We start from the raw sequence: 72089 nt of genomic DNA on the forward strand, positions 1-72089 counted from the left end.
TTGTTTAAGAAAATAATATTGCTGTCTTTCATTTGGGCTCCGATGGTTAGCTGCTGGGGAGAAACCTGCCCCAGCAGCTAAGCTTCGGAGCCCAGGGTCTATCATTTGTATAGAAATGAATAGTAAAGTTTTAAACACTTGCTCAGAAAACTAAGTTGCGTTTAGTGTCAGAGGATAAGTTCTAGTTTGTACCATAGTAATGTACATTTTTTCTAAGTAGTTTTTTCTAGATACCTTTTCCTCTACATTCATCACTATCTAGTCGATCATAGTTGCTTCTAATATCTTTTTTAAACTATTGATTGGATAATTGTTCATTCCAGTGACTCCGGTGTGGTCATCTAGATGTGGGATAATGCTGCACATCAACGGCTATAAGTTTTCGAAGGAGTATAGCAGGAATGGTAAAGTGCGTTGGCAATGTTCACTCAGGTACAAGACCAAGTGTAGGGCCTTCCTGACTACCATTGAAGGGGAAGTGGTGAAGAGCTGCTTGGAGCATTATCACGATAGACCAAACTTGTAAGAAGACTTGTCTTAAACTAGTGCTCCTGAATAAAAATATAGTAACTATCGTAAAGACAGGAGTATTAATTTCTCGACTGAAAACAATGTACCTCTTTATATATATATATCTAATATATATATATATATATATATATATATATATATATATATATATATATATATATATATATATATATATATATATATATATATATATATATATATATAAAAGAATTATACTATAATAATATTATTATAGTATAATTCTTTTTATTGTAGCCTTTGTTGTATTTAGAAACATTTTGCTTTAAAACATGAGTTCTAAAGCAGTCTTGTTTTTATTAATAAATCAATTTTTTCGCCCTGATTTTAGAATTGACACCGGAGTTTTTAACGTCGAGATACGGCAAGCCAGTCCTGAAGCTAGGATCGCATAGATTCAACAAGTACTACAGATACACAGGCCCTATGGCCAGATGGTATTGCACTAAGATATCAAGCGGGTGTAAAGCTAATGTCGTCACGATTGACAATGTGATTGTCGGCATGAGAAACGATCACAATCATCTTTATGTCGAACCTGCTTTAAAAAAATGACATTTATTTTAAGTAGATTTTAGAATTATTTTCGCTTGTCTTGGTCCCCAACTAAAATAAATGTGGAACCGAACAGGAATCATTTGTGTTTTATTATGCAATAAAGATTTTTAAACGAATGCCTATTTTAGTTGTCAGCAGTATTCTTATTTCATTGTTCCATTTGGAGGAAGATTGAAGTTATTCAATTTATAACGAATTCACTCGGTAACACCTAATAAACTATATTGTAAAAAAAATTTACAGAAGTGTAACGTCTGGCTCAGTGACCTTTTAGTTTTCTTTCAGCCCGTTATCTGTCTTTCCTTTTTTGTAATTATTAAACTAAATTTTTCGATTTATTTTAGAATTAACACCGAAGTTTTCAACGTCGAGATACGGCAAGCCAGTGCTGGAGATAGGGTTCCATAGATTCAATAAGTACTACAAGTGCAATGGCCCTAAGGTTCGATGGTATTGTAATAAGATATCATCGGGGTGCAAAGCTAATGTCGTCACGATTGATAATGAAATTGTCAGGATCGGTAATGAACACAATCATATTTAAGAAACTACTTAGTGCATACTAAAGTAGTATTTGACCACCGCGGTCCTTACCATCCTACAAAGTTCTTCGAGGAAGGAAGTATTTGTGAAAAATTATTAAATTCCTTTTTAAATTCTGAAGGAACGTATAGGACGGAGCGTGGTAGGATCTCACGGAATCACTCTATGCACATTTTACTTATTTCGATGTTTGAAGTTAATATTAAATTTACTAGCTCATACGTATTACAATATATTGTAAGGTTAATTTTGTTAAGCAATAACAAGTAATTATTTTATCAAATAACAGCATCTTGTATATCGTCGTATGTCGGCAATATTTTTAGGGGCTCCGTGCCTCAAAATGTAAAATGTTACTTTTATATTAAATGATTTCAATAAAATGTTTTTTTTTCTTTCAAATAATATATTGAATGTCCATAAATAAATGTATATTAATCTTATTTACCTATAAAGTGTTTTGCGAAATATGATAAAAGAAACAAATTTTGTACGCCTTCAATGTGACGTTTACCACACGTAAAAATTATGATTGTTGCAAATATATATGACAGCGTTAATAAACTTTCATGGTAATAACGGCAATTCGGGTAGCTCCATGTGCAGTTGACTGAACTTGTCGCTTGTTCAGTTTCTTTCTATTGTGTGTAACTAATATAGATTACGAAAATGTTGTCAGTAAAATATTTTCATGAGTAAAGGTACCCCTATGGAGGGCAGCTCGCTATCTGTTACTTTGCTTTATCTGTTTTGTTTGATCGTAGGTAAAAGAAAGTTTAAATCGGGGAAGAAGAGAGTGGCAGACATGTCTGAGGAAGAAATTTTGGAACAGAGAGCGAGATGGAGAAATGAGAAAAGAAAAAAGAGAGCACGGGAAGGTATTTTATATATTATTGCATGTATTTAGAAAACTATATTTAATTTAAGGTAATATTAACTACTAGGTTACACGAGAATTATCTATTCCGTACCTTTTCCGTACTTTTGACTATACTTATCTCTATAATTATTAAATATATGTCATAATTGGAAATGGAGATTAAGCGTGAAGGGGTAACAAACAAATAAGCTTTAAATGTAAAAAGATAATTTTTGATTTATTTTCTTTGATTATAGGTAAAAGAAAGTATACAAGAAGGCTACCGATTGAAGAGATTTTTAAAGTTCAAAGGAAAAAATCGCTAAAGAAGAGTGTTGCAGACATGTCTGAGGACGAAATTATGGAACAGAGAGCAAGATGGAGAGATGAGAAAAGACAGAGACGAGCTGCTGAAGCACGGGATGATGTTTTATATATTATTGAATGCACTTAAACGATATATATATATATATATATATATATATATATATATATATATATATATATATATATATATATATATATATATAATTTACAAACATGATCTAACTTTAAATTATATATGTTACGACTACACCTCGAAGTGCGGTTACGTCTAGGTCTAGATGGCTAGGCTAAATGTCGGTAAAATTATTTTTAAAAGGGCACTCACTGCCACGGAAAGGCAGAAAAGGTATAGAGAAAAACTGAAGACAGAAAGACCTGATGACTATGAAATTCTTAGATTAAAAAACTTAAAGAGGATTAAATGAAAATACGAGAAGGTCGCGGACATTTCTGAGGACGAAGTTATAAAACGGAGAGAAATATGGAGGAAAGCAGCCGCAAAAAAAATATTCGAAGAAAAAAAATCACTCACCTTGTCAATACAAATTATGATTATAGTTTCAGTTAATTTGAATATAAAAATATTTGTCACAAAGAACTTGTATATATTTTTTGCAATAAATATGTGTTCAATCTCAGTCAATTTCAATATAAAAACATTTTTAATAAAGAACTATCTTTACGTGTACATTTACGTATTCATTTTAGCAATGATAATAAAAACGTGCTAAATTTTGAAAAGCGGAATATTAGTGCAACCGTATGTCGATTGTTTTTCGCGATTATATTATTTTTTTAATTTAGCTAGCGAATTAACATTTTATTAGAATACAATTAATAGTATGTCCATATAAATCTGCTACTAGTCCATAAAAATAACCAGTTATAAGTTCAATTTAGTTAGTTTTAATTTTATTTTTATAGTTATCTATAAAAATAAATAAATGTATATTCGAATCGAATAAAAAATAATTTAATATATTATTTGTAGGTAAAATAACTTTCAAAAAGCGACTCAGCGGCGCAGACAGAAGTAGAAAGTATAGAGAAAAACTGAAGAGAGAGAGGCCTGAAGAATATGAGAGACAAAGGATAAATAGTTTAATCAGAAGTCTTTCTAAGAAGAAAAAAATTGCCGAAATGTCCAGGGATGAAGTTATAAAACAGAGAATCGAATGGAGAAAAGCGAAAAGAGCCAGTAAATTTAAAAGAACAAGACATAGGAACAACTGAATTCAATTAAAAAAACTATGATGTAAAAGAAAAAAATAATAATACTTAAACCATTTATAAAGCATTGGCTGCGTAATGTTAGTTTTTTCTACAAGTCTTATTATGTAAACAATCTTACTGTGTCTTTTTATTTTACATAGTAAATGTATAGGTTTAAACTAACATTTAGTATATATTTTTTTAAATCCAACAATATGTACATATATGTGTTAAGATTGTTTACGTGTTAGGAAAAAACTGACTTTAGACGAGTGCGTTAAAATACCATACAAAAAATACCATATTTTTTTAACATCAGTGTGCACCGGCCATAACAGAAATTCAAGTTTTCTAAGAGCAGACAAATTCGAAAATTAAAAAAAGTTAAGTTAACATGGAAGTTTCAATTTTCATTGCTTTGTAGTAAATATGTGTTTAAAGAAAGAATTTATCTTTTTTATTTTTTGATCAGAATCAATCTGTATCAAAATATATACTTGAAAATTTCCTTATGTTGAGATGGTTATACTAATAGATACAATACTATTACTATCTATACAGATAATAGACTGATAAACTAAAAATTTTTCCACTTTACTTTTACCGAAATCTCCCAAGAGCTTTATTTGTAATTATTACTTTTATATTAGTTTTTATACTCATTTTGGTTTACCTCATTTTCTCCTTTCTTGAAATGGAAGTGGATTCCCAGAGTGGAATCTCTCATCGACTCATCGTATAAAAGTGACCGATGTGAAAAAAATACGTTTGAAAAAAATAAACCCAGTTTCGTCCGACTGTTATTGGTTTACAGGCATGCAATATTCGCTCATCAAAGTTGAGCTCTAAATAAATAACTATTTCAGAGTTTCATGTAGAATTCGTGACCTCCAGTAGAGGAAACATGATGATCCAGGTAGGCCAGTACAAGTTCAGCCTGAACCAGAAGCCTAACAACCATTCGAAGAGGAAGAGATGGCTGTGCACGAGATGGTCCCGGGGCTGCCGAGCTAAACTGATCACCGTGGAAGACACTGTCATCAAAGTGGATAATTGCCATACACATTAGATAACAATAGCTTTTTACAGTAAACCTTGACTTTGAAAGATGTCATGTATGTATTTTTTCATTAACCTGACTAATACGTCGTATGTCTGGTACCTCTAATTGGCGTTGAATTGGTCTTGTAGACATTGCCTTATTTTTTAAATCTTATAAGAATTGGATGTATAGCAGTGTGTTATTTTATTTTACAACCAAAATTATCCAAAAGTATTGGTCATTCGTCATCAAATCATATTTGGTTCGATTATAAAGGTCAAATATAATATTATTTTTCCTTGCAGGAATTCACTTCATGGCAGCAATCATGCAGTCTTCACTACCAGGTAGTAAAACAGGTTGATACAGAATGCCTTCTGAATTAATTTATCAAGTAACTTTATATTTTTTTTCTATTGCAGGATCGCATACTGCTATCTTAAAGAAATCAGTGCGCGGTAACCCAGTTTTGGAGTACGACGGAGTAAGATATTCCTTGTCTAAAGAAGTCGGATACAGGAGACACTGGCGCTGCATCAAGTGGTCCAAGGGCTGCCGAGTCGCTCTCACCTCCCATGGAACTACCATTGTCAAAACTATAAACGAACATACACACTGAAGTAGTCTAATTAGGTAGAATTTACACTTTGAAATTATAGAAATTTGCGTGAGAGTGTCATGTGACCCTAGTTTGTACCTATATGATTTTGAGTCTGGATTCCATATTGATTCAGCTTATCTTGTTAGTCAACTATATTGTGTTCTTTTATTTTGTATTTATATCATTCATATTTTTTAAATACATTTATTGAAGGTCTATTATTAATTTCATCGTACTTCTCGATTTGGTTCCTCTTTCCTGCTTCGAACTCCTGAGGGCTGAAACTCCCTGTGTCAACATTTCCCGAATCCTACAATTTATTTCTTCAAGACAAGAATGAATAGGCATTTTTTTGAGATTGCATGTAACACCCTAGCCTTTGGCAAGCAATGGATCAGGCTAGATTAAGGTAAAACGCACTCGAATTTTTAATAAAAAAATAAATAATTATATTGTACTCGTAACTGTTAGAGTTTTAAAGTAATGCTTTAATGATTATAACATTGTTAATAGTGCATCAGTTTGCTCACATCATATGTATGCTATATTTGAATTCAAAAATTAAAGATATGAGGCAGAGGAGAAATGAAAGATATAGGCGTAAGGCTAGCAAGCAACCTATCACTATTTAATTTCGATTCCACGAACAATCCCTTACAGCTACATATGACGTAAATGTGTGAACAACGGAAAAATTAAAGGCTTCCAACAGAAAACGTTAAGTATGTTTTATATTTCAGTGGCCATCTTCACTACATCTCGGCATGGCAATCCGTTAATACAATGCGGGAACTACAGGTTCTGCCAGGACAGGCACAAGAAGGAGTCTGCTAAGAAAAGATGGCGGTGCATCAAGTGGGACCGGGGCTGTCGCGCGATCATCGCTACTGTCGACAATTCCATTGTCACCTTCAGGAGTTCACATAACCATTGATGCTTTATGGAGAAAAGTTTAAATTGATGTTTTTATGTTACGATATTGCTTTTAGTGATACCGAATTATCGATAGTACTAATCCTCAAAATTCAGTTAAACGATGCGATGTCGGCATCCTAGTGCATCGATAGACATCACTACTCTCAATATTTTTGAGTACGACTATTTATAAAAAACATTTTACATTTGCAAGGTAATACAAAATGAGTCCTAATAAATTTCCTCTTTTATTCTTGAATAATAAAATAAAATCACATTAATAAAGTATTGTCTGTCTTCTAGGTTCCGTAATAAAACACCAATTTCCTGCAGGCCTACTATCAACTTTTACAGAACGATTCCAATGCAATTCAGTTCAATTTAAGAACCTAAAATGAATCGCATTCATACAAAAAATTAAGTCGATGGTACGAATTTGCGATGCAGGTCAGTTTAGGTCGTAAAGTGAATCGCGTTAAGAGATGATGGTAAGCTATCGCTCAAACTGAGGAGCAATGCTGATTTTTTAAAAGTACATACAAAACAATAATACTCATGTGTTTTAATTTTGTTATTAAGGAAGTAGTTTAACTAAATAATATTTTTGTATACATAGAATTTATTTCACATGTAATCGTTAACGTTGATCATAATTGCATGCATTTTATTATTATTAGTACTATCTGGACCATAAAATATTCTTACCGTAATGGCTGTTTTGTTCAAAACTTTACATTAATTAATCTTAACCCGAAAACATAACTGCGCAATATTAACTCATACCATAACCACATGGTGGAAATACACATGCCCTTAGCTTGCACACTAGTTTGCAAGCTACGTACCTGTAAATATGTCATTTATTATGTTACTTACCGAAATGCCCGTTTGACTTACATTTGTATCTCCGACCTACCGCCAAAATATGTGTTTCATGCATAATTTCTTCTTAATAAAATTTTCCTGGAAAGCGAAGAACGGTGATGGTAATCTAAGCGCATTTCATCAAGACATCTAGAGAGCCAAGTGACGGTACTTTGCTCGTCGTATAAGCCTCGCAGTACGGCGGGAACTAAGTAAATTCTGAGCGCCACGACAGGGCGCGTTCGTGGACATATTTTTATTTATAAGATGCAATAATTTGAGTAAAACTAACGTGAGAAATAATTTATATATTATTAATGATTAATGAAAAATGCAGGTCAAAAACTCCGAGAACGAATCTATAGTCGACTTTTCCGTCGATTATGACACGCGAGTGAGCCGTGTTTTTTATTAATAAAAAGGTGTTGCATTTGTAATTTATGTTCAATAAAATGTTTATTTCCAGGTCCAACATACTCGTTGTCGCTCCGAGGTTATCCAGTGATCACCCTGGGTCGGTACCGGTACAACCAGCACCGCGTGTCTCCTCAGAGTTCTGTGTGGAGGTGCTCCAGGTGGAGGAATGGCAAATGTCGCTGTAAACTCGTCACCGTTAACAATCGAATCGTCACCATGGTCGGCCAACATTGCCATTAACGATTTGATTTCATTAACTGGAATGACTTCTAAGTAAGGCGGTTGTTTTTATTTTTCTTGTACCTGATAATTTATAAATCAATGATGTGAAGTATATATATATGGTCTTTGGAATTCTTGAGATTTTTATTGCACATAAATGTGTCTCCAAGTTTATCATGGACATTAGAAAATAATCTAGAAAATCATATATTTTTAGATTATTTTATAATTATAGGTTTGCTGTTGACGTTGAGGCTTGCGCCTTAAATGAACTGAGATATGAACGTCAACAGCAAAAACAGTAGGTACAAATCAATTAAAATATTACGATATCAATGTGTGATGCATTACTAAATCATTGGACACTTGAAAGGATTTTTTCCCCATCATATTATTATTCAAAAATTAATGTAATAAGTGTAAAAGTTACTTTTAAAATAAAATTTTACTGCAATTACATCCCGCAGAAAAAATATTTTAAAACTAAATTTGCTGTTTATTCAGCAAAGCTTTTAAGGCTAAGTATCAGTAAGCTTTTTCAGACAAAATGCCTACAGGGTCGTCTTTCGGACAAACGTTAAAATAGAAATTTCTTGTTCTTCTTTTCGAGCAGAAATACTCAAGAAGTATAGCTCGGACAAGAACAGCCATGGTTTAATATGCGTGTGGTCTGAGGGCCCACTTCTAGAAATTCTATGAAACTATGCTTGGGATTTATTGAACATTCCAAAAGAATTGTGAAAGTTGGAATTAGATTTTGTGAAGGAAGCGAGTTACGATGTTTTACGAAAGGCCTTCAGTCCTCATAGTGTCGTCTGAGAGTCCACCTGTATCTCAAAAACTATACAGATAAAGTTTTTATCCCGAAATCTAAGGTTTTGCATAACAAAATTTGTGAAAACAATAAATCGTAAAACACTGTCATATATTATACAACCTTCGTTTGAAATTGGCCCTCAGTACATATAGTTTATATAAATGAACTCAGCAAATATTAGGTCCTTACATATGAAATTGGCGTTTTGTTGTACTGGCCACTTTAATCACAAATTTCTCCTCTTTGGTTAGGAATTCCAAATTAAAATTTATACAGCTATTCACACATGTATTTGTGTTTCGTTAACCGTCATTTATTTGTTTTTGTTTCTGAATTTTCTATTTGCGTCACTCAGTTTACAAAATAGTAAACTTGAAATATCGCGTTATTTACGAGTACGAGTTCCACCGTGGCACCAGTGCTGCGGAATCGGCTCGAAGGGTTAATGATGTGTATGGCGGTCGTGTCGCAAAAGAAAACAGAGTGCGTTTTTGGTTCCAACATTTTCGTTCTGGAAATGTAGAACCTGTAGAACAAGCCCCGTGGACGGCCGGAGACCCTAGTTGATAATGCATCCATCGCAAACCACATCCGAGTTAGGTTTAGGCTTCGGTGTTAGTGATAAAACTATTTTAATTCACTTGAAGCAAATTGGAAATATTAAGAAACTTGAAAGGTAGGTACCTCACGAATTGAGTGAAGCACACCGGCAAACGCTTGTCGACTGCTGCGTTACATTACTTAGCCGGCACAATAATGAAGTGTTTTTAAATCAAATCATTTCCTGTGATGAAAAGTTGATTCTCTACGATAATCGGAAACGCTCATCGCAAATCCAAATCCTGCCCCAAGCGAAAATTGACCCAAATAAGTTACTTCTAAGCGTTTGGTGGACTAGTGCCGGTGAATGAACGACTCATTACAGTTTTCTCAAATCTGGCCAGACGATTACGTCAGACGTCTATTGTCAGTAATTGCAAACTATGATGGAAAAGCTAGCTGCTAAACAACCGAGGCTGGTCAATCGCTCCACGCCACTGCTGCTTCACGACAACGCTAGACCACACACTGCACAACAGACGGCTACCAAATTAGAGGAGCTTCAATTGGAATGTCTACGACATCCACCGAGCTCCCCGGACCTTGCTCCAACAGATTACCATTTTTTTCGAAATTTGGATAACTTCTTCCAAGGGAAAAAAATTCAACCGCCTTCAAAGATTTTATTGATTCCCGTCCGAATGTTTTTTTTAGTAAAGGGATCAATGAACTTCCTATGAGATGGCAAAAGTGCATAGATAAGAATGGTTCTTACTTTGATTCAATAAATATATTATATTAAAAAAGTTTTAAAAGTTTTTGTTCCTCCTATAACGTACGCCAATGTCATATGTAAGGACCTAATATAATCCAGGTTTTATTTTGACAGTAGCAAGTATATGAAATAAACTTATTTAAATAACATTTCTAATTCAATTTCCAGGCCCGGTTTACACGACATCAAAATTTGGGAGGCCAATAATTCAACTTGGAAAATATCGGTATTTTTGCAGAGGTCGCTACCAAGGTCCGAAAAAACATTGGAATTGCACGAATCATAGCAGAACTCACTGTAAGGCCTTTATAGTCACTTATGTTGATGATATTATCAATTCGAACATTGATCACAATCATTGACTAAGAAAGTGATAATTTTAAAGACAAACTGATAAGTTTCTACCTGTTGTGGAAAGGCGGGGCAATTGTCCAGCAGCGGGACACATCGATAGGTTGAAAAAAGCTGTTGGTATGACACCAGAGACTGGACAGTTTTTTTTTATTTGGGTACAGAACCCTAAATACGAGACACTCACAGTACTCTGACTTCATTAACACTTAACAAGACCACTTCGATATCAGTATTTTTAAGATAATTAGATCTAAGTAGAACATCTCTGAGTTGTTAGAGTCTGAGTTATTCATATATAGGTGCTATTAACACAAAGTTTTTAAGAAGTTACTAGTAGTTATATGTGAATATTCTAACACGAAGCAGAACTAAACATATTAAATTTCAATAAATATTTTTTTAACATAGTTTCATTTGTCACTTTGTCTATGTTTGTTTTTATAATGAATCAATTTTTATCAATGAGCGTCAAATGAATCAGCTTGCTTCGGATGATTCGGATTTTTGCGACGGATGGGAGGATGTTGCCAATGTGTGAAGATTTGACGTATTACACACATTACTGATAATCGTATGTATTTTTATTATTTAATAAAACAAATATTTATTTGATCTCAATCAATTTATACTCGATTAGAATGAAAACCAGATTTATTTTGCAAAAAAAATATATTTCAATATTTCGGTATAATATAACTAATTAACGAAAAGAGCTTAGAGTGAGAAGATCTCATGGCTTCAGATGATATCATGAGACATGGGAAGAAAAGGCGGAGTCAAGCGGAGAAAGCTAGGGGAGGCTTTTTCAGCAGTGGTGCACGGATGACAATAAACAGCAACGAAAATACTACACCAGTTCTAATTCCTGGTCATATTTCAGTATCGTTCACAACGAATCGAAAAGGGGGTCTTTCGCTCCTCATGGGTTTGCATCGTTACAACCGTCACAGCCGCTGTACGGGGCCCAGGGTGCAATGGCTCTGTTGGAGGTGGAACCGTTCGTGTCGAGTAATTGTTACCACCATTTTCAATAAAGTCGTCAAAATACAGAATGAACATAACCACAAACCAATGTTATAGATAAATCTTTATTTGTAGCTACAAACACATAAATACAAATAATCAAGGTACATAATAGAATACAAGAATAAAACAACATAAGACAATGAAAATAAGTCTGTGCTCAGTGTGTCCTCAGCCGTTGAGCGTCGGAACAAAGGGGTCGTGAAAGTCGAAGTTGTAATTTGTATAATACGCGAAAAAACTAAAGTACAATAGATTACTTATGTTTAAATTGAGGTTACGGAATTTGACTTACTCAAATCATATTTTATGTAATGTATTCTATCGAACATTCTGGTTGTTCTTTTATTTTAGTAGTAGATATTTAATTTTTAATTTGGTGTATTTTTATTTATTTTAAATTGTACTATCAATAATATTTTAATACAAAATTAACATAACTATATTGATAGCACAATTTTCAGTTGGTGACATAATCATCTACATAATAAAAACTTCATTTTTAACAGGAGTTGATAGAAATCCATGTTTGACGTGAAAAGTGCCTGTAAAGCTCGTAATTTTAAATCGTTTCACTAACTTAAACAATCACAGTTCCCTTTGAACGTTCAATTTATTTTCAGTTGCGATAACGTACGCGACGTCCAAGCACGGCCAACCTGTGTTAGTGATTGGTCGACACCGGTATTTTCGAGACAGCCGCAGTAAGGGGAAAGTAAATTGGTTCTGCTCGAAGTGGCACAAGGCTTGTCCGGCCACCATCACCACTCTAGATGGGGCTATCGTTAGAGTACAAAACGAACACAACCATTGATATTGTATCCTTATGTTTAAATAAAAAATAGAAGACATTGCTGCTGTTGATTAAAATTTTATATTTGATTAAGATATTTAATTCAAAAATCTTGAAGACGTTCCTGGAGATCTTATTTAATTTTATTTTGTATCAGATTTTGGGGTCCCAGGTAATTCGTTTTCTGCGCTAATGTCAGGCTAAATAATACGCACAAGCTCCCGCCGGTTATTGTTATAGGTGAATAATTATAAAATGTATTTTTTTCAGTGACTTATACCACCTCCAGCCGCGGGGGACAAGTAATGGTGATTGGTCCGTATCAGTATGTACAGAATTATCGCATGCCTTTCGGATCCAAGAATGGGTCCAGAATCAGGTGGTGTTGTCGTTCTAAAAGACCCCTTTCTTGTAAAGCCTATGTTATCACCCAAGATGGCAATATCGTAAAAAAGAATGAAAACCATAGCCATGGAGAGAAAATATACAAGAAATAATTCTGGTAGTTTCTAAAAATTGGCGTCTAATAATAATTTGAAACTTAAATCAACCATATTGTCGTGATTGTACATGTTTTTTAATATTAATAAATGAATCATGTATCTATCCATGTATAACCTGTTCTGTATGATTTGAATTAGACAATTTGTGACTCAGTATGTTAAGTTGTCTAGCCACAACAAACAACAAAGTCAGCTAGCTACCTGAGCCACAAAGAGCCACAAATTGAGACAGCGGCATCTGTCGGCAGAAACCGAGGCCTATTACCGAAAACAAATACATTTTGAACTCTCAATGATGGTTTCTTTTTGTTTTTATTACTGTTTTCGAACGAAAAATCATTGTAAGGTCATTACGAGGTTACCTGTACTCAAATCTAACCATGATATAGTTGCGGAAGTATTTAACTTAATTATGTCCTTTCAGTGAGATACTCTATATCCCGTCGCGGAGGCCCAGTGTTGGTGGTTGGGGGGTACCAGTACGTACAAACCTGTCGGCCCAAGGGGACAAAGGTCACGTGGTGTTGTCGATCCAGAAAAACCTACACCTGCCCAGCCAGCATCACCACTGTCGATGGCTATATCGTCAGAATTAATGCAAATCATAACCATGTCATGAAAACGTACAGTAATTTGAAACCAAAATTAGATCCTTTTATGCCACAATGAGAATGTCGGGATGAATTTTTCCTCTAAGTTTTACATGATCTTGTTACTGATTTAATTGATATTTCATTTTATAAAATTATGTTATATTTGTATAAAAATAGTGAATTGTGTATAAAATAATAATTATTTAGTGTTTTCCTATCATAGCGTTTATTTAATCTGATAATTAATTATAGATATTATACTATTAACTATGCTTTGCCATACTGAAAATTTTAAGTACATGTAATGATTGATGATCATGTTAATATAGTAGCTTCAATAACCAATATTTAAAATAAAACATTAAAAATAACCGCTGTAAATATCTCTTAATTATATTTCAATAGGCTAATGAACTAGAAATATAAAATCATGGTCATCAAAATAAAAAACAAATACATATATATATATAATTTGGACACGTTTCGATTTTAGTACAAGTCAAGTACACGACGTCCCAGCGTGGTCAGCCCGTGATGCTGCTTGGTCGATACCGGTTCAACCGAAACTGTCGGAGTAAGGGCTCTAAGATCCAGTGGCTATGCTCTAAGTGGTACAAAAAGTGTCGAGCCTCTGTCATCACCGTTGACGGCATTATCATCAAAGTGCACAGTGACCACAATCATGTTTAATATAATTTTTACTTTATAGAACATATATCACTTTTTAGTAATAGTCGTGTCAGCCAACCAGTCACCAGTCAACTTAATCGTTACAATGAACTTTAACCTGCGCAATTGCTTTTAAAAAAAACGCAAAGTACGAAATTTTATCAAAACGACGACGCCGTGCACGTTAAAGTTTACGTCAAAGGTGACTAGTGCAACCCACTCTAAGTAAATATACTTTGTACAAGTGTTAGTTGGGTCCCGGGTGGTACTGGAATTAATTTATTTCATATTACATCTGTTTAAAAAAAATATACTAATTGTTTTAATCATAGTATACACACTATAGCCAATAATCCTCCTCAAATTGCCTCTTAATCGTAAGACGTCTACGACGACGAATTCGTAGCACCTCTACGAGCAGAGCATGTAAAAATTTCTTGCTTGAAATAAATTTAATCTAGTTATAAGCGCTGATTGAAAAAGGAGCAGGTAAATATATTCAGAAACTAGCATGTCTTTTTCTATACTATGATTAGCTTATGTAGAAGAAGCTTAAGCTTAACACCTTTTCTTCCGAGACGTTTGAACTAACTAATAACACATTTATTTTAGGGGTTATATGGGGGACAACACTTAAAGGCAGACCAGTGATATGTATTGGTAAATACAGATATAATAAGAACAGCCGAAGCCAAGGAGCTCGAGGATGGTGGAGTTGTTCCAGGATCGCGAGCATGGGATGCAAGGCTTCGATCACTACCTATGATGATATCATCATCAAAATGAGTGGCGTTCATAACCATTGATTGAATTTGAGATTGCTGAAGTTATGAATAATTTACAACTGTAGATACATAATGATCCGCGTGCACGAAAATACGAATAAATGTTCGCTAGCAGTTGAAGATAATGTAGTGAGTAGCAAGAACATTGTAATCTTTATTCATATATTTAATTAAGGAGAACAAGTATTTTCTAACGTAATGGACTCTAAGATTTGAATCCATACTAATATTATAAATGTGAAAGTGTGTGTGATTTCTTGTTATGTTGAAATAGACTATTGGATTTATGTAATTTTTGGCGTGGAGAGTTGGAGAGCTTTTGCTTTGAAAGAGACGCTGGGCAATTGAGCTAGCACTTAGTCAAAATCCTTCAATCGGCATTCGGCGTGCGACCTGCTGCAGTATCAGGTGTAAACAGAGCTAAGACCACTAAACTCGAAAGCATATGACAACCTAAAATCATTACATTTTTTCATTATGATGATTTACTAACACCATAAACCTAACCCCTTCAATTCAGCTATCCATTTTTCTTTGTCACGTATAGAATTGTAGACACATGCAACATGCTTTTGTATGCGTGTAAAATTGTAGAGCAAAATTATTTTAACATCAGCGATCCTTTTCTAGTTACTCCTTATTTCCTGACGACTAAAGCTGGGAAGCCGCTCATGCAGATTGGCCCGTTTAGGTTCAACATAATTCGTTCGAAAGGACCTCGCAAGTATTGGGCTTGCAACAAATATGGCTGTCGTGTGACCGCCTTGACCTACGAGGATGAAATCATCCATATAAAGAATGAACACTCGCATTATTAAGTTACTTAAAATAAATTAATCATAGTAAAGTTCTTCATAAGGTTCTCTAAATGTACGCTAATGTATGAATAGAATTTAACTTATTTATGAAAGTTAGTTAAGAGTCATGAATCTAGAAATTATTTATTATTGTGAAACTCAATTTTAAATATATCAGTGAGTATTAAGTAAAATAAAAGCTTTTTTATTGTGCACTTACTATAAGTATAGTTTACTACATATGCCCATATAATAAGGTCATATCTTGGCGCTACCTACCCTACAAGGGATAGAGACGTGACACTGTATGTGTATCTGTCTATACATATTATGCTTCCAGACCTGTTGTGTAAATGTTATTGTTATTTCAGCTGTTACATTTCTCGAGACAGCCAGCGGAAGACCTCTCCTCATAATAGGCTTCCAAAAGTATCACCTTAAGCACGACCGTGGAGCACGGAAGAATTTCGTGTGCTCGCAAGCATTTAAGGGTTGTCGCGTCAATGTTGTCACGGTCCACGACCAAATACTGACCATCAGAAATCAGCATAATCACACCTTTTGACTTGCAAATATCAACAAATTAATAAAGGTGCTCGCTAGGTAAAGAAAAAAGAAATAAAGTGTAACAAACTATAGTACTATTTTTTACTATTACAGTATTAAATTAAATAAAAGTGTTTTTATTGTTTAAGTACAATTTATTGCCTGGGCTGAGGAGGATTAACAGCATCACGTCTGTTTCCAGTGAGTATGGTAGAAAATGTGATTTTCACTCGCTATAAAAGTAAAGCCTACCCCAAAGGGTAGAGACGTGATACTGTATGTGTATCTATCTGTGTTATACTTACAGGAAATAATTTCATTTTAGCTGTGACATTTCTTAAGACAGCCTGCGGGAAACCTCTCCTTTTCATAGGCTCCCAAAAGTCCTTAAATACAAAATAAAGATTGTCGTCTGCTCATACGAGTATGCGTGGAAAGGTTTCCGTGTTAAAGTCACATCGGAAAACGACCAACTGACCATTACCAATCAACATAATCACCATTAAACTTGAAAATATCATCAAAATAAAGGCGCTCACTAGATTATCATAAAAATAGAATAGATAGTATATCAATACAGTACAAGTTTTTACTATAATATTTTTAGGGTGTTTTGTGAATTTTATTTCCGTAGATTCGTAATGTAAAGCGATCGATAACATGCGATATCTTTTTTGTTTTGGACTATTTACATGTAGTTTTATTTTGGATTAATAAATCCGATAAGTGGTGTAATTTCTGACACTATTTGAAAAATAAATAATAAACTAATACTGTATACAAATCATCATCATCCTAAAGAAAAGTCCCAACACTAATTAACCACCAAACTTACTTCTAACACCTGATCCACCTGGATCAGGTTTGTCTGCCACCGCCATTACAATGTAATTAGTCGGCAAAAGTAGGCCACGTCTGTTTCCCGTGACAATGACTGGTTGTGATAAGAAAAAAATTTCTTCCTTTGCAGCTGCTACCTTTCATCAGACATCATTAGGGAAACCTCTGCTCGTAATAGGCCCCCATAGGTTCCACCTGAAGAACGACCATGGCTTGCGGAAAATGTTCTGCTGCTCGCAAGCTAGGAAGGGGTGCCGCGTTAGTGTCATCACATTTCACGACCAAATATTGAGCATTAAGAATCAACACAACCATTGATTGACTTGCATATATAGACTACGGGTAAGGTACAAGTACCTATGCCCGTTCGAAAGAAAGAAAAATGAAATAGTAGTAGTAACAAACAACTATATTGTAATTTTAACCTTAAAAATAAACACTGTGCTTTTTATTGATGATTTATTTGATTTGGAAATATTTCGAATTACGTATAACAAGTTACGGGGACAAATATACCTTTTTAAAATGATTGTTTTGAAGTGTGACTGAATTGAAAAAAATATTTTTCACATTTCACTTTATTTATTATGACCATAGACTTACGAAATACTATGCATGCTGCATGAAGTAAAGTTTTGTATAAATCTAATACTTCACTTGCTTAGCATTTATTTATTTCTAAGATTGTCTGGGTAGCTGCTACAAAAATGGTTATACGTTTTATTATTAACTAGCTTTTGCCCGCGGCTTTGCCTGCGTGAATTTCATAGCAAATTTTTTTATAACGTACTTTGTAAGACTGGTAAACATATATGATTTAAATTAGCATTTTTTCTCATCTTTAGTTCAATTTCCAGTTTCCCGCTGCGTGTCTCGTCCCGCAATCCCGCTTCCTGCTATGTAATGTAAAGTAGATATCCCATACCATTTCCTACATATTGTGCCATCATGTTTTTTGCAATGTGTTCCGTCCATTTCCCGCTCCTACTCCCACTCCCGCTTTCTGCAACGCGTGCCGTCCCATTTTCCATGACGTATTATGTCCTGGTTTTTATAACCACAAACGTAATTTTTTTTTATTTTATTTACTATTACTGTTATTTACTACAAAAAGTAAGTATGCCAATTTTCAACTTTTTATCTTGAAAATTGTATTAAGTCCCATACAATCTTTCACCCCCCTTATGAAGGGTTTGAGGGTTAATTTTCAGAAAAATCTGAAACACGTATTCAAACACGTATATATTGTTGCAAACAACCAAAATCCAAATTTTCAAGTCACTAACTTCAACGGTGCAGAACTTTCATATTTACAGTTACCCCTTTCAACCCCTTCGGAGTAGAATTTCCAAAAATCCTCTCTTAGTGCTCATCTACACTCACCTCACCTACATGGCAAATTTCAGCTTCCCGCCCAGCAGTTTCGGGTGTATGTTGTGTGAAGAGTTTTATACTGATATATTGATACATACTGCGCCCTTTATATCTATATCAGACTTTAATCGATAAAAACAATTTGTTTATATTCTGTTTACACCTTTCTACAAAATTTGAAAGTTAATCGGTTCCGGGGATTCTTATTTTAATTTTCCTACAGGAATCCCCTCATTTTTCGGAATGAAATGTATCTAAGATGTTAACCCGGTATATAAGGTACCTACTCACCAAATTTCAAGCAAATCAGTCCAGTAGATTTCGAGTGATGCGCGACAGACAAACAGAAATTTCCAAAAGTATATTATCGTCATCTATATCAGTAACTAAGTATATTCCATGAAGAATTAAAAAAAATATATCCAATGTACAAATTTGGCCTTTCTTCAATTTTATTATATGTATTGGTGATTATTATATGTATTGATTTAGTGAATTTAATGTTGCTTTACAAAATGTGGGATAGGTAGATGCAAGTATTAAAATAATGACATTTTCAGGTATTCAACCAATTATGGGCGTCTCTCCTCGTGGGAATCCTGTCGTCATCATGGGCAAGTTTAGGTATTGCAGGGAGGGGATCAGTGGAAACAAGATCAGATGGGTTTGCACAAAGAAAACTGCTTTCGCCTGTACCGCCGCTTTAATGACATATAACGGCACGATTGTCAGTATGTTTAGTTATCACAACCACGAATAATGTAAAATATTTATTGGTTAACAGCACATCAAGTTACCCAAATTCATTGCTATTTATCCCCATATTATGTAGTTTTTAAGAAAACAATTAAACAGTATTACCTCCCTTTGTCATTGTAGAGATTTGTAGATATAAGTATGTATATGTAAGTTTACATCGATTGGTATGTATATATTTAAGTAGGTTTATTTTGTTTTGTTTAGTACACGCGCACTTTACCCTTTCTTCGTCTTTCCTCTCTCGGGTCTGTTGGAAGAGATTTCATTAGAAATAAGCAGTACCTATTATTCCACTTTTTACTTTCTTATATAATCTGTTCGTGTAAATTGGTAAATAAATAAATAAATAAATTCAAGCAGGGTAATTTGACGTGTGGACTCTTCATTCTTCTTGATGATATTAACAATAAATTAATATCATTCATGTAATTCAAATGTTTAAAATAAACATTAGCAAAAATTAAGAATATATGTAAAACAAACATTTGTTTTAATCTTCAAAACCTAATCGTTTCGATTACCTACGACTTCCGGGTCATAACATCAAAATCTGAAACTGGAACACTACACTTTTTTCTATGATAATAAATAATGTTTGCAGCATATTTTGGCGTCACAAAGAATGGGAGGCGTTGTTTAGACATTGGAAATAGCAGATTCACCCTGCACCAACACGAAGGACCGAAGATAAGGTGGCGGTGTGTGAAGAAGACAGCAGGCTGTCCAGCGTTCGTGCTTACCATAGATAATGTTATTATTAGGATTCGAGGGACGCACACGCATCGCTAAATTACCATGATCACAAGCAAATAATGCTGTCCTCGTCATTGGCTGTTGTTGTACTTAATTTCTCTGTAAAATTAAAATCAGCATCAAATCATGTAAAGTTGCTGTAGTGTACTTTCTTATGAAGTCTGCAACGCATCAATATTTTGTATCGGATTACTTGTGTCCATGGCTATATTTGCTTACCTTCTTACAACCTAACTCATTTGTCTACTAGGTATACTATAAAAAATAATGGTCGAATCAAGATATTGGATCTTTTATTAAAATAATGATTATTTAGTCCAGTAATTGGATAAATTATATGGAAGTGTCGAGTCTGGCAGTGATTGTGTGTTCTTATCCGAAATTTCAGTAGCCTCTTTTATGGGGTTTTAATAAAATGATTTGACGTTAAATAAATCATTCATCGAGTAAAAACTTGAGAATGTCTTATTTGCATTTATTGTTTGTTTATCCACCATTGATTTCTTGGGTATTTTGTAGTTATACTTTATATATAACTTTTTAATCCATTAATAAATGTAAGTTATAATTTAATATATGTGCGTGTCAATCCAAAATAAAATTAATGAAAAGTAAAAATATATACATAGGAGTTTTTATTCACAAATTTTATTACTAACCCGAATTATAAACCTTACCGCTTCCTTTAGTAGCAATGCTTAGTAGAAAATTATTGTAATGGCATATATCGGCTTGGAAAAGCAGTAGTGGGTGGGACAGAATAGGTTAATAAACGATGTAAATCCACGTCAAGAGGGTTACGTACGATTTATAGAATTTCCTGTAGTCTGCAAGCAATACATTTCTTTTTTTTTTTCAAAATTAAGATCTTTATCATCACCGCATCACCTGTAACATGCGCGTGTACTCCGTTTGATTTTTTGTATGACAGTATTTTATCAAATTTAAACAATTTTTTTTTAAATAAAGATAACAGCGCGCAAATTTAAAATCACTAAAGAAACTTACTTTCTCACTTATAATATTAATTAGGATTAGGATACAATTGATATGTTTTTCCAAAAAGTTTTATAAGGGTGAGTTGCAAGACGTTTAGACAAAATGCCTTTTTGCGTTTTTCTGCGCAGGTCAAAGTTGACCAGTGCAACGTACTCTAAGTAAAATTATTATTTTTGATATGGCTAAATAATGCGTTTCACCTACTAAAATGTTGTTTCAGTAATTCCAAGTTTATCCGGTTATCACCTAATGCTGGCGCATCACAAATTTTACAAAGAGAGAGAACATGGGGGGAAGGCCGAGTGGCGGTGCCAGAAGAGAAGGCGACTGAAGTGCAAAGCCAATATCGTCACCATCGAGGGAGTTATTGTCAAAGTCGACGACGCTCATAACCATGTATGACACCGCAACCGCAATTAAAATATTTTCCCCAAACACTGTTTTGTAAAATCATCGTATTTTAGTTTTGATACACACAACTGATAGAATACATTTAAAATTAGAAAATTACTAAGCAAGTACTTATATAAATAATTTGACTCAATCGAATAACGGGCGATCCTCTAGAAGTTTCTTCATCAACTAACCTACATACATAAGTCTTTTAAAGAGGAAATATGTGCGTATTTGGTTTTTCAGAATAGTGTACTTTTTTCGCGATATTTCCATTCCGACATCAATCGTGCCTGCAAATCAATAGTAATGTTGATTTTATATTTCGATTAGCCTTTATATTACTTTTTAAGTTAGTGTGGGTTTACATTGATAAGTTTTATATCCTCTAATCAGCGTCCGATTAATTTAATATCTATCCAATTCTAACACAGAAGCAGTGTTTGGCTGCACAAGCCATGGTCACCGAGTTATGTACTACGCATATCATAAATTTCATGCAGACCATTACCAGAGCATGGCGGGAGTCAAGTCTACATGGAGATGCCACATGAGGAGGACGAAGGGCTGTCGATCTTCTGTAATCACCCTGAATGACGTCGTCATTCAATATAATGATAATCATACTCATTAGCTATGACTTGCAAAGTGCTCTTTCTAAAAGCACAATTTTCATGTTCATTTTTATAAATCATAATATTTATTGATATGGTATGATGAAAAGAATGAACTAATATGATATATTCATTTATATGTGTGTAAGAAGACAAAACTTAAAAACAAACTTATATTTACATTGTATATTTACCTTCATGTATGTACTTTTAATAAGTTCTTTGTACAGTAAAGATATTACAAATAAACAAAAAAAGATTAGAAGAAAGTGGATATTTCTTATTCAGAATATTCAGAATATAGAAATACATTCTCTGCTCACATACGAATTGTTTATATAAATTTTTCAGTTGTTTATTCTGTAACAGCCATTTGTTTTCATACTGGTCTGGGAGATAAAGAAAAATAAGAACGTACCAGGTACATATAAATAAATTGAAGGTCTATTAACAGGAAATTCTTCTCATAGGCGATGGGCTAGCAGCAATCTGTTAGCCGTCGCCAATGAGAAGAACGCTGCTGAGTCGACACATTGAATTGATATTTGCTGTTGCAATGACAGTTAAATTGTTAAATATTTCAGAATATCAATTTCACCTTCGAGTTTTGCTACTTTTAGCTCTGTCTGCATCGTAAACAATAATGACATGATAATGTGTCTAGTCTAGTAAGTCATTTTAGCACCTCAAACTATAAGTAGGATACTAGGTATATTAGCACATTCAATAGATTTATTAGCGCATGATCTAATTAAGTTTTTTTCAACAGTAATGTTCGTCTATAGCAACAAAGGTAACAGAGTATTAATCGCCAATGGGCAGCGATATAACAAAGTGTGGGAAAAAAACAATATGACCAAATGGCGGTGTGTCAAGAGGAACTCCGGTTGTAGGTCCGTGGCTTTGACTTACGAGGACAACAGGGCTGTCAGCCTCACTGTCCATAACCACGATATGCCAGCACCATCGACTTCGATGCGTGGTTACCCTATGCCTTAAAGCTAGGGTTGCAGTGGGTGTACGGGCAATAAAAATTACCCGTCGAAATATGTATATGATGCAGTCAAAACTCTAATCTGGTCAAAACCACTTTTAACTAACGTAATTAGTCAAAACTACTTTTGAAGTAGTTTTGACTAATTTTTATACGGACATACGGTTTTGACTGATTGTGTTAGTCAAAACTCTTAGAAAGTTAATAGAGAACGCGAATTTTTGCTGTATATGTTTCAGTTTCAAAATAAAAATGGTGTGGTTGAACAAGCGATGAGTGGTAATTTTTTTTGCGTAAGAATCTAATATCTGAAAACTCTCAATGATAAGTGAACAAAACAAATAGCTAAAGAAGCCGCTACATCAGAAAATTACCGTAAAAATTGACAGACATTAATGTTATATGTAGTTTATAGTTATTTCAATTGTGTCATAGTTGGAATTCAGTGCTATCAAGACATTTATATATTAATAGATGTCGAACGAGGGTATAGAAAACAATGTAAACTAAATAAATGATAAACAAATAAAGAACGATGTTTTAAACTGGAATGTGGAATTCATTGATATTAACGGGGAAAATAATTCTGTGGTAGGCTGTTTTCCTCTCGGCGATATTAAATTGTTTTGTGGAGTTACAAATGACTACGATATTTATTTCCCTTTATACTACAGATTTTCACAGTATGCAATAATGCGATGATTTCTTGCAATAATATCATCACAATTACAAAGGACATTATTTATTATTTTTCTTACATAAAAGTAGATGTTGCCCACAGCTCCGCTTGCGGTAGCCTATGTTTGGCTTCGGGTCATTGACCATTTTATTCCGAATTAAATAAAAATCGGCTCAGCGGTATGGACTTGAAAGATAGAAAGTTAGATAATATTAGTATGTAACATTATTTCTTTTATCTATGGTAGGTAAGTATGGATTCGTATTAAAAAAATGTTGTCAACTTGATTGGTCGTTGCAGCTTCCTTCATCTTCTCAAGGTCGGGAACCAAACTGTTGGTGATTGACGGGGAGCGGTTTAGTCAGCAATACGAGTCCCAGGGGATGACCGTGTGGCTCTGCTGCAAGAGGAACCATGGCTGTCGCCGCAGAGTATGGACCATTGACAATACCATTGTTAAAGTCAAACACGATCATGTTCACCATCAATGAAATATATTCATAATACATTTTGTTTTTTCAGTCGTTGTCTCTCTCTTTAGACTTAATTTTGATTCAATTTGAAAATTGAGCTATCATAATAAGTATGATCACGTAATTAGGGCAATAGGGAGTTGGTAATATAAGTAGAGTATGAACTTAGGTAAACGTAGTAAACAATAAGTTGTATTCTTATTTTTCATCGCGTCGAGCCTTAGACTTACCTAGAAATGTTGACTAGTTACAAAATCATTTAATTTCAATTTATTTTCAGTATTTATGCTGCCCGGCGGAGTCAAGAGCTGCAAAGGTCTGATGATGATAAATCAGTACACGTTTGCTGAATGGAAACCTCGTGCCTGGTATTGCTCGAAGAAGAGGCGAGGTGGGTGCCCAGCCCGCGCCCGCACTGACAAACATGGCAACCTGGTCTTCGTCAGCGAGAACCATAACCATCCACCGCCTAATTTTCACGTTACAAAGGAAGGGCAATTTGTAAAGATATAACTAAATAAAATATTTTTTCGTTGAACTGAATAAGTGAGATTTTTCTTGTCTTAACTGGCCTGGTCACTGTTTATGAAGTAGTTGTGGCTATACAGACGATTGCTTTTATGTACTGACAACAGTCTATATGTGCAAAGGCTCTGCTAGGATCATTTTATAAGTGTTCTCCGCTTTTGTCTACAACTCGTATTCCGAGTGTACTGGATATTGAAATATGCTATTTTTACTAAAAACTGGAACACAACAATGCAATCGCTGCTTTCTAGTATAAAATATCTATTTAAAATAATTAAAAAAAACTCTTGCAGTCGTTATTCTGCCAAGTGGCATCGAAGGCTGTAAAAATGTGATGATCATAAACAAATATACTTACTCTGAATGGACCAAACGTTTCTGGTACTGTTCGAAGAAGAAGCGTGGTGGCTGCCCAGCCCGGGCTCGCACTGACACCGACGGAAACCTGATTTTCCTGAGCGAGAGTCATAACCATCCACCGCCGAATTATCACATTACCAAGGAAGGGAAATATATAAAGATATAAAATCAAAATAATGTTCTGCTTACAACGAATTTTTATTTACGCCAGCTCCCCTTGCACAAGTTTATTGCACGTCCTAGAAACGAAAGTTGTTATTTACATAACGACTTAGCAATTGATCGCATTGGATACTGGCAGAATGGGTCCAGCATTGATTTTGTAAGTTAAATTGTTCATCATCATCAACTATCAAAGAAAGTAAGATTGTACTCAAAGAGAAAATCTCATTGATAAGTAAAGTTTTACAGAGGCTAAACTTATTTAGTTGCAATATCAGAATTAGTAATAGTCTACACTTGTCCAGGGCTTCTTTTCTGCTCATATATATAGAAAAATGAAGATTAAATTGAAAAAAACCTAATTTTTTCAGGAACATATTTCCTCACCAATCATAATGGCAACAAAGTGTTGGTCATCAATGGGGAGCGGTTCAATAAGGAGTACGAGAGGAATATGAAGACAAGATGGCGTTGTATCAAGAGAAACATTGGTTGTCGTTCCTCAGCTATCTCTGTAGAGGACAGCATTATCAGTGTCTCTGTCCACAATCATGATAAGATTAAAATGTCTAATTAGTACTTACCTTTAAATAAAAATACTTAAACTTCTGAAATTTTAAAATTGAATTTAAGCCCAATATACAATATCAAATTTTGTTTATATTGTTTATATAAATATTGTTTTGAATAAATTGGCATTGACAAGAACTACAATATCGTTATGAATCCTATCGAATCCTCGTCGATCCCCGTAAGATTAAGATTAGTCAGTAGAAACTCTTAACTAATTTTGAACATTTATTTTGACCACATGTCATTTTCAGCACTTGTGGCGGCAATATTGAAGGCTCGCTTTGCTCCAGAGACTGGTAACATTTACGTCGATGGTCACAAGTTTTGCAGACATTCTCGATCGTTGGTTGGAGATCGCATCAGATGGACCTGTTCCAAGAGACACAAGCACAAGTGCAAGGCGTCAGCTGTCACGATAGATGGCGTTGTCGTGTCTACCAATGGAGCCCATTCACATCTATGATTGGTTTAACGTCATCTTCTATCAAAATTGGATTTCATTTAAATCTTTGTTTTCAAAGTTTTACGATCTTCATGTTTTGATGATTTTATCAGGCCTATGTTAAATTAAGAATTTTATATAGCGTATCCTTGTGATTATTGTTTTGTAATACGGGTGTTATATTTTCGATTTTCTCACTAAAAAGTTTATCTTAAGGATATTTCTTATTTATTTCTAAGGTGCTAAACATAGCGATATATTGTTGTTATAGTTTTATTTTGATTAATCACGGACAAATTTTACCTGATTAATATTTATTCCAATTGCGTCTAAATAAATGTATTGTTTATTGGAAACAGTGTTTTATGTTCATAAAGGTTATTTGATGAGTCATGAAATCACGATATTATAATAAAAATCGAAGACAGAGAAAACAGTTACATACAGTTAAATAAACACAACTATCGTGATGTATTTCGTTTCACTCTTATAAGAAAGAGAAGAAAAGTATATTAGGAATACACGAGAAGAGACTGGACTAATACATTTTGTCTTTCATCGCGTCCCCTATTTTACACAACACCTATCTTTCAGCTTCGTATGAGATAAGTCGGAAAATTGTATGGTCATGATCTATTACATTTGGTTACGCTATTACGTTTGGTTATTCGTTTTTTGTATCTTAGCTGTTTCACGCTGTTTCAAAAAGGAATATTAATAATAACTTTATTCACCAAAAAAATGTATAATAGTTGACAGAATCATTTTAGAATGTAGATTTAGATAGAATAGAAGAATATTTTGTTTTTACAGATGTGGTGTTTGAAACGTCTGCCCGCGGGAGTACTGTACTAAGAATTGGCAGCTATACGTACAACAAAATATACACCAAGGATAATATGAAGTGCAGATGGAGATGTACGAGAAAAAGCCTTGGATGTAATGCTACGGTCATCACGATCGACGATGTCGTTGCTAAAACTTCGGGTTTCCATTTTCATTAAAACTGTGACCATTATTTTAAAGGAATCGTTCCTATTAAAATAGTTAATAAAATGAAATTTTTATAGCAATTTGATTGGTGTATGAAGTTTTATTTTCTCAATAGTGAACATCTCTAAAGCTTGTAATCTCGAGAACATATCTGCAAGCGTGTTCTTTTTTCTTTTATTGAAAATACAGGTTAATTATGTGTTTTATTTTATAAATATATGTACGTTAGTCTATAAGATATATAGATGTAAAAGTTCTTAACATAGATGTACGTTTTTCAATCAGAACTCAACGACAAGATAATTCTGATCTGAGGTACAGGGTAATTTATTTTGCGGTTAATTTATACAATTAATCACATATAAAAATTTATTGAATTCGCAGTGATCATAGTCAAGAACTCATCAGGCAAGGACATTGCTATTATCGATGGGTACACCTACTATTGTCATACCAGGAACAAGAAAACGAAAAGCTGGGTTTGCACCAGGGGGACGGGTATCTGCAATGCTCGATTCACCTCCAACAATGAAGGCGTGATCATAAGGAGTAAAAATCTTCACCACCACGTACCTCCCCAATTTATTATCCGCAATGGAGTAATTTTAAGAGTATAGGTATATTATCTAAATGTTTTGACTCGCCGTCCAATGGAATTATTTCGATTTGTCACCCTGTTTTGTCCCCTGAAGTGAAAATATTGTAGAACTGTATCCTTGTTGCCATAAAGGGATTTAAGTGAAAAGAGTTCGATTCCCTTCGTTGCTTAATAGAGAACAGATCGAACTTTTTCATCCAATCTATCCATCACATATAGGACAAAGCAGGACTAAGAATTGGAATTATCCTTTCAATGGTTATAAATAAGTACATGAGTTGTATATTAGTTTACGTTTTTATTATATCTGTCTGTTTTCGATACGTGATATCATCAACAGTGGCAGGTCCTATACCATTTGACTTATCCTTACTATTACTAGCATATTCAATGGGTAATTTCAGGTATGCGTGTTAAGAATTCAATAAAAAATGTCTTAGGAATCTGCCATTGTGGTAATTTCTTATTTTTTTCTTTAGTTCCTAGATAGTTTCATGTAGGTTTTATTTTTTATTTTATTTGTCTTTATTATTTGGTAAGATTAAATCTAATTATATGGGTAGTTAAGACATTTTAGTATATTTTTGCAATTAAAAATGTATTATTCGGATGGAGAAATATTGATATACCTAATATTAAAAGTGCGATAATATTTTTATTGTGTTATTTTATAATGACATAAAATTAAAGAATGTTGAAAATATAGACGAGATTTTATTTTCTTCAATGTGTATTTCTTCTATTTAGTTTTTCGCTTGTATTCGCATTGGAGTAATTTTAAGAGTATATGTATAAATATTATCTAAATGTTTTGACTCGCCGTCCAATGGAATTATTTCAAAATATAATTAAGTAAACTACATAAATACATAGCATCAAGTAGTTTGCAATGTAGATACATCTTTTGAAAATAAAATTTTGATGTAACACGACGAAAGGAGTAGCCTAGTGTACCTACGCCACTTCATTTTCGTCGTGTCCAGGAACAAAATATTACAAATTTTTCAAAATATTTTCTAAGGATCCAATGATATCATAACGATCAGTCGTTTGAGATGATTTTGCGTATTACCGCCAAAACCGTTACATTGCGTTTTATTTATAGTAATGCAACTCACAAATTAACTTCACATTATTGGAAGAGCAATAAAGACGTATATGAATATAACCACAAAATAAAATAATATAATGCATTCATTAATTTCGCAGTTCTAATAGTAAAGAATTCATCCGGGAAAGACATCGCTTTAATCAACGGGTATACCTACTACCGTCAAAAGAGGAGCAAGTTCGCTAATTACTGGGTATGCACCAGAGGATCTGGATTCTGCAAGGCCCGATTCAAGTCAAACATGGATGGCGTGATTTTAAATACCATCAACATGGATCAGCATGGCCACGAGCCACCTCAGTTTATTATTCGCAATGGTATAATCTTAAGAATATAAAAGCTTTTCTTATCGCGTTGTTTTCAGATCTTCGTGGAAAAAAAAATTAATTATTGTAATATTTTGTTCCTGGACACGACGAAAATGGAGTGGCGTAGGTACACTAGGCCACTCCTTTCGTCGTGTTACATCAAAATTTTATTTTCAAAAGATGTATCTACATTGCAGACTACTTGCTGCTATGTATTTATGTAGTTTACTTAATTATATTGTTAACCATGAAACATTATTCTTATTATATTACTCGCGTAGAAGACAGGTGTCGTATAAAACACTGTGTATCTATCAGAAATAAATATATATCTCGAAAGAAAGTACGATTCACGGACTTCGACTCATGTCTATGTCCTCAACATACACTCTCGATAGTGTTATATAATGTACTTTATTGTCTAGGTGTACAATGTACTGTTTTGTTACATGTAGAATATTTTTATTGTCATGAGAAATAAAAACTGTTTTGAAAAACAAACATGATTTTAATTCCGCCAATTACTACCTATCAGTTCAAATCATACTTATATTTCGTAAAATAAAATACTTTCTAATTATAAACTATATATTAGTAGCTTATGCTCGAGGCTTGCCCGCGTGAATTTCTCTGCATAAGCGGAATAGACGTGATTTTCATACAATCTTTTACCCCTATTGTAGTCGTTTGGGGGTTGATTTAAAAAAAAAAGTAGCCTCGTGCTTATGTGTTTAGCCTAGTGTTTTCACGACACAACACTAGGCTAAACAGATATACTTTCGCATTTATAATATCGATATCTACAAATCATCGATATCTAGAAATAAAATGAAATAATTTAAATATTCAAATTTTCTTCTAATTAGTTCACACTTATTACGTCTATCAACATTTGAATTGTTGTGAAAAAATATACCATTTTATTTACAGTGATCCAACTCAAAAACTCAAATGGGAAAGACATCACGGTGATTAATGGGTATACCTTCTACTGCAACATGCGCAACAAGACCACCAACGGATGGGTTTGCACCCGTACTGGCATGTGCAACGCAAGATTCACTTCTGACAAGGACGGATGCATTATAAGGACCAAAACTGACCACACTCATCCACCGCCCCGCTTCTTCATTCGCGACGGTGTTATTTTTAGGATTTGAACAATTTTCTTCTCATTGGATTTAGCAACAAAATTCTGATGCAAATTAGTTATTAAATGATTGTTCGTTTATCCGACACTTTAATTTATTTATGTTTTCTTTGAATACATCATTTGATATATCTTACAAAATGCTACGGATGTTTTAAAAATATTTTTTTGAATATGTAAAGAAATAAAACGTTCATTTTATCGGTTAAGTATATTTATTGTCATAATCACTGTGTGACAGTCAGTTACTTTTATTGTTATAATTATAGTTAAAATAGTCTGCAACAGCGCTGGCCGGGAGATCGCCATTGTTGACGGTTATACCTTCTACTGCAACGGACGCTACACGCTCACCAACGCATGGAGATGCACCAACAACGGCAAATGTAAGGCGCGCTTCATTGCCACCAAACAACAAAAGTATATCAGAGGCAACTGCTATCACCAACATCCTGCTCCGGACTACGTTATTAGGAACGGCATAATTATAAAAATATAAATTTTTATCGTACCTAATGTACAATTCTTTGGAAGTCAATGTTATATGCAAGAATAGGCGAAGTATACCAAATATTTTTTTTCAGGCTACTTGGATGGAAAAAGTGTAACCACAAAATTATCACATACGAGCTAGTTATAGTCTTCTTCATTAATAAGGCAAATATGAAAATATGTTTAGATAATTAAACCTAGATTTTAGATAATAACAGCAATTATTTTGTTTTTTTTTTTCATAACATGTAATTTACATTAAAATCATTTAACAATGAAGTCTTTAATTTAATCTCCGTTAAGTTGAACAAATGAGACCAACTATGTGCAATTAACTTACTATCTAGGTAAAATAAGTCCAAAGCAAAGATAGGCATACATTTTAAGTATAAACAAATCAATGGATATTCAAAAAGTAACGCTTTACAGACAGATCTATTAGGCAAATACTTATATCTTGTGTTCAATTTCAGTAAATATCATCCAGAAGTCCAACGGAAAACATCTCGCCATTATGAACGGGTACACCTTCTACTGCGACCATTTCTGCAAGACCACCAATGGTTGGAAGTGCACCAATGGGAGCTGTAAGGCGCGCTTGACGACAACCAAGGATCAAAAGCTTTTGAGAATTACTTCTGTACATAACCACTCTCCGCCCAGATTCGTCATTCGCAATGGTTTTTATGTAAAAGTTTAAAATATCGTTGTTTTCTTTCTTGTCTATATTAATGCAGAACTTATCTAGTTTGAAATGACGTACGCTACTGTCGCAATTTACATACTTGCACTACTGCAACAGATGGCTTACGTTTTGTTGTTTCTATATCGACTTCTTCATCTTTGGAGCAATTTAGGCCAACTATGTGTGCACGTGCACAAAGGTTTATGCATGTATAATTTGCATAATCATTTGAAAGGGAATATGTCACAAATAGTCCTTGTAAATAAACGTATGTATTTTAACAGCAATGGACAAAATGACCGCAAGTAATTTACTCGTATCAAGTCTAGTCATTATTATTACAGACTTTATGGTGTAGACTTTTAAAATAGGTGTAAGTACATGCAAAGTAATTGATCTCATTTTGATTTTGATTTTAGGTACATTTATATCCATTTATTTATTAGTGTAGCTTGATGTCTATCATGTATGTTGTTTTAGCATAAATAAATATAATACGAAAATACCTTTGCTTATATTTTTCCATTTCCACATTTAAAAAAAATCTATAGTACACATTACATTAATTGCAAATAAAATTCGTAAGGAATTTGATATCATATTTAACATGTCAAGGTGGTAAACCTTCTGAGCCACTGTTAATATTCTGCAGACTTCAAGCCTTTTCATGATGAAATTTGGCACAGAGATAGATGAAACCATCAAGAGTAACAAAGGCTTTTATAAAGAATAACTAGAACATTATGACGCAACTACAGTGAAAAGATTTTTTCTAGTGTTTTTTTTTGTCCTAACGTCCTAACTAAATTATAAATTAGTGGAATGAAGTCACAAAACAAAATACTAGACTAACCATCGACATGTTTATCTTTTAGTGCAATTCGTTTATAATTCGTGGGGCAGAGAGGTAGCAATACTGGATGGTTACACTTACAACATTAGCAGCCGGCACCAAAAGACGCTACGGTGGAGATGTACCAGGAACAAGAACTGCAAAGCCCGCATCATCACCACCAACTTTGGACGCCGCCAGATTGTGCCCCAGTTGGACGAGACCATGGTCCACACTCATCCCCCTCCTGAGTTCTCAGTGCAAAACGGCATTATTGTGAGATTTAGGTCATAGATGACCGTTTCGAACTTTGATAATGACTGTGTTATTTATTAAAATATTTTTATACTTTTTGCCATTCCGCAATATCATGTAAGAAACAAACATGTTTGGAACATCACAAAAATTAATACCCAAACTCCGAAATATTTATTGCGATAACTATGTCGTTACAAAGTATAGGAAGTATGTACCACTCATACGAAATATAAGTTCTACAGTTTGCCCTTCCAGGCATGCAATATTTAAAATTGAAAATGACTTAGTAGATGTTGTAAACTGCCTTTTGTTGGACTTTACTGTCTTTTGTTACTTATTTTGTTTTGAATGTATTTATTTTTATTATTAATCTGATCAAATGAAAAGCAAGGTTCGCCATCTCCGCTACTCTAAAATCTTAGGATGTTCATTATTCTTCAACTTTATACCCAAATCCTCAAGCGACAACGTGTGAATTGATATGTTATATATTAATATGATAAATAAATATTATTTTTGCGATCACAATTTTGGTATCTTTGTCACTTTGATCAATATATTTTAGGTTTCCACACCCGTAGGGTGACATGAAATGAATATGCCTCTGCGGTAAGTTCTTTCGTCAAAGGGATCTTTGGAACCATATTAGCTAGTGAAAATTAATTTATCGTGGTAAATTTTCAGTACAATTTGTTCTGAATGTGCGCGGTAAAGAGTACGCTTTGTTGGAAGGGTTCACATTTATCTGCGACAGTCGCACTCAAGCCATCTTCGGGTGGCAATGCACCAAGAAGAATACCTGCAGAGCCCGCATCACCACCACCAAAACCAACCGAACAATCATACGAAAAAACACTAATCATTCACATCCGCCACCAAAGTACACTCTACGAAATGGAGTCATTTTTTAAATTTAGAACTCAAAAAACTTTAAATATTACCAGTGAATATTGAGAATTTATGCTATAAAATAAAGCTGAACAACTTTTTGTTTGATTATGCTGATTTCGAGAATTATTAATTACAAACTAAATTGTTGATTTAAAGTACCTATGATAATGTTTTAATACGTTTATAATTAATAATATTTAGTTTGTGTGTTGATGGGATTTGAGGCGAGGCTTCGAGGCCTTATTTTGCAGCTATTTATTTACAAAAAGTCTGTCGAAAATACTGGGCGTAAACCTCTGGTTGCTTTTTACTTGATTTTTATTATGAGGCTAATCGATCTAGTCTCTATTTATTTATATAGGGATAGATTCTAAAATCTCCAACGTTTTTATTGATGGTAATTTGTTCATCTTCACATATTTGGATGTTACACTCGTAAGGCTTCAGTAAATTTAGAAAGCATCTCAGTTATTGGACATCTTAATTTTTTTTTTTTAATATTGCTATTTATTATTAAAAATACAAATAATAAAATAAAATAAAACATAAATAATTGCAATGTCATAAATTAATTACATATTTATTTATTGCCTTATCTGACATTGTAAACCCTAGTGGTAGGACATAGCGCACTTCGAAACGAATACATGTAGGTGTTAGTAGTAGTACACAGGTATAAAAGTTATTTTGAACATGTCACTGTGACTTGTCTTTATAGACGTACAATAATTAGAGTTATAAATGGATAATATCATAATTAACCACGTAACAAAAAGGAAAGAACCACTACTGTCCAAAATAATTAGTCGTCAAATGATGTTAATAAAAATAATTAATTTCATTCATTCAAATAGTCATTTAAATATTAATTCATATTATAATAACATTTATGTGTCAAAAGTGATTTTAATTTATTTGTGGATGTCGCAAAATCTAATACATAATATAAATAACATAATACTTAAATTACTTAAATTGGGCAGTGGTTAAGGGAATAAAAAAAAATATATGTTGTAAGAATTCTCAAAAGATCATTTTTATTATTGGTTGCTAAGCACCGATGCCATAGTCTTTTTAATTTTTTTTTTTAATAATCAATAATAATAATACCGTCTTATGTGCATCTAGTTTCAGAATGAATTATGAACCATACCTATATCAGTTCAGTATGTTAATTTCAACTTCACACGAGAAGTTAGTAAGTACGTTTATACATTTCATATATCGTTTTTTGTTAGGGCCGACTCCCAATGTGCTTCCAAGAATAAATATTTCATTTTATGTTATACCTATCTATATGGTATCTATCTAAGGACGCGTTGTAACTATGAACTAGTTACCTTGACGTTAATTTTACTTTGCGCATTAAAAGTCAAAGTTGATCGGTGCAACCGAGGTTAAATCTACTCGTACTAGTAATATGTACAATACTTATTTTTGGAACATAATTTAAAATTATTACTGAACGGTTTAATGTTTTTTTTCCAGTTACGTTTGTTCGCAATGTCGCTGGCAAGATGATAGCGGTGCTCGATGGTTTTACTTTCTATTGTCATCACCACAGGAAGACTACTTTATGGTGGCATTGTTCCAACAAAAGGCTATGTAAGGCCTGTTTCACCACTAAGAATTCTGACACAATGGAAATGATCAGAAGAAAGACCGATCACACTCATGCTCCAAGTAATTTTATTATTAGAAACGGAATATTATATAGATTATAAAATGTTTTTTCTTGGTGTCAATTAATGTTAATTGTGTGTTAAATGAAGTCTGAAGCGTAGTGGTCCCTACGCTTGTCCGCTATCTGGAAGTTCAGTGGTCGATTACGTTGCAGCTGGCAAATACTAATACGTGTAATATTTGTCTGTATCCTTTTCTGTGTTCTTGTCCATCGGACACGTCTTAAAACTGTCCTTACTCTTATCAATAATAACTTTATTATAATATATGTAATTTGACATCTAAATATACATCGATATTAATTTAACGGGAACACTCACATCGCACCCTAGTCCATCTGACTAATGTCAATTTAAATGGAGTCATATCCAAGATAAGTTTGGTTCGACTCCAGGGCATAACTACAAAAACTAGTGAGTGTTACCGAGAACATTCTATCTTTTATTTATGAATCTTTTATTTACCCGGTTTACCTGGTTCCTACAATAATCATTGCAAACCTAAAAAGCTATCATAAAGCTTTACAAATATTTTTTATTTATCAATCGATTCTAATAAAAATAAATTGTTGGGATTCTATGGATAAGTAGGATTTTTTTTTTCTGTCAATATATTTGTGAAACGTAGCTGTAACAGTAAATACAGTTGTTATAAAATAATGATAATAATTTTGTTTTTGGATGACAGTGTGTCATGTCATTTTTGCATACCGGTAGTTGCTAAAACATGTAGGTTTAAGTTTATTTAACATCTCATGTTTTTGCATGTTGCATTCGGCGCTACGACCGACGACATCCCGAAGCCGAGGTCAGGGTGTGAATTTTTTTTAACAGCGCTATTTTTTTTTTAGTCTTATTTGTTAAAAATACTGCCGGCAAGGAGATTGCAGTGCTTGATGGCTTTACTTTCTATTGCGATAATCGCTGGAGGAACACATTAGGGTGGCAATGCTCCAGCAATAAAAAGTGTAAAGCCCGCTTCACCACCATGAATTCAGACACAATGGAAATCATCAGAAAAAAGACTGATCATACCCATGGTCCAGCTAAGTTCATTATTAAGAATGGAATATTACACAGATTTTAAAATTTCCCCGATATTTTTTCCCCCACTTTACCACTTTATACACTGAGACTTAAAGTTGGAGAAAATAAATTCCCGATCTTCACACTAGTTTGAAGGTAGGTAAATTGAACTCCCCTTTGATTCTGGTGTTACCATGAGTGAACCATTTCGCATAGTGTAATGTCGGGAATCAAAAACATAATGAATTGTATTACATATAATTGTATATTGTGTAACATTACATATGTAGTACTGTCTAATTGATTCTACTCGTCTTTTATTAACATAGTTTTGAGAATATCGTGTTTTATAAATCAATGTATGAAATAATATGGAACCTAAAATTTCGACACGTCTTTTCCTGTTTTTAAGTTATTTACGCTCAGGTGAATAATGTTTCTGACGGTCTTTATTGTTATGAATAAAACTAGTTGTTTGATTAATATATATCAAAATAGGATAGAATATGATGACGGACAACTTCATACGAAAATAATTTTCACATGAAAAAGTTGACATGAAAAAGTGTGAAGGCTTAATCTGAATAAATGGTTTGGTTTTGATTTTTGAATAACTTGTTTTTTCAGTAATATTTGTTCAAAATGTTGCCGGGAAGAAGATTGCCGTGCTCGATGGTTTTACGTTCTATTGCGATAATCGCATGAAGACAACATTGGGGTGGCAATGTTCCAATAAAAAACATTGTAAGGCCCGCTTTACCACCAAGAATTCTGACACAATGGAAATCATCAGAAGAAACACGTTTCACACTCACGCACCAACCAAATTTATTATTAGTGACGGGATATTATTCAGAAACGTAAATAAGTTTTAAAATGTTTAAGTCTTTTATTTTTTTTCTCATTTCATATAGGTCCAGTAGACTAGCTTCAACTTAATTTTAACCACAATAATGAGTGAGTGTCCTTATTAATATTTCGATATTTTTTATTTGTCTATTTCGTTTTACCACTGGTACATACATACTTTTTCAATTAATTTATTTCAGGCAACAAGTTTTAATTATCACACAGCTTTCCCGTGGAAGTTGGCAGAGATAGGGATTTCCACTGGTTCAATCAATATTTATTTTAATATTTTTCAGTGACCTTTGTTCAGAATACCAATGGTAAGGAGATTGCAGTACTTGACGGTTTTACTTTCTATTGCGATAGTCGAACAAAGACGACGTTAGGTTGGCAATGTTCCAATAAAAATCAGTGTAAGGCCCGTTTCACCACCAAGAATACTAACTCAATGCAGATCATCAGAAGAAATACAAATCACACTCACGCTCCAACTAAGTTTATTATTAGTGACGGGGTTTTATTTAGAACGTAAAATGTGTGAGTCTTTTTTTATTTGTTGATGCTAAATTGTATTATCAGACTGCCTTTATTGTTATAAATTATAATGGAGTGATTTGTGTATGTAATCAAAACGATATTCTGAAGCAATAAAATGAATATAATAAAATTAAAACCTACAAAATTTTATATAAAGTTTATGAGTACGTAATTGTGATAAGTTACCAAGAATTTAATTGAATTATCAAATAAACAATATTATTTTTCTACTATAATTAATGTACTTTTGACGTTTATTAAAACGTCAAAAATTGACATTATGATTATGGGAACACGGATGTCACTCTCAAGGTTAGGACCGACCTCATCACTTAAAATGACAACAATAAGTGAGAGTTCCCGTTAATTTATTATTTTTTATTTTAATTTATTTAGGTACACCACTAGTTCCAATAACATGTATCATTAGAACATACATATATATTCTTTAAATTTAACAATAGTGTTTTTTTTCAGCGATGTTTGTACAAAATGCCGCCGGAAAAGAGATTGCAGTACTCGATGGTTTTACGTTCTATTGCGATAATCGCAGAAAGACCACATTAGGTTGGCAATGTTCCAGCAGAAAACATTATTGTAAGGCACGCTTCACAACCACGAATTCTCTTACAATGGAAATCATCAGGAGAAATACAAATCACACTCATGCGCCAGATAAGTTTATTATTGATAACGGGATCTTATTTAGAATGTAAAATATCTACTTGTCTTCATATTTAGAAGCAAACCGAGCCGCAGCCGCGTTTGGACTAGCTCCTCAAATGAGATAAAACGATTTGCAACGACGCGATACCAAATGTATGGAAATATCTATTGTATGGACGAGTACGTCTGTGTCCTGAAGGCGTATCACGAAACATACAAACACGTAGTACGTTACTAACTTAACAACTCTTTTTCCCGTATCGAGTAAGTATGCTTCGTGTAAAAAAGAGAACGTGTGGACATACTAGGCATTTATTTATAAAGAAGGACGATTAAAGTAATATTAATTTATCAAAATAGTACTTTGCATTTTAGTGTAGTAAAAAATAATAATAAAACATATTTTGTTATGATGTAACTAATAAAATAATATTAAAAATTATTTTGTCATGATATATGTATATATTATGTTTTATATATGAAAATACAACTCTTGTTGTGCCGAATCAAACCTTTTTAGTCTTTCTGAGTGAAAGAAAACAACGTGAGGAAACATATACTCTACTTGATGAATTTTACGTAAAAAGAGTATTGGCAATACAATTGCTAAATATTACATTTTACAGCATTATGTACATAATGACACCGACATAGCAGATCAAGAAAAAATAGTACACTTGAATATTAATGATACCTGATCCGGCGACCGAAATTAAAAACTTTCAAAGCGATACATTCACCGGGTAACTTTGCCAACCTTGTAACATTTAACGTTTCATTAAATTTTCAGTGCAGTACGTTTTGAATGGACGCGGCAAAGAGACTGCGGTCTTGGATGGATATACCTTCTATGTTGAAAGCTACACCCATAAAACTATCGTTTGGCGTTGTATCAAATGCAAGGTCTGCAAGTCGCGGTTCACAACTACCAACAGCGATGAACGAACTATGATTAGAAGCAACATCTACCACCCTCATCCGCCTTCTTCTTCAGTTATTATTAGCGGAGGAACATTGGTCAGGAAGTTTTTCGGCTAGTGTGGGATATTTTTGATGTATATACATATAAGGAATATATAGTTATTACCTTCCTTTTCCTTAAAAGAAAAGTTAAAAAGAATTTTATAAGGAGTCGGTAAAAACAATTTTGCCCCAGCAGAATCTTTGAATCGTGGTTTTAGGCAAAATTTATATACATACATTTGTAAATAAATACATATCGATGACCATTGTTTTATTTATTATTTTTCAACACAATTATGATTTACAATTGTGTCTGTAATTTGTTTTATATTCTAAGTTAAAATTGCCGATCATTCAATAATATTCATCAAAAGAGAGCTTATGTTCTTTCTTGTGTGTGTATGGCTTTCGTTCGTTCTGGGTTTTTTTTGACGAATAAAATTTCATATCAAATTTAAAAGCATTTATTTTTAATTTTTTTTCCTCTTTCTTAACCTTAAAATGTATAGCAGCAACTGTAACTAGCGCACCATTCTATGGTAAGGCATATTGATTCTAATCTAAATGTTTTATTTTTTATGTTTTAAATTTACGCATGTTTTGCAAATAAAATATATTTTCCATGCAGGTTCCGATAATGAAAACCACGTGACAATATCGGAGCCACTTCTCCTGCGTTTAGTGGGGAGACACTTTGCTCAGCCTGTCCCCCCCACGGCCAAGCGTGAGAGGCCTTTCCGACGCTGTCATGTCTGTGCCACTTCCACCAAAAAGAAGAGAAGAAAAGTGACAAGATACATTTGTAAAACGTGCAACGTCAGCCTATGTGTCCATCCGTGTTTTGAAGATTATCATACAAATGTGATTTATTAATAGAGTTTAATCGATGTAATTGATATAAAACATCACTTCTGAAAAATTACAACCGCAATAAAACATGATCACTTAGCCACTATAACCACAAGTTACTGCCTCGATATACTTCGATGACAATTAGTCATTAGCCTACCTATTTATGTAAGTCAACTTTGACTGGTGCAAGTGATCTTTGACTGGTGCAACTCGCAACACAGATGTGTCTGTGTATACTCACCCTAAGCATAGATTGTGTCTGTGATTTAACTAGAGTTAATGTTATTTGATAATATATCGATATTTGTTGAACGAGCGATGCTCACATCGGTCTAATCTTTGAGATTAAGTGCCTATAAAGTGATTGATTATAAATGGTTTATCACTACATAAACAACAATATAGTATTTTGAATTATTTATTTTTATTTATTTATTTTAAATTAGTTTTAATCATCAACGAATTTTCAACAAAAGGGAAAATTATAACATCGAAGTTTATCCAACAAGAAGCCTTTCTGTATTGCGAGAGGAAGGGAATTAAGAATAATTTTAATCATTCTCTAAGAATGGCCGGACGCACATGGCTGGTAAGGTTTTTGAAACGGAACCCATCAGTCGGCAAATTTTTGATTCTGAAAAGTTGAAAAACTTAATCTAACGAAATAAAAGAAGATATTCATAAAAGTAACAGGTTTTTTTAAATGTATAATTTGTATATAATTTTGATAGTTTATAATACGTTAGGTGCGTGGGAACTAATTTGTAAAAATGGGGAAATAGAGTTACTACCGATGACTACTGATGAAGAATGTTTACCAAAGCTTTTAGAAACTTTAAATTTAAAAATATAATAATATGTAAAAAAAAACATATTTTAAAATCTACTTTATTACTACGATGTTTATGAGTTTTATCTTATTTTTACAGGAAATTTTAACTTGCAAGATATGTATTTACTTTACTGTGCATGTATAAATAAATGTTTGATTTTTTATTGCAGTGGTGTGGGCGAAAAACAAAGACGGGAAGCCAGTAGCTATAGTCAATGGTTTCGCATACTACCTCGGCAACGCTGGGAAGTACACAGACTACTGGCGCTGCAGGTCCAAGCACAAATGCAAAGGTCGTGTTCTCATGACAAAAAATCGTGATATAGTGAAGATGTTTGAGGAGGAGCATGACCATTCACCCCCACGCTATGTAATCAGAAATGGTTTATACTTCAAAATTTAATTTTTAATGTTAATAAATTGCGTCTTACAAGATCATTTGTGTAAATTATTATTTAATCCACAGTTTTCGGTTCTGCTTTGTATGTCTATTAGTCAACTATTTAGCACATATTTATATATGTCTAGAAAGATGTTCCTTGTTCATTTCTTCATAGTCTTGTGGCCTCGGTTTTACCAGCCAACTTTGACGTTGACTTTACCCTGCGCGTCACATCCAGTTACATAGAGTGGCGTATTTTGCGTTGATGTGCGCAGATTAAAGTCAATATCAAAGTTGCTGAGGTTTACTGTTAAAAAAGACGTTCTGATTTTACAGTAATACCTATAGAATAAATTTCAGTGCAATGGGTCATAAATCGAATGACGGGCACAGAGCTCGCGTTGGTGAACCAGTACACATACTACTGTGCAGTGAAGTCCTCCACAACCAAACTATGGCGGTGCACCAAAGGCGGGAATTGCAGGGCCCGCTTCATCATCGCCAACTCTAACATACTCGTCAAGACCATTCTGGAGCACACGCATCCACCCGTCGAATTCTATGTTAAAGACGGGTACTATTATAAACTATAGAAACTGATTCACTAGTTTATTATTAATATTATTGTTTTGGTCGTTATTGTACAGTCTAAGGTACCAACTGCGCTTTAGAAAACCTGCGCTTTAGCTTGTCTCGTAATCATGTATTAAATATGCTCGTAACATATGCTGAAATGGTCGCTCTTTCGGAAATAATGTAGGTACTTGTTTTATAGTGATAGTTTCACTTTTTGATTTTTGTCAAATAAACGGTTTTTCTTTTATGCTGTGTTCTTCGTGCTCTTAACTAAATGTATGCAAAATCTAAACAATATTGGATTTGTAGATAAAGCGTGAAGTACTAACAAACAAATTTACTTTCACATTTATAATAAAGTTAGGAAGTCAGGATTTACTTTGTTTGTTTGTTTATATGTCTGCCACACATTGTTTTGTTTGAAAATTCCTCTAAAAAGAATTTCATTTAACAGTAACTACTAACCGATTACTATAAGTAATTACTGGGAATATCTCCCATATAAACTTATATGTAATAAATCCCAGTAGTTAATCTTGTAGTACGGGGAAATAATAATTCTAAATTAAATGAATGAAAGAATAATGTAGCTGGTGAAAGAATTTTGAAAATCGATTAAGTAGTTTTGCAAATAACTCTATACACAAACTAACTAAAAACAAACACTTCCTCTTTACAATATTAGTGTAGACTTAGATGTATCCTAATTGAAAAAAGAAACGCTTCTAGGACTCAATGGGTCAATTCAATATTTTCGCTAATATTTTCATTACACGATGTGCTTTTTTAACGATAACTATAATAATATTTGCAGCTATAATAATATACAACGAAAAAGGCAAGACGTCGTTAATAATCAACGGGTGGAGTTACGTTAAAAACGCAGTGAGTAAATCTGTGAATAAGATTAGATGGCGGTGTTCCTATAGAAAGGGTTGTTCTGCCAGAGTCCATACTTGCGGCGACGACATCGTGATGCTGGTCGAAGACCACAACCATCCCAAGAAACAACTAAAATCATTAATGGAATAGTTTTTAGCCCTTGAGTCTTTGAGTATATTAATAGGCTCCGGACACAAGTTGACCGAAGCAATATAAAACGTCCAAGATGTTACAGCTTTGATACCTGTAAATTCGATAACCGTGGCTGACTTACTATCATGCCCTGCGTACCCTACCACCTGTACACTGAAGAACCTGTTTGACGCTTTTGATGATGTCGTATGATCCACACAAAGCAGAGTCGACACGCTAAGAAGAATGAAATAATCAAAAGTTTACTGCGTTTTTCTACTTTGTCCATTTGTATTTTTATTGTCAATGAAGGAATGTTAACGATTCAAAATCACTCACAAGCAACCTGGAATGAGAAAAAGACACTATTTTGTTGTTAATTTTAATTGTGTTATTGGGAGATTGCAATTATATTATATCTTGTGTTATAAACGTCACTTATTATTTTCTCTTAACATATGATTTATGCCTGACTGTCAATCGTTCATATAATAAAACAAAGTTCTCTGTCGCGTTTGTCTATTCAGGGTAAGCTCAAAAATGGTTGGTTTTTTGTTGGTTTTCACCAATAGTGTGAAAGGTTTTGGTGTATATTATTATATTTTTATCCGAGCGAAGCCGGAACGAACTGCTTGTACACTATAAATATAATTCTCAACGGTCTACGCTTAACACAAAGCTTGTACCGCGCTGGGAATCAAACTCGGGATCTCCAGACTCTAGAGATTACAGAATAACTATTTTGTACTATTCTATAGAATTACAATTACAGAATGACACATTCCCTCTTGGGTCTATTGGAAGAAATGTCATGTGATATAAACACCAATTTTATACTTACTTCCCTATTTACTATCTCTTGTATCTCGGACTACATAAACTGTTAAATAATTATATTACTAAATCTGATCTACTTTTCAGAGATTCACCCTTTCGAGCCAATATTCTACACGAGCTCCCGAGGGAAGCACATGATGCTGCTGTCGGGTAACAAGTACAGGATCAACAAGGCAACGGACGACAAAATAAGATGGCGGTGTGCGACTCACGAGCGCTACAGCTGCAAAGCGAGGGTCCACACAATCCGAGGACAAATCGTCTACATGATCGATGAACATACTACTGAGCCTAGCCTTGTGCTCGGAAATTAATCAGCTTTAGGGCCTGTTCCATCACTTTCTGATTATACATCATATAGTAATATAGATAAACTATTTTAGTTTTTTAATTCTTGTAAATAATATTACGTAATAAGTTTCAATTTACTTCTTTAGTGAATATTTATGACACATTTTATATTTTAAATAATTTTTGAATCGGGTTTTTTTTATTTATACTATTATTTTATAGAGGTAAGAGTTATGAGTTTGTATGTTTGAGGCGGGTAATCTCCGAAACTACCTAGAAAGGTACATTATACAAGATTGCTTTGGACTATATTTTATCTCAAAATTCCCACGGGAGCGAAGCCCTGAGCAACATCTATTATATAATAAAATGAATGAAATTTTAATTGTAAGCCCCAAGTCGATGCTCTAACCTAATGAATGTATGTTTTATAAGTAACTACTGTAGTAAACTCTGCTTAATGAATAAAATTAATGCACGACATTTTTGGCTTCTTCTTTTACTTTTTACAGTTATTATTTAATTTTAATTCTAAATGTTTTTCTTGAACCTTTTTTACCTATGTTTTTTTGAGTAAAGTATTTTTGAACCATAATAAGTTATATTAAGAAGCTAATTTCTTGAATGATATTTAATTTGTTCTGTTTTAGATCTCTCTCATTTTCATCATAAGCATTTTCTCGGTTCCGAATAAGCTCATCGTCCGCTTTCCTAATATTTCTCTTCTGCGTCGAATTTCTGCTTCTTTGGTGTGTCCCACCCATACATTTATTCCGTACGTAATTTACTGGTTTATGTTTCCAGATATGACTCCAATAATACTAACTAATTCAAGAGGCAGCAGAATTTTACTATTGGACGGTATCCGTTACAGAAGGGACGGATATACTGATTCTAAGATCCGATGGAGGTGTACCACTCATGCAAAATACCGTTGCCGTGCTTATGTTCATACGGTAGACAACGAGGTGGTATACTATAAAGACCTGCACGTCACCAGCTACAACGATTAAATGATGTTGTTGCTATTACTGGTTCAGATTATATACAATTCTGAAGGCATCTGGACGGACTTTTGAGTTAACCTACCAAAGACTCAATTTATTGGCATGTACATGAGTTTTTATATCAACTTGTCTCATGACACATGAGCCATTTGGTAGTTTTCATAAATTTGCTTCCGGCTAAGGAAAACATCGCGAGGAAACTCGCTTACTGTTTAGTGCTGTAATCTGCATGACTTCCAAAATACAAAACAATATGCATGCATATCGTGTTGTATTTTTGAAGTCAGTTTAAATTGTAACGTGACATCTATCATTTTTTGTGTGTTTTTTGTTTTTAAAGCCACGGGAGTCAGGATAGATATGTAATGTAATGTTTGTTAAGTTAAGGCTTGTACCCACTAAAATCCACATCTCTAAATCTCGATGTCCATATTGTAAAGTTGAAAACATCAATTAAATATATGTGGTTATATAATTAAATAGTATTCAATGTAATATCTGCACCTACCTAGGATAAAGTACATAAATTTAGGATGTGAAGACAAAATATTTTATGTAACTTAAAATTTGAAAAAAACAAATCGGTTAAGTGGAGGCATAAGGAATTTCCGAGGAATACAAAAGATTTCTGAAAATTTACTTTATTTTTTTTTATACTACAGACAAACGACCATGCGGGTTAAAAAAAAGTTAAAAACAAGCAATCACCATAGCCCATGGATACTAATAACCCGATTCGGGTCAGATGCTTTAGGTACCTATATAGTTTTTTTTTAATCTCAACTTCACAATTGTATTTACCTAATTAATGTTCGATCGTTCCCCAGATATGACTCCAATAATACACACTAATGCAAGAGGCAACAGTATTCTACTTCTAGCGGGTATTCGTTATAGGGTCAATGGATATACCGGTCCTAAAATCCGATGGAGATGCACCACTCACGCCAAATACCGATGTCATGCCAGTGTCCACACGTTGGACAACGAGGTTGTTTACTACAGAGACCAGCACATCACCAGCAACACCATAAATGACCCAGATTATTATGGTTCATAAATCACTTTAGTCAATTTGTAAAATTATTTTCTATTTATTTAACAATGAAGCAAAATGCAAATTTTACATAGTTAATATTTTAACTTATTTTGAGGCTAGCTTAATTTGTGTGATTTTTATTTTATTTACATATAATTTTTATTAGTAAAACTTATTTGTTATCTCAATGCCTACAGATTCTTATTCCGTACATTTTATTTATAGTTTAGAACAAGATGAAACATCTTCTTCTTCATCCTCTTCTTCTTGACCTTATCCCACTCATGTGGGGTCGGCACAAGATGAAATATTAGTGATAATAATAAATAAAAACGGATGCATCACGTGTTGATGTGTATATGTGTAGTCTACGATCAATTAAACTTATTTATCACGTAAGAAGGAAATTTTGTTTACATGTTTGATTACATGAAGTAACTATATCAGGAATAAAGTATAAATGGCTACGAGTATAGATTATGATCTACCAAAAAAATAAAGCGTTAAATTTTCAATTGTTTTTGTAATCCCCTATTTCTGTCTCTAGTTATAACTAACGGTGTTTACAATATTACGGAGACAAATATGAATGCTGTGCGTGTATCACTGTCAGAAGGCATGAATTTCAGGGTACACAAAAACGATGTCCAGAAGAAACAAACCTCTGCTAAATTGACAGGAACTACGCTTTCTGCAAGAAACATAAAGTTCGCTGGGCTTGCTCCACGCGTCATACAAAAGGCTTCAACGCCGCGGTATTCACGAGGAGAACATGGCGCTATCTTCAGGTCATTCTCCACTCATAACCGTTGAACCTTAAACTCTAACTATTAAAATAAATAGGTAAAAAATATGTCGTTATTTTTCTATACAAATGTAATATTTTGAGATTAAATAAACCAAAGTAATTTCAGTATTCTCCCATTATCATTCACTGCCGAGGATTGATTGATGGATTGCGTTAATTCGTAAATTAAGCTATTGGTTCTGAGTTTCTGGATCACTAGATGATTTAAAGACCGTCGAATAGGCTGAAGAAGAATCCTATTCGTTAAAATTTTACCTGCTGATAGTATTTTTCCATGTCGTGTTTCTTTTACTCTCTATAAATCAACTCGTATAATTTCAGTAAAATTGGTGAAAAGTCGGCGAGGGAAAACGATGATAAGTATCAACGGGTTCACCTTCTGCTCCCAGCTGGTCTCCGGCCTCAGGACTCGATGGGTCTGCTCCACACACAACACCAAGCAGTGTCGCGCAGTTGTCCACACTTTTGGCAATCAAATCACAAAACTGAACAATAATCATCAACACAATTAATTATTTACCTACCTCAAAAGTTAAAAACCAAATCCTTATAAGATTGTTATTTACTTCGTCTGAGATTGATTTCACAAGAGAATCAAATCCTATATGCAAAATACTTCACATTGACTTAGATTCAATATGTGAATACATATATTAATATTAACGGAACTTAGTATGGGTACTCGTGTAAGTAGTTGTGTTGAAAGCGCGAAAGTTTAAAGAAACAATTTTATATGTAAAGGATGCAGCAAAAAAATACAACACAAGAAGCTATACTTGCTATACAGCAAGAAGAAAAATGAAAACATTTCGACATTTGTACGTAAACTATTGGCTATATTTAATTTATGCAAAAAAATTGCTAATTACTGTTTAGGGTTCCGTATTTTCTCTGTGCAACCAAAGTACTCCGTGAGTTAGATTTAAGTTCAAGTTATAGCATAAATACAGATACATTTGTCAGTATCCGGTGCTCTGATATTGTAGCCGCGTAGTATTGTAAAATCTTGTATTTATTAACATTGGTACAAATGTATTTACAATTATAATATGCATGTATATATAAAGACAGTAAATAGCTATAATATATACATATTTATATAAAAATAAAAGGTGTTTTAAGTTATATTGGTCCATTTAAGTCTTGCATCAGGCAAATAACTTGTTCTCTTGCTACACTACACGTGTTCGGTGTGGCCGGGTTGTTAGTGTTCCCACACCCATGTTGCTCGGCCAGCTCATCTCTGTTGCTGTCTCGCTCTACGGCATACACGCGTTCTTGTCTCGCTTCGACGCGACATGGCGCCATGACTGCCGCTATTGATTGCCGTGCTGCCCTCAATATTGAGAATCAGTTTTAAAACATTTACACTAAGAAGTAGTTGTAAATCTTGTAAATAAAGTAAATATTTTAGAAAGAAATGACATTAAATTGGTCTAATGAAAAAACCATTGACTTCCTTAATCATATACACGCACATCCTGAGGTTTGGGATGTGAAGACAGAATCATATAAAAATAGAGATGCCAAAAGAGATGGCTGGGCTGAGATCTCTGAAATTTTTGGAATAACAAGCGATGAAGCATATAGAAAGTTCAAAAGTTTGAGAACGTACGCCAAAAATGAAGAGAAGAAGAAGAAACGCAGTTGCGGGGGGTTTAAATCAGTCAAATGGTTTGCTTATGACGCAATATCGTTCATTCTTGACCAAGATGTGAATTCAGAACTGGATAGCGCAGATGTTGCGACTATAGACGATGTAAGTGTACCCATCTCTAATTCTATATAGAAATCCAATTCGACATATTTTTAGAAGTACATTTGAGTTATACGTATAGTATAGTTTGTATAATAACCTGATGAATAATATTTAACACTATCCGTTGCCTGCCTCTCCACCCGCGGTAGTGTATGTCTGACCCCGGGTCACTATATCTATTCTAAACTTCGTCAAAATCACCTTAGCGGTTGCTACATGAAAGCGTGACAGACTGTCAGACTTTTGCATTTATTATATTACTAGTGGCCAATACTGGCTTCGCCCGGGCAAAGCCATAATAAGTTGCACACCTAAATCTTCCTCTTGAATAACTTTATCTATTAAAAAACCCATAATAATAGTAATATGCCCATATAATGATAGCGTGGATGATTTTGTTGATCGAACGTGACCTTGACGATATTTACTATGTGAATGGATTAATAAAATTTCTCACAACACTATGACTTAGTGAGCTAACATTTTTGATCAATTAGTCTTAAAAAAACAATGCTACTACAAAATTAAATTTCCTGTTTAAGGAAAATAGCTTATTTACGTATAAATGCATTAGAACACGACAACGCTGTTTCAAGGTAGGTCACTGACACTACACACATAATTAAATGTACTGATTGTAATTTCTAACTTAAAACGTATCTTTCTGCTAACGATAAACGACTAAATTCTATATTATAAACGTGAAAGTTATTAAAATTGATATGAATGGACGGAATATTTGTTTAACAAAAACTACAGGACAGATCGCGATGAAATGTTGTTCACTCTCTCTCTCTTTATCTCTCATCTGATTGTTGTTCTGAGTGCCAGAAGATCCAGGAACGATATAGTATCACATAAGTTATTTATTTTCCCAAAATTATGTGAAGTTGATGTTTACATTTGCATTTATTAAAATTTATTTATCTTCAATATCTTTGCTCAGCGACTATACATCTATTTCAGGAAACGGAACCTCTTAAATCTGACATCAAGGTTGCCATTGACCGAGAAGAAGAATCCGAAGCATCCGGCTCTTCATTTTCCTCATTAGCCTACAAAAAACCAAGAATCACTTTAATAACAAAACCAGACTCGCTCAGAGCGAAGGCTCGGTATACAAGTAATTTAAGAGAGGTTAGGGAGGTAAATAATTACGGTCCATTCGGGGAACATATTGCAAACAAACTGAACACATATAGCCCTTACATCCGAGCACAGGCAGAGATGAAAATAATGCAGATACTGTACGACTGCGATATGCAGATGTTGACACACGACGCCGAAGAATTAGTACCGGTTACCGTCCTTAGCGATACCCAATCTGATTAAATTTTTTAATGAATGTATTTACCTTTATTGTATCCTTGCCTTCCTTGTTTTTTAAATCAGCTCCTTAACCTAAGCCCTTTTCTCGGCAGAAAAGTTGTAGAATTTTTACCAACAAAGGAAACTTGAAACTGAAATAACGCGACAGATAATGCTGTGGCGTCGTCATTTAGCCGAGTCAATTTGTAAGTAAGTTAGTCTGAAGTGGTAAATCTGAACTTACTATTAATAAAAATTGTTTCTCAACAGTGAAATACGAGTTTGTGCAGTCACAGCGCGGGAGGATTTTATTGAGAGTCGGTGGTTACACGTTCTGTCAACAGAAAAGAAGTGGAGCTAAAACCCGGTGGGTGTGCTCCACACATAATGGCAGGCAATGTCGGGCCACGATACACACTGTAAATGATGCGATTGTTACTATAAATAACACTCACTGGCACTATGAGAATGGTCACAGGGCGCTGTGGCATGGCGAAGAAAGAGGCATACGAATACAAACAATGGCTGGTAAAATAGAAATACTACCACTATTGTAAATCATACCATATGATACTATATATGTATGCTCAATTCAATTTACATTGTATTTTTGCCATAATATCAGTACTAAAACTCTCTTTCTTACAAATCCTACCAAATGATATATATAATGATATACTTGATTCAATTACATTGTAATTTTTCGATATTATCAGTAGTAAAACTATCCGTGAAACTTATAAACCCTACCCATATTATAAATATAGTAGAAATATATAGTAGAAAAGAGCTTAAACCAAATATTACATGTTGAGAACAGTGCATAGCACATTTTATCTGTATAATCAAAATGCATTAAAATTATCCTTAAGTAGAACTTCATTGTGATTTTATGGATCTCTGTATTAGAAATAAAGTACATATAATATTCGAATATATTCATTATTATCTTTTATAGGTACATTTTTAGATGTTGCAAATGAGAGAGTTACATCAGGCAAATATGGAAAGTGGGTGTCATGCCTATTATTATTTTTTCTGCCTTTTTAGCTAAACCAACCATTCTACACCTTCCATATTGTTATGCGTGCTAAATGGTCTGACAACTAGGGATATCGACGACCGTGCGAAGTGGAGATGAAAAAGTAGGAAGGACCCTGGGTTCCGACGATCAAAGGTTGCGGAAGGAACCGGAGAAACGCTCAGAACAGACATATTATTTTCAAGAACACTTCTGTTCTTAACTGTATTAATTTTCTTTAACAGTGCAGTTCGTGAAATCCAGATTAGGCAAACCTCTAATTAGGTTCAACGAATACACATTCTATAAACAGAGTACGTCTGGTTCTAAAATCAGGTGGCTCTGCTCCACAAACCACAGCAAGAAATGCCGGGCGGCGATATATACTACAGACAATAAAATTGTAAAGATTACTAACTCCCATTTTCATTATATTTATTTTTGGACTCGTCCAAACGCTTAGATGACAGATACAAGTGACCTGACAACCTGCAAAGAAAGCTATGTTATACATTAAATATTACGTTTATGGCGATAATTTCCTAGTAAAATAAAATTTTAGTTTTTTGTGATGGTTGCGTTTGCTTTTATAGGTTCTTTCATATTTTTTGGGAATGAACTTTTTAATCAACTTTACATTTTTGTATAATGATCCAGCTAGATAGATTTTTTACAATTCACTGACCTTGTCAATTACCCTATTAGTTATATTCAATTGAAAATGTTCCAGTGCATTTCGTGAAATCAAAGCGCGGGAAATCTTTGCTCAGTGTCGGCGGTTACACTTTCTATAAAAATAGAAGGAATGGACCTAAAATAAGGTGGAGTTGCTCCACACACAACAGCAAGCAATGCCGAGCCAGGATTATTACTGTAGACGATCAAATTGTTGACATTAATAACTCGCACTACCACTAATATATATATTGTTCGTTTAAAGCTTATTTTTCATATTTGCTTAGTTAGTATTTGGCCGTTATAATTGGCTAAAATCAAGACAAGTAAAGCCAACAAAAAAATTATCTCTTGTTAAAAATTGTAAGACGTTCTTTAATTTGTAGAATGTATATTAATATGGTATAATTTATATAGTTACAACAGTGAGGGTTGTTCAGTCTCAGCGCGGCAAAACTATGCTCAATGTCGACGGGTACACTTTCTGCACACAGAGAAAGAGAGGGGAGAAAACCAGGTGGATCTGCTCCACTCACCATGTCAAGCAGTGCCGCGCGGTGTTATATACTGTGGGCGATCAAATTGTCAAGATCAATAACTTTCATTGTCATTAAATTTAAGAAAAAATGTTTTTTGTTCGATGGGTTCAAAAGTTTGCTTTTGAATTTAGTTAGCGAGAGTTATCATAACGCAATAAAAAATCTTTAGAATAATAATTTGACAGATACATTTGGTAATGTAGGTAGATTTTTAGTTGTTCAGTATTATCGATAGAACCGGGTCTAATGTTTTCAATAGTGTCAATCAGGTGTCAATGGTTTGGACCATGTTTAAATTGATATTAAACTTATGTTTATTTTCATTAGATGTATCATTTATTTCACCACAAAGCTGTTGCTTGACCTATAAAGAAGTTGACTTCTGTTATCACCTTCGTGTAATCATTAAGTGCACTTTGGTCACAGCTTTTTTTCTAGTTTTGTGAATATTAATATTTTTGATGATCAACAGTGCAGTTTGTTAGATCACGACGCGGGAAAACTTTGCTTAACGTCGATAGATACACTTTCTGTGCGCAATCAAAGGGGCTTAAACTAGATGTACTTGCTCCACACACAACAACAGACATTGCCGTGCAGTGTGGATACTCACTGTGGATATTGAAATTGTCAAGATTAATAACTCACACTGTCACTAGGCCATAAATAGATTGAATCCAGTTTTAGTTTTAGCTGGAAATGTAAATAAATTTGGTGTTTCCGACTTCTCACGACATTATAGTATTACAGACTAAACCGAGCCCTAATACTTTTGTACTTTTTATTAATTTGAAATTAATTAAACTTATTTTGCAAGTTGATGTATCACTTAGTTCATTACCAAAGTTTTCTATATTACTTAAAAATAGATTTCTATGAATCCTACCTTAAAGTATTGTACATGTTGGTAAATGAAATTTTTTGTGATAATCAACAGTGCAGTTTGTGATGTCACGGCGCGGGAAAACTCTTCTCAATGTGGATGGATACACTTTCTGTGCGCAAATAAGAAATGGGCTTAAAACTAGATGGACTTGCTCCACACACAACAACAAGCAATGTCGGGCATCTGTCTCTACTTGGAATAATCAAATTATTAGAATAAATAACACTCATCGACATTAGATCTTCAATAAAGTTTTGGTAAAATAGTAATCTAATAAAAATCTTATTATTATGTATGTACAAGAATAACTAGTCTTGTCTACTCTGTTTACTCTGCCAAATAACACGTTTGCACCATTTACTGGCTAATAAAATTCAACTTAAGATTCTAGAATGGAACTGTCAATTTACAAAAAACAAAAAAAGTGACGCGGGTAACCTCTATGGTGTTATGTCCATGTTGAGTTAAATTGAATTTATTTAAGTTTGTGCAAAGTTTAAAGATACTTTGCAAGACTTAATTCATGATAATTATAACTAATTTATAAATTAGTCTTGCAAATGTTGTTGTTGTAAAATAACAAAATGTTTAATGTTAATGTAAACTGATAAAAATAAATGACTTGTGTTTTTATTTTAACACTAAATGAGGTTTATACCTATAATTTATACATGTTATTTTTTTTTCAGATTCTAGCTTCAACGCAACGAACTTAAAACTTTTGAAAACCCAAAGAGGTTGCTTGAAAATAGTAAAAGATGGGTACGCTTATGTACATAAAAGAACTAATAAAGATGGTTCTGAATGCTGGAGGTGTACTAACAAAGTAAAGTGCAATGGTATCCTCAAACTACGCAGAATTGGCGTTGAGTTGTTTAAGGTCCTCGGTGAGACTCTGCATAAACATGAGCCTAATGACAGCTTATAAAATAAATAAATATATAGGGACAGATCACACAGATTGAGTTAGCACCAAAGTAAGTTCGACATTTAATGGACACTAACTCAACGATAATATATTCTATAACATAAATAAACATTCAAGACACAGGTCAATCTGCAAAAGTTCATTTTCTATCTTGATCTGACCGGGGATCGAACGTGGGACCTCTTTGCAAATTCTACTAGTCTAGCAGTCGTGATAACCATTAGGTCACGGAGATCGTAAAAATGTGTGTTACTGGAAGAAATATGACATTTAGCTGCATTATAAGAGCGTTCTAGAGGTTACACGATTGAGGTAAATGACATTTTCATTATTGATTTTCCAATTTGTATTGATTATTGATTTTGCAATTGAAGTGTTTAATATAAAAATATTACAGAATAAATATTTTGTTTTTTATTTAAATGTTTAGAGTAATTAAATTTGCCTTTGTAATGATTTTATAAATACTTATCTCTCTCCTATTATTATTAACTGTACTGTAAAACAAATAGCATTATGTTAATTTGTAAACGTAATCTTGATAAAATAATTGCTTTTCTTTCTTTTTTTAATAATTCATTATATCATTAAAGTTTTATTTTATATGCTAGCTACGTACATCGATAGACAAATCAATTCTAGGCAAAAATTACTACCTCCTACCCTACAACTATCAACAGAGGGAGACCGGGCTAGCTAACCAGATGGCGAGATGACTTGAACAGGTTCCTCATAAACTGGAAAACTTTAATACAGGACCAGACCAAATGTATGAAAATGAGGGAGGCCCTTGCTTAAAAAAAACATAAACCCATCTTATAAATGCGTTGGTACGTTTGTTAATTAATTACGCAAATTCTACTGGATGGGTTTCTATTAAATTTGGTTCAAGTCTATAAAAGCGTAGGTACCAATAGCAGCCTATTTATTTATTTATTTCAACCCCGAGATTTCTACGAGATCAAATTTAATAATAAATTATGCCTATATATTTCTTTTATATGCGGTCTTTCTTTCCCAGATTCCTACTTCAATTACACGAACATAAAAGTTGAAAAAAATCAAAGGGGTGGAATGAAATTAGTTAAAGATGGATACAGTTACGTACTTAAAAGAACGAACAAAGATCGCTCTGAGTGTTGGAGGTGTATTAGGAAACATGTGAACCCTTGCAGTGGCACTCTCAAAGTAATCAGAATTGGCGTAGAATTGTTTAAAGTCCTCAATGTTACTCCACATAATCACGAACCTGATGAAACCTCATAAAATGTATATTATCATACTACTTTGTCAAAATAACTCGTAACCTGCGCCGTCACGTCTGCGCTCCGGTAAGGTATGCAAAACAAGCAACGTAGATGTTACGACATGTGTCGACAACGAAATTTGAGGCGTGTGGTTCCGCCCTAGAATGTAGATGCGACTAATTAACACATAGCCTTAGACAGCTGATAGCATTGAAACTTTAAAGTCTTAAGGTTATTTTTCACGTCAACTGGGAACATTGCGGATATGAGAGAATCCATTTTTCTCAATATAATTACATTCACTTTGCTAGTGTACCTACATTTGTAATTAGATAATTTACAGTAAAATTGAGTATTTTATCCAAATTAAAATAATGATAATGAATATATTGGTGAGCAGTCATCCATGCGAGTCTTAAAAGTAGAGAAATATGAAGATCTAGCTGCGCCCTGGGGCTTCGCTCCCATTGTTATTCCAGGTAATATTCTACCCACACGGGTAGAATGGTACACACCAAATTTCATAACAATCGGTCTAGCAGATTTTTCGTGAAAGAGTAACAAACATAAACACATACATATACACATACATATATAAATACATATACACATACATATACATATACACATACATATACACATACATATACACATACATATACATATATATACACATACATATATACATACATATACACATACATGTGAGGATGTATGTCATCCTCACATACTTTCACATTAATAATATTATTAGTAAACTGAGTCATATTATAGAGGTAAATTTGAAAAGAATAAACAAACATAATCATTATATAAAACTTTTATTAATTACTTAATCAAATCATAACACAAATAATACCTAGTAATTTAACGTGATCCGTAGATTCAAAATATTCCACGTTTTAAATACATAAAAAAGTATCTAATTGTTTACATAATTAATTTACACATTGATAATGTCTTTGACTTCTTGTTAGAAATATTTAAATTATATTTTGTCTATTGCATAATTTTACGACGTTAGTATTTTTTATTAAGCATTTTATATCTACTATACTTTTTACAATGTTTTCGTTATATATAATTTGTTATTAGAGTACAATATGTAGGTACCTACTTATTAAAATATGTTTAATTCTAATAAAATTCGTGTCGGCTTCTTTTTATCCTTGTATACTCCATAATTCATTTATTATCTTTTAAATATCACATAATTCAATCGCTATTATTTTTTTGTGCAAAATCCCAAATAACATTATTTGCGATTTTGTTTTTATTTGAAAACGTCAAAAATACATTCTAGAAAAAATAAAAATACAGGAACAAAAAAAGAATTGGTTACCTTAGTCAGTCAATTATAAAAATTATTTTACAGCGGAGTTCGTGATGTCACAGAAGGGTAAACGTCTACTCAAACTCAATCGCTACACTTACTACGCCAACAGGATCAAAGGTCTTAAAATTCGGTGGGTTTGCTCCACACATCTCGCCAAGGGTTGCCGAGCTACCATTTATACCATTGACGATACAATCGTTAATGTAATAGGTGATCACAACCATCCTTCCCATCAAAACTTTAACTAGATTAGCTTGAAGCCTGGGAATTTTTTTCCCATCTTAAGACGGCGCTCTCTACACTATCCGCCGTCATATTTATTGCAGGAGATTATGCTACACTAGATAAAGGATTTTATTAGATAGTATTATAGTTTTTCATATTACAAATCGCCAATACTATAGCTGGTTGTTTGGATGAAATCCCTTCATAAGTCCGCAATTTTTATTTGCCTATGCCTATGTAAATACATTTCACATGTATTCTTTTTACAATAAATATATTACGAACAAAATGTTGTCACAAAGGTTTTGTACGCTACAATTTTCAACTGTGTCATTTTTAATATGAAAACTACAATAACTTCTAATAAAATTTATTACCTAGTAGAGCTTAATTTGTAGTACCTTTTTTAATTTTCGTTAACAATTAAAAGTAATCGATATGAATGTGATGGTGTCGGAGTCTTAACACTGGTATGAAGTATTAGCTTTAAGGTGGCCAAGTCGTGACAGAGTTAAAATAATATTATAATAAATACTAATTTATAATTTTACTTTGTGTCTAAAACTAATCTTTTTTTATTGATATATTGACCACATAATATTGTCTTATTTTGAAATCAACCGTATTACTGTATGTATAGTATACCTACTTAAATTAATATTCAACTTTCATGGCTTGCAACACCTAAACTAGCTTCGTATACTTTCCTTGAAAAACATGAATGTAATAAAACAACCTATGTAAATAATTGCGAAAATAAATAAATGACTAAATGATAACATTGTTTAATATATATCCATACTATTGTTTGATCGACGTCAAACGGAGCAATGAAATATTGTGATTTTTGTATGGAGTTAGACTGCGGGCAACAGCTAGTCATAGTAAATGACGTAATCAATAATTTGCTTAAATTAATTATCGTACGCGTTATACATTTATAAATATTCCCTGCGCAATATTTTTAGTTTCTCTGCGCGAGATCCATATACGGACTCAAATCTTATAATGAAGAGTCATATCCAATAGCATCCGATGATATAAACTGTACATTCATCAAATTCAAAAATGTTTAATATTTTCAGTGGAATTCATAGCGTCTCAAAAAGGCAGGCAGCTTATTCGATACAACAACTATACGTACTACTGCGCGTACGCATCGCAATCACGACGCAACACGGGACGTAACCGCTGGATGTGTTCCACACACTACTCCAAGGGTTGTCGCGCTTCTGTTTACGTTTTACACAATTCTATTGTATCTGTTAAGTACGAACACAACCACCCACCATCGGTAGCTCGGTTGGGATATGAGGAAATGAATTTGCATTAATAACTTGTAAGGAAGAAACCGGGAAAACGCTCGCAGGCCTACCATCAACTTTTACAGAACGATTCCAATGCAACTCAGTTCAATTTAGGAACCTAAAATGAATCGCATTCATACTAAAAATTAAGTCGATGGTACGAATTTTCGATGAGATGATGGTAGCCCCCCAGGTAAGCGGCTCAAAAGAGAAGGCTCGAAAAAAATCAAATGTTTTTGTTTTTCATAAACATTTTGAATTGTATGTTTTGCAGCCAGTTTTTGTTTATCTTAAATATTATGTTGTAAGTAGTATGTTAAATATGTTTTAAATGTTTATCTTAAATTTACTATATTACCTATATTTACTATGTTTTAATAGAAAATAAAAATTATTATTTTTAACATTTTTTTACTGCCCGGCACATCCTGATGTTTATTACTAAAAAACACAATTGTTTTATATCTATATATAATAATGGTCAATACCATTATTATAACAAAAGAAGGTAAAATTCTAAGGTACAATCCTTCTTATTCAACATGCAAATTAAGTACGGAACTGTACCAGAACGGACACTCGATAAATGAAGAGATGAGATGATGTTTATTATAATCATCATCACGATCTCATTCTCAATTGTGTAAAAAATCTTATTACTCATGTGGACACGCGCAGCCATTGTCTATACATAATATTCTCTACTGTACGACTAAAAACCAAATTAGCTTGAAGTCTTGTATAGCCAGATGTTTCTTTCATTATTGAATTGTGATGAAGTACCTAACACTAAGTTTCTTCTTTTTCAGGCTTCATTTTTGTAAGGTCTAAAAAGGGTGGACAACTGATACTTTTCAGAAATTACACGTATTGTATTTCCCAGAGATACGGCTATAAAAGCTACTGGGTTTGTTCCACTCACTGCAAGAAGGGATGTAAGGCCCAGATTCATACCATCGGCGAATCGATTGTTAAAGTTAAAAACATGCATACCCACCCACCCAAACGATTTTATTGGCAGATTTAATGGCCGATTCTTCTATTTCATATATTCTATATTGTATTCTGAAATTAGTAATAAAGAAAATAAAATATGATTGGCTTTCTTATTTTACAAAGCGTGCTCCAACTATTCATGAGTACCAGAATTCGTAGAATATTATGTACACGAAATTGAGTGATTTAATTGGGACAATTTGAAATATTTCGTTTAGCACACCATTTGGAATCGCACCTGTTCAAATGGCATCTCAACGCATAGCGCACCAGTAAACATTTATCAGCGCTATTGCAATATTACAAATATCTATACAAAAAGAAATTTTCACCATTTCGTATTAATTTGAAATTTTCAGGAGTATTCTTCACAAAGACAGACCGAGGCGCTGAAATCCTCTATGTAAACGGCTACAAATTCTATCGCCAGAGGAAGGCGGGCGTTAAGACGAGGTGGTTCTGTGCAACCCATCACCACAAAGGTTGCAGCGCAGTTGCTTACACTGTTGGCAATGATGTGATCAAGTACAAGAACAACCATAACCATTGGATGGAAAAAAATTGGCGTGGAAATGAAGATAATAAGTAAAGCCATATAAATAAATAAAATATATTAAATCAGATTTTTATTTTATTTTTTATTGTGAGATTGACGTCGCCTGAGCTGACAAAAGACCAATGCCAGTGAATAAATAATTCTTCCCTTCAGTGAATTTTATTAGCGAAAAATGGTCTGTTATACTCGTATATTTTCAATTTAAGTGATTATTACTTACAATCATTTTATTATCACTGTATATTTTAGAACATATTTCATCAACATGTACCATTATCTGTCATTGGTTCTCATATATATATGAGGCTCAGCAACTCAGAGAACTTTGATACTAGGAATCTCCAACCTTTCGTCAGAAACTTACATAATTCTGTTTTTTTTTCAGACGTGATATCTCGAATGGGCAACCGCATGATCCTGTACCAGGGCTTTAAGTTCAGTAAACACATAACAAATGGCAACAAGACGCGTTGGCGCTGCAGCTTTCAAAGCTATGGCTGCAAAGCCGTTCTCTTCACAGTTAGCGATGGCGAATATTACGAAATCTTCAAAACAAGCAAATCACATTCAAATCATAAGAAATAACCATTTACCTAATATGTCAAGAAACTTATCCGAAACGTAAAACTAATGTAAATTGTTTGTCATCTTTGATTAATTTGTTGAAAAATTTATCTTCTGCTGAAATCCTCTATGTAAACGGCTACAAATTCTATCGCCAGAGGAAGGCGGGCGTTAAGACGAGGTGGTTCTGTGCAACCCATCACCACAAAGGTTGCAGCGCAGTTGCTTACACTGTTGGCAATGATGTGATCAAGTACAAGAACAACCATAACCATTGGATGGAAAAAAATAATAAACATATTTCATCAACATGTACCATTATCTGTCATTGGTTCTCATATATATATGAGGCTCAGCAACTCAGAGAACTTTGATACTAGGAATCTCCAACCTTTCGTCAGAAACTTACATAATTCTGTTTTTTTTTCAGACGTGATATCTCGAATGGGCAACCGCATGATCCTGTACCAGGGCTTTAAGTTCAGTAAACACATAACAAATGGCAACAAGACGCGTTGGCGCTGCAGCTTTCAAAGCTATGGCTGCAAAGCCGTTCTCTTCACAGTTAGCGATGGCGAATATTACGAAATCTTCAAAACAAGCAAATCACATTCAAATCATAAGAAATAACCATTTACCTAATATGTCAAGAAACTTATCCGAAACGTAAAACTAATGTAAATTGTTTGTCATCTTTGATTAATTTGTTGAAAAATTTATCTTCTGTTTGAAATTAAATAAAAATGTATAGCAATAGGTATTTTAATTGACACGCATCATTAATACACTAGCACTACAATAAGAGCTAACAAACAGTCCTTATTAATATTTTTTAAACATAATGGCACCATGGTTGCGGTATATATTTATGATCTCAGACATCCAAAAAATCTGTGTCAGAGGTATGAAATATTTTTTTGTTTTGTTTCAGATATCGTCGCCTTTGGGTGACCGTTAATCTCACGCGTCAAAGTTTACCGGGAACATCTGTATGTATATATAGAAATTAAGTACACAAATCATCATTATATTACAGAGCTTTGAATTTAAATTCATATTCACTCAGACAGAAACTCAACTTAAAAGTAAGTTTTTTTTCTGTGTAATTGATGAATAGAATATGAAGAAATTTGATAGTGGAAGTGATTTTCGATATGTATAAACAACAGAAAACATATATGAAAAAAAATTAATGACTTACATCAGAGAAATAAAATTTTGTTGAAAGCAAGACATGCCTTTTTATAAGTTATCATTTAATTTGATGCTTCTATTAGTTTTAGAGTTAATTAAGTCAATAACTATTTAAAATATCGTTTTAGCAATAGCAGAGATTCTTAATATATTTTATAAATTTTCAGGTCCAATATTTACGAGATCTGCTCGAGGGGCACAGATAATATATTTAACGGGCCACAAATTCTTAAAACACTCTATATCTAAAGACGGTGCGAAGATCAGATGGTGGTGTAGCTACAATAACAGAAATTGCAGAGCTGTGCTATTCACATATGGAGGTCACATCATCAAATGCAACAATGTTCACAACCATCCACCTCCGAACAAATTGTAAACACAACTATCACCTTAGGATACTGAACTAGCTTAGTTTGTTATATGCAAAAATTTGCTTTAGAAGTTAGTTGGTAGAAAGATAAGAACTCTGAAATTGTATTCATTAGCAAAGGACGCACAGACGCTGTGTGACTTTATAGCATAGACTATGCTAATCAAGACAGTCTTAAACTGACTGCTATAGAAACCGCCTTATGAATTAATTTAAGTAAATATAGATATATGCAATTCCCTCTGGAATCGTCAGTATTAAATGTTAAGGTATTAGATTCTTATCTACAAACAATATATTATGATTTGTAAGTAACATACAATTTACAATATACAAACAATTTAAATTAATACTGAAGTATTTTACTCTACTCTCTTCTATACTTGCAGCGAATGCATGCAACTTGTATTTTTAAAAGCATTTATGTTGGTCCTTCGAGTTTTCATCGATTAAGTCGTAGTATTCTTGTTAATCCTGTTTTCCTACTGTATGGATTATGTACAGAACATGGTAGTGAATGTATAAAACTTTCAGATCGTCCGATATTCTCAACGTCGAAGATGGGCGGTCGCATCATGAAGCTCCGCGGATACCAGTACACCAGACACTCGGTCTGCTCGTCCAGGGTCAAGTGGCTCTGCGCAGACAGCAGACCCAGGAACTGCCATGCCATGGTCGTCACCATCGGCTGCACTTTGGTCGACCGCCATAACAAACACACACACCCCCCAAATGAAGTGATAAATAAATATTAGTGCATATTTGTTGTGAACTTTTTTGATGTATTAAAGGTTTTCACAATAGAAAACTGATTTTCAGTTGAATAATGACAGTACGTGTTAAAATTGTTTTGTATAGTAATATAAATCTAATGTTCCTAAATAGTAGATCTTGCCTTGTAAATTTTGCGACATAAATACATAATGAATTAAATATAATCACTATTGTTTTCCTTCAAAGAACGATTCGAATTTACTGCGCACCAGCAATTATACGTTTATGAACAATTTTATCTCATTTTGTTATTACAATTTCAATTCAACTGTCAAGAAGATTTTGAACATAGTTTTATATAAAAATTCCCATGGAAATATTGCAATGAATATTTCATATGAAGCAGAGTAAATTGTGTATCAGTTGCCTTCTTGAATTTGTCTTGAATATTTAACAGCATTTTTAAACCTATATGTTGTCTCTATTCAAATTTTTGTGATTTTAAGTCATCAGTACTGGCTTGTTCGATTTTAGTTCTCTTACAATTGGTATACCTTTTAGCAAACATAACTATTTAGGGTTGTCTGAATCTGTTCGACTTTATTCTCACAGGATTACCACAAATAGTGCAGACTCGTCGAGGGACATCCATGCTTCTGCTGGCCGGATTCAGGTACGGGTTCCGTCGCACATCGGGCACGAAGACTTGGTGGAGGTGTGTGAAGCATACGCGTGCCTGTCGCGCCATGGTTTGCATCACCGATGGAGAAGTCGTTACCATCAAGCAACACAACCATTTGGCAGACTATCCTCTAAAACTTTCCTATTTGAAATAACTACTTCAGTTGTTTTAATTTTTCCATCTTCGTTTGGAGTTTTCTTCGGGAGAATGTTAAGTTTCGTATAAATCATAATGCAGTTTATGTGTTTTTGTTTTCAATTTTTCCTTTTTTTCAAATGTTTTGTTCTCATAAACGATGTCTTACGTTTTAACGTGGTTTTTATGGGTTTCATACTTGAGTTGTAATTGTATAAGTATAGTTTTTGAATTATAGTGTTATTTTATTTATTATATATTTTTCCATTCCTTCATATCAGGTGAAATCTATAATGCAAAAATACCTATGGTTTGATTAGCTACTATAAAATAAGACATAATTCCGGGATTCCAGGAAAATAATCATGTGCTAACAATTTGTGACGGGTATTTTAATTGCGGTGACAATTTGTTTCAGTGACAAAGTTTCGACCCCGAAGCAGGCTGTACTCCTTCTACGACCTGAATATTGCACTGCATCATTGCTCCAATGATTAGAGAAAACTCCGGAATTGGAATGCTAGTGCCATACTCATAAGTTACATACAATTTAGAATTGAAAACAAGAAATTCTAAAAATATTTTTGTTCCAAAAAATGTTACTGTGTTACAAGTTTTGTGATTTTTTTGTTTTTTTGAACAATTAAACGTGTGTTCATTCATTTAGCTTTTGTATAATCTATATTTGTCAAGGACTTCCTAGTCACGTTTGTGTGTATTTTATTTATTTTATAAATGTTAAATTAGGATAAGGCAAACTCTAAAATTAACTCTAAAAAGACAATAAAAAGTAATTTGAAAATATACATATAAAGATGATAGTAAGTAGGTATTTATGTTGCGCTTCCAGTATTATGCCTTGTAACTATTTAGCTTTAAGTTTAAACAAATATTCCTTAAATATCTAGTCATAAGAATAGATTAGATTGTTAGTTAGATATTTCATGTCAAATTAAAGAATTAAAAGAGAAGCTTTTTCAATTAAATTCTAATTGATTCTCGATATAAATTGTCGATTTGTTTCGAGAGTTAATTAGAATTTTTGCCTTTGTATGTCAAATACGTAGAAATATAACTAGCATAGACTTGCGTCCGCGCATGCGCGAATTATGGAATCCATCGTTACATGAGACGATTGTGATCGTGGATGAATTTTCTACTTTTGAGTATGATTAACATTCAAAATTGTCGTAAATTAAGTCCACATCTGTTTCGCATTCACAGAAGAGGTGAAAATGATTCCAACTCGCAGTGGCAAGAAGTTCCTTCTGATGCTAAACGGTTACACGTACTCCCAGAAAGACTATTCAGCCCGCTGGATTTGCTCGTCCCATTTCCAGGGCTGCGAGGCTCGACTACGGTACAAGCCTGGCGAGAGGCTCCAGAGAATTCACACTCAGCATAACCATAGTCCCCCTAAATATATTTGCCGGAACGGAGTATACTTTAAACTGTAAAAGAAAAGATTTACTTGGGGCAAAATAATTTTAATATATTAAAACATTAATTTCTTCCTCTCAAGGGTTTGAACGCAGCGTGTAGCGTTTCATTCGTTTCCGACATTTTTTAAAAAATGAATATATTGTTTTTAAATAAACATTTATAAAATTAACATTGTACCAGTGCTTTACTTATTTATAAAATAGGATAATGACATTGATTACTGTGTATGGTGCAATTTAATAAACACTAATAAGAGCCCGCGGCGGAGTTCACAACGCTCATGAAATAAATTTTAGAAGAGGTGAAAATTAAAACAACTGAAATGATACTGATTTGAAGGTGTAAATAACCAACACTTGGTTATTCTGATTAAAAGGGAAAGGAACTTATTAGTTTTAATTTACGAAACTCTCCAATCAATGGCTGGATTAGAGTGTATATTAATCTATAATGGCAATGGCAAACCACTCAATTAATAGTGCCAAGAAAGTCGTTATGTGTTTCATTCCATCTAATAACCACGACTCTCAGTCATGAGGATTATGACTATGAAGAAGAAGAGAAGACAAATGCGAAAGTATTTTCACATTGAATAGATCTTCACATAATCCTAATGTTTTTTATTTCAGACGTTTACTTCGTTAATACAAACAAAGGTACGATTAGAGTTCTATACGGTGGTGTGAAGTACTCCAAGAACTACCAAAATGGAGATAAAATCGCATGGAAGTGTAACAAACCTGGTTGCATTGCAAGATTAGTTACTCTCAGGAATAAATTTTTGTATACTAAAAACATGCACAACCATTCAATTAAAGCTGATTAGATCCAAGAATCAAGGTCAAGAAAAATATGTCTACTCTAGATAAAATAATATGTTTAAAATCATTATGATAATTCATAAATTGTAACAATGCACCTGGATCATTATACGATGATTTAGGGTAAGTTGCACCGTCAAATTTGACGTTGATTTTAAACTGTGCGCCGCTGACGTTTAGACAAGACGGCGTACTTTGCGTTTTTCGTCAAGTTTGTTAATGTCATAGTTGACGGTGCAACCCCTTAAAGTTCATTGAAAAGTCCAATGTCAAATGGACAAATAAAGAAAATGTCAATGTTATTTGATGAATAAAGTTTCGTGTATTATTGATAGCGCAAATTCGTCGGCATTATTATTTATGTGATTTTGTTTTCTATCATTTTATTAGGGGTAGATATTATTAAATTATATTGACGTATTAAAGTAATTTGTAATCTTATTAGTTATTTTTTTTATAAATCTATTGATAGTAGATTGATTGAGTCAACGTTTTTTTTAGAATACATTGCGAAATTTGATGCATCACAGCGTGGAAACAAGGTACTGATATTGAAGGGGAATAGGTTCAAAAAGGAAAAGAGCCACGGGATGAAGATCCGGTGGGTTTGCACCCAGTGGAACTACGGGTGCCGTGCAACTGTCACCACCCTTGAAGATGTCATTATTAAAGCGTCTCTTAAGCACATCAACCATTAGTTCCTGTTCTATTGGGTCATTTCTACTGCATTACATTTCTTGTCAGTGCCTTGAATCTCTTGCAGCCTAAAAGTGCTGGAGTACAGTATCTTATTTTTCCTTCTCCACTTCGCGCGGGCTTCGGCATCTTTAATTGTCCTGTACACCTTTTGTACATTTTCTGCTGCGACTTACCCATGGATTTGAAAATATTGACCACCACCTCGGATAATGTAACTACCACCATAAATAAAAATAAAATACTCGTAATTTCATAATTTAATATAATTTTTGCTTTATTACTCTCCTATTTTACTTAGAAAAGTTTTTTGTAACAATGTGTTTGTAATTATTTCCTTTCCTGCCGGGTGACTGAAAGAGTTCCCTCCATAGGATAAATCCGCTGTTGCTAGTTTTTTTCTGTTTCATGTGTCTTTGTGTTTTCTTATACAATAATTATTTCAAACAAACAAAAAATATTATCAAAAAGCAATAATTTTGAAGGAATTTTCAGAATAGGTTGTATACATATTTTTTTCATTTCAGAGCCCAAGTTCAGTTTATCTCAACGAGGTAACTTGGTGGTTCAGATCGGCGAGTGGCGCTTCAACAAGCACGCCAGCTGGGGCTCCAGGGTACGCTGGACTTGCATCAAGAAGAAGAGTGGCTGTAACGCCGCGCTCACCACCGTCGACAATGTCATTGTCAAGACTTTGGGACGGCACAATCACTGAAAGTCAAGAACTTTAAAATAAGTCGTCTATAAATAAAACAAAATAGTAATATGCATTAATTTAGAGTATATATATATATATATAGAAATTATCAATCCACTTAGATTGATAATTTCTTAATTAATACAATTTTAGATATTAGATATAATTTTAGTAGCAATTACACTTTGCGCTTCTTTTCATTTTTATCGTTTTATTGATTAATTAAATTGTATAAGTGACATATGTTTTATTTATTTACTCGTGGTTGGTGGACCCTCATTTAGAAGTTAAGTTATTTAGCTTGTCAAGTCTTATTCTTCTAATCTGATCTGGTACTAAGTCTTAATCATTGTTTTAGATCTTGCTGATTTGAATCCGATGTTCGTGAAATCCCAGCGTGGTAATCCTGTCATCATGATTGGTCAATATCGCTTCAACCGCGTCAACAAGTACGGCAGCAGGACCAGATGGGTGTGCGTCAAGGCCAAGGCTGGCTGCAGGGCCTCTCTCCACACCGTCGACAACGCTGTCGTTCGTGTTTGGGGCTTACATAACCCACTGGCTCACACCACTGCTAACCGGTTTAAAATCCAGTTTTGATCAGAATGTCTGTTGCTATAAAAACCGGGAACCAAATAGTTTACTGATCACTTAAAGCAAAACTTAGGGCCTGTTTCACCACCTTCTGATAAAATACTATATTGTAATATGACAGATAAACTGACTGCTAGATAAATCTGTCTAATGTGATTGGCCAGTTAGCCCTATCCTACACTTAACGGAATATTTAACGCAATCTGTTTGATATGTTATATTTATGCTATCAGAGGTATCTGTAATTGTAAAAGGAGCTGTTTCATCGCTCCCTACACAACACAGCTCCCTACACTAGCAATTACTAGGCAACAATTACTACAATAACTTCAGTAATAGCTGACGGTGTAGCATTAGGTTGTACTATAAATACACTATGCGTTTAGTTTATAGTGAATATGCAAATCTATGCAACGATTGCTGTTTTTATAATTATGCAACTTGCATTTTAGATAGAATTAGTGGTGTCAAAGTATCATGTGACATTAGCGTTTTAAGTTCTTACTTCAATGATTCAGAACATTTTTGAAGATATATTTTTTTTATATAAAAAAACATACAGAAATATTTTTTAATTATAGATAATTGTCAATTGTAATTATAACATTTAGATAATTTTTAAAACATTAAAAATGATGCATGCGTTAATTTAATCTATCATGGGATGGTATTAATATGGATAATATGGATATTACAAATTAAGATATATTATTGAATAGTATTGTATAACTCTTCTAAAATTCTTAGATCGTGCTCTTCGAATCATGTTACTTATTGCTAGGATCATAATTTGGTTATCACTATAGCAGAATTTTCCTATACGTAAATACAAAATGGCATAGTTCGTAAGTATCTAACATACATAGTAATAAGTACTCTAAGGTTTTAACAATTAATTAAGTGTCTCACAATGTTACTAACCTAAACAAATCTTAATTTTGGTGAGGGCTACAATTAGTTGCTTGTATTCAATAAAGGTATCTTTAAAGTTAGTAATGTTTTACTTCTATTAATGCTTTGTACTGTTTCAATGTGTGAGTTTTAATTTGCTATATGTATACAGCGAACTAATATAATTACGTAAATAAACATTACAACGAGATACTCATCCTCTCGCATCTCGCACATAATGTTTCTCAATCAATGTTTTCCACATACTAGTGTCCTTCACAGGGATAAATATGATTCTATTGATCTCTTTCAATGTTTTTACTAAATCAAAGTTATACTAAAAGTTTACAACTTTGCTTTTATGTGTTTTTTCAGGTTTAAAACAAGAGCATATGTTTGAATTATGTAATAGCACACCTCAGAGTCCTCTACTACTGCCTAGGTTAGAACAAGGAGAAAATCTGCCCAAATCATCTTCTAGAAAGCGTAGACTTCTAAAACCTAGTGAGCCGCAACATTTGCCTATTTATGTCAAAAGTAGTCAAAATACTCGGTCCAGGTGTCGAGCGAAGGGTTGTAGAAAACTAACTTTTGTAAAGTGTTCTAAATGTAATATTTGTCTTTGTTTTAATGGCAACCGAAACTGCTTCTATGATTTCCATACTAACACATTTGGATAAATATTTTTTAAATGGGTCACAATTTGATTTGAATCCTAGGTATCGTCGGGATTTTGGTGCGAGTAAACCTCATTTTACTATTTTATTCATATTAATGCTTCAAAACCAAAAATCTAACAAATATTTGATACGGTAATTTATTCCCCTGAAATCCAGAGTTCCAGGTGATAAAAAACCTACAGAAGGTCTTTACCTTCTTTGGTGAAGGTGACTTTTCACCTAAGGTTTTGATATTTACTTTTGTTTAAAACTGAGGTCTGTATCTTACAGTGACATTAGTGAAGACCTCCAGGGGAACTCTCATGTTGGTGATAAAAGGTTATCGGTTCTCAAGAGTGTACTCCTCCGGGTACAAGACCCGCTGGCAGTGCTCCACCAGATCCAAAACTAAATGTTCTGCGCACGTCATCACCATCAGTTACGGTGGAGAAATACTGAGAAGCAATCTCATTCACAACCATCCACCCTACAGTCAATTATGAAATAACTACGGTCTAAAATTGACATACAGAAAGCATACTTCGCCCGTTGATCAAGTTGTACACAAAAGTCGTAAAGCAATGTGATTTTCTTGTCAAATGTATTTAACTAAGCGACGCCCTCATTGGTTCAGATAAGTGTGTTATTCTGTTTCATTTTGAATCTCCTTTAATTTTTTTTTCTTTCCATTTCAATTGTTACTTTTTTTTACATAAATCATATGGTCTGTTTTCTCAGTTACGGTCGCAAAATGATTTCATAAATTAATAGCAATAGTAATTAGTATCTTTATACTTTGCTTCCTATTTGTAAGTTTACATGTCATGTACATGTATTTATAAATAAATATAAATAAATTGTTTTACAACCAAAAAAATTTAACTTTATTTAACCTGAATTACTAGGCCAATATTTTCAAGTTAAAGTTCTCGCCTACTACTAACATTCTGAAATAACGATGGAAAAATTTTGCTGGAAAGAATGGAGATCTTCGATAAAATATAATGACAATATTTGTTTAATAGCTGCCATTATTATTATGCATTATTATTCGATAATCTGTAGGTTGTGCGTAACGTGAGCATCTTTCTCATGAGTTCATTGTTCTGTATCTTATATATCTATACATTTCAGTTCCGGTGTTCGGTACTACTCGAGCTGGCAACCCCGTGATCCAGATCGGCAAATATCGCTTCAACCGGGTCACCCGATGCAAGGGGCCCAAAGTGAGGTGGACGTGTATCAAGAATCCATCAGGTTGCAGAGCAGCTCTCACGACCATTGATGACGTCATTATGAAAACTTTTAACGATCATAATCATTAGTACTACTCACTATACCCTACCGTACTTTTTTATAAAAAATAATCATAGAAACATAGGTAAAATTTAGCTTGAATCTCAAAAGTATAATATTTTTCTTAATTTTCATAAGACGTACTATTAAGCACTTGAAGTTATAAATAATAATAAATTAAGTATTGAAGAAATATGTGTGTGTGTATTATGATTGAAATGAAGTGTAAAATTGAAACGTTGACTAACCTGATTCATTGTTACATTTCTTTGACTTAAACAAAGACGTTGGCCCTTTTTATGTTATGATTTGGATCAGTTATTACCAATACAAATTATATGTTGTAATTTTAAAAAATATATAATTCTTCACAGGCCCGCACTTTGTGACCACCAGGCGAGGGTTTCAAGCTTTAAGCGTGGGAGGGTTCCGCTTCAATAAACACAGTTCCAGCAAGGGCCCTAAAACCCGGTGGTACTGCAACCATGCCAAGCACGGCTGTAAGGCTGTCGTCATCATGCTTGATGACATCATTGTCAAGACCAACGGGGAACATAACCACGAATGAGATATCTTCAACAAGGTCAGCCTTTTAATCTTTGACCTGTGTGATGTCATAATTCAGCTGAGTCTACACGCTAAGAGCAGAGTCTACACGCCAGCTATAGTAAAGGTTAAGGGTAGTTTTTTCATACATATGTGTTCATTAAAATGTACATATTTGTTGTTGATTTTCAAATTAAAATTTATTAACCTAAAATAAGTACTATTCTTTTTTTTAAGCTATAATATTTTTTTATTTTTCGTGATTCATAGAATCATATCTTTTGTCACTCGAATAACCCCAACGGCGGAATATGGTATTTTATGCGGACCGATCAAAAAGTTAATTCGCGAAGAATTAAAAAAAAATGTCGATGGGTTTTAATCGCTTCAGCTGATCGGAATGAAATCATAGGGTTTGTTAGTATCTCTTGAACTTATCGTATAATTTATCTTCAGATATTCCTGTATTCACCACATCTCGCTGCGGCAAGCCCGCCATCCAGGTGGGCCGTTACCGTTTTAACAAAGGCTCTAAGAGCAAAGGAGTAAAAGGACACTGGTACTGTGTTAAAAATTGTCTTGGGTGTAAAGCTAAAATTTACACTCTGAATGATGAAATCATATTTATGTCTACTGATCATACGCATTAGCAATGGTTTTGTAAATATTTTGAAGTTGTTGTAATGGTTTCTAAACTGTTTGTATAAGCTATACTAATGTAATAAAGCTGATGAATTTGTAACGCTGTAATCCTAAGTCTTTTTTTGACAGTGTATTAAATTATGATGGATATTTGAAATGTAATAATTTTGGAGATTTTTTTTATTACCAGGGTTATTATTTACCAGGGTGTTAACATGTCTGATTAAACACCTTTAAAACTTTCCTTAATGTATTTCTTTTTAGGGTTCCGTTGTCCTACAGATAAAGAACCCTTATAATTCCGTCTGTCCGTCCATCAGTTTACTATAATGATGTAATTTGTTATGGGTATCACGCCGACAAAGTGGTCAAATAAAATCTTGAAAAGTCCAACTTTTTAGGTTAACTTCGACATAACAGTACCCCCTCTATA

The 72089-nt window shown here is 33.5% G+C and overlaps 1 protein-coding gene and 5 long non-coding RNA genes across 6 annotated transcripts; all 6 read left to right on the plus strand.

Annotated features, from left to right (window-relative positions):
- Positions 1 to 327: 327 nt before the first annotated feature.
- LOC128672197 (uncharacterized) lies at positions 328 to 1229 on the plus strand. The gene is made up of 2 exons (XR_008404926.1): positions 328 to 522; positions 881 to 1229. It is a non-coding gene; the product is annotated as an uncharacterized LOC128672197 (long non-coding RNA).
- Positions 1230 to 2412: 1183 nt separating this feature from the next.
- Positions 2413 to 2983, plus strand: LOC135309782 (uncharacterized). The gene is made up of 2 exons (XR_010369987.1): positions 2413 to 2528; positions 2767 to 2983. It is a non-coding gene; the product is annotated as an uncharacterized LOC135309782 (long non-coding RNA).
- An 884-nt stretch (positions 2984 to 3867) lies between these two features.
- Positions 3868 to 5907, plus strand: LOC135309784 (uncharacterized). The gene is made up of 2 exons (XR_010369993.1): positions 3868 to 5437; positions 5513 to 5907. It is a non-coding gene; the product is annotated as an uncharacterized LOC135309784 (long non-coding RNA).
- A 15342-nt stretch (positions 5908 to 21249) lies between these two features.
- LOC128672198 (uncharacterized) lies at positions 21250 to 23651 on the plus strand. The gene is made up of 2 exons (XR_008404927.2): positions 21250 to 21425; positions 21857 to 23651. It is a non-coding gene; the product is annotated as an uncharacterized LOC128672198 (long non-coding RNA).
- A 24588-nt stretch (positions 23652 to 48239) lies between these two features.
- LOC128672199 (uncharacterized) lies at positions 48240 to 50927 on the plus strand. The gene is made up of 2 exons (XM_053749182.2): positions 48240 to 48685; positions 49652 to 50927. The coding sequence occupies exons 1-2, from the start codon at positions 48347 to 48349 to the stop codon at positions 50015 to 50017; spliced, it is 705 nt and encodes a 234-aa protein (XP_053605157.1). The 5' UTR covers positions 48240 to 48346; the 3' UTR covers positions 50018 to 50927.
- Positions 50928 to 53165: 2238 nt separating this feature from the next.
- On the plus strand, positions 53166 to 54445 carry LOC135309786 (uncharacterized). Its single transcript, XR_010369999.1, has 2 exons — positions 53166 to 53371; positions 53804 to 54445. It is a non-coding gene; the product is annotated as an uncharacterized LOC135309786 (long non-coding RNA).
- Positions 54446 to 72089: the final 17644 nt, after the last annotated feature.

The sequence above is a fragment of the Plodia interpunctella genome, chromosome 9, assembly GCF_027563975.2.
Source record: "Plodia interpunctella isolate USDA-ARS_2022_Savannah chromosome 9, ilPloInte3.2, whole genome shotgun sequence".
In the NCBI taxonomy this organism is placed as follows: Eukaryota; Metazoa; Arthropoda; class Insecta; order Lepidoptera; family Pyralidae; genus Plodia; species Plodia interpunctella.

What these genes read in the sequence shown, in the direction of transcription:
- LOC128672199 (XM_053749182.2), top strand. Translation starts at nt 48,347, where the DNA reads ATGACATTAAATTGGTCTAATGAAAAAACCATTGACTTCCTTAATCAT. An exon ending in ATGTTGCGACTATAGACGAT is followed by an intron (nt 48,686 to 49,651) that starts GTAAGTGTACCC and finishes CATCTATTTCAG; the next exon opens with GAAACGGAACCTCTTAAATC.